At 36.6% G+C, this 72089-nt stretch overlaps 3 protein-coding genes and 1 non-coding gene across 5 annotated transcripts; 2 read left to right on the plus strand and 2 right to left on the minus strand.

The window, feature by feature from the left end:
* The first annotated feature begins 12211 nt into the window (after positions 1 to 12211).
* On the plus strand, positions 12212 to 29819 carry LOC141677621 (3-isopropylmalate dehydratase large subunit, chloroplastic). 2 transcript variants are annotated; one of them, XM_074483625.1, is made up of 15 exons: positions 12212 to 12403; positions 12519 to 12662; positions 12752 to 12922; positions 22632 to 22784; positions 22908 to 22976; positions 23087 to 23203; positions 23856 to 23930; positions 24104 to 24181; positions 24294 to 24389; positions 25015 to 25064; positions 26704 to 26758; positions 27059 to 27190; positions 27839 to 27886; positions 27977 to 28135; positions 29373 to 29819. In XM_074483625.1, the coding sequence occupies exons 1-15, from the start codon at positions 12353 to 12355 to the stop codon at positions 29511 to 29513; spliced, it is 1539 nt and encodes a 512-aa protein (XP_074339726.1). In that variant the 5' UTR covers positions 12212 to 12352; the 3' UTR covers positions 29514 to 29819. The 2 variants fall into 2 exon arrangements, with proteins under 2 accessions (XP_074339726.1, XP_074339727.1); XM_074483626.1 differs by having other exon boundaries at positions 12214 to 12403; positions 12522 to 12662.
* A 1452-nt stretch (positions 29820 to 31271) lies between these two features.
* Positions 31272 to 33692, minus strand: LOC141676482 (auxin-responsive protein IAA12). The gene is made up of 5 exons (XM_074482133.1): positions 33425 to 33692; positions 32304 to 32623; positions 32008 to 32131; positions 31786 to 31847; positions 31272 to 31686 (listed from the first exon to the last, which is right to left on the minus strand). The coding sequence occupies exons 1-5, from the start codon at positions 33601 to 33603 to the stop codon at positions 31622 to 31624; spliced, it is 750 nt and encodes a 249-aa protein (XP_074338234.1). The 5' UTR covers positions 33604 to 33692; the 3' UTR covers positions 31272 to 31621.
* A 9734-nt stretch (positions 33693 to 43426) lies between these two features.
* On the minus strand, positions 43427 to 43533 carry LOC141681162 (small nucleolar RNA R71). Its single transcript, XR_012558604.1, has one exon. It is a non-coding gene; the product is annotated as a small nucleolar RNA R71 (small nucleolar RNA).
* A 13511-nt stretch (positions 43534 to 57044) lies between these two features.
* LOC141680242 (uncharacterized) lies at positions 57045 to 57611 on the plus strand. Its single transcript, XM_074486523.1, has 2 exons — positions 57045 to 57174; positions 57277 to 57611. Exons 1-2 carry the CDS (start codon positions 57045 to 57047, stop codon positions 57609 to 57611), a joined length of 465 nt encoding a protein of 154 aa, XP_074342624.1.
* Positions 57612 to 72089: the final 14478 nt, after the last annotated feature.

A 72089-nucleotide genomic window follows, 5' to 3' on the forward strand; every position in this document is an offset into this window, starting at 1 on the left:
TGTATGCATAAAATTCTATTAGAGGAAGGTAGTAAGCCAACTGTGGAACAGCAGCGAAGACTGAACCCGATCATGAAGGAGGTGGTGAAGAAAGAAATTCTGAAATGGCTAGATGCAGGCATCATTTATCCTATTTCTGACAGCTCGTGGGTGAGCCCCGTGCAATGTGTACCTAAGAAAGGAGGTATCACTGTGGTCGCAAATGAAAAAAATGAGCTCATCCCTACTCGAACAGTTACAGGATGGAGAGTATGCATGGATTATAGAAAATTGAACAAAGCCACAAGGAAGGATCACTTCCCTCTCCCATTCATTGATCAAATGCTTGACAGATTGGCGGGACATGAGTATTTTTGTCTTCTGGATGGTTATTCCGGGTATAATCAGATTTGTATTGCACCAGAGGATCAGGAAAAGACTACCTTCACTTGTCCATTTGGCACATTTGCTTTTCATAGAGTTTCGTTTGGGTTATGTGGCGCCCCGGCCACCTTTCAGAGATGTATGATGGCTATATTCTCTGACATGATTGGAAATAACGTCGAAGTGTTCATGGATGACTTCTCCGTCTTTGGACACTCATATGATGAATGTTTGAATAATCTGCGCGCCGTACTCAAAAGATGCGTGGAAACTAATTTGGTGCTTAATTGGGAGAAATGTCATTTTATGGTGCGTGAAGGCATTATCCTTGGGCATAAGATCTCTAGCAAAGGTCTGGAGGTGGACAAGGCCAAGGTGGGAGTCATTGAAAATCTTCCCCCACCTAATTCGGTGAAAGGAATCCGTAGTTTTCTCGGTCATGCGGGTTTTTATCGGCGATTCATCAAGGACTTTTCAAAGATATCTAAGCCGTTGTGCAATTTACTTGAGAAAGATGTGCCTTTCAAATTTGATGATGAATGTTTGGCAGCATTCGAGACTCTCAAGGAGAGTTTGATCACGGCACCAGTTATTACAGCACCAGATTGAACAGAACCGTTTGAGATGATGTGTGATGCGAGTGACTATGCGGTAGGTGCAGTTCTGGGACAGCGCAAGAAAAATCTCTTTCATGTGGTCTACTATGCGAGTAAGACTTTAAATGGGGCCCAATTGAACTACACCACTACTGAGAAGGAGCTTTTGGCTATAGTCTTTGGCTTTGAGAAATTTCGATCTTATCTGCTTGGTACGAAAGTAACAGTATTCACTGATCATGCAGCTATTCGCTATCTGGTTTCTAAGAAGGATTCGAAGCCGAGACTCATTCGTTGGGTGCTTTTACTTCAGGAATTTGAGTTAGAGATCAAAGATAGAAAATGTACCGAGAATCAAGTAGCTGACCATCTCTCTAGGTTGGAGAATCCCGATTCTACTTCACAAGATAGGACGTTAATCAATGAATCTTTTCCGGATGAGCAGTTGTTTGCAATTCAGGAGGAAGAACCATGGTTTGCAGATATTGTAAACTATCTTGTCAGCAATATAATGCCGCTTAATTTGACATCCGCTCAAAAGAAGAAGTTTCTGCATGAGGTGAAGTGGTATATGTGGGATGAACCATATTTGTTTAGACAGGGAGCTGATCAGATCATCAGGAGATGTATCCCGTTCTGTGAGACGGAGGGGATATTACGAGACTGCCATTCCACGGTTTATGGTGGACACTATGGAGGTGAGAAGGCAGCTCGTATTCTGCAAGCAGGTTTTTTCTGGCCTACTTTGTTCAAGGATGCTCATCAGTTTGTTTTAAGGTGTGATCGTTGCCAAAGAGTGGGAAATTTGTCAAGGAAGGATGAGATGCCATTAAATGTGATGCTTGAAGTCGAGGTCTTTGATGTATGGGGAATCGATTTCATGGGGCCTTTTATCTCGTCTTACAATAATCAGTACATCTTGCTGGCAGTCGATTATGTCTCAAAATGGGTCGAAGTTAAAGCTTTACCGACAAATGATGCAAAGGCAGTGCTAAATTTTCTTCATAAGCAAATTTTCACAAGGTTTGGAACGCCTCGGGTAATCATAAGTGATGAAGGATCGCATTTTTGCAACCATAAGTTCACTTCTATGATGCAGCGTTATAATGTGAATCATCGAGTAGCTACTGCCTATCATCCGCAAACAAATGGTCAAGCGGAAGTGTCTAACAGAGAGATAAAGCGCATTCTAGAGAAGGTTGTTTGTCCGTCAAGGAAGGATTGGTCTTTAAAGCTCGATGAAGCTGTTTGGGCTTACAGAACAGCATACAAAACTCCACTTGGGATGTCACCGTTTCAGTTGGTGTACGGTAAGGGATGTCATCTACCGGCGGAGCTTGAGCATAAGGCCTACTGGGCATTGAAGAAATTGAACCTGGATTTAGATGCACTGGTAAGAAAAGAATGCTTCAGCTTAATGAACTTGATGAATTTCGACTTCAAGCGTACGAGAATAACAAAATGTATAAGGAAAAGGTGAAGAGGTGGCACTATAGGAAGCTACATCCTAAGTTATTTGTGCCAGGGCAACAAGTTCTGTTATTCAACTCTCGGCTCCGACTTTTTCCTGGGAAGTTGAAATCAAGGTGGTCTGGACTTTTTATTGTCAAAACTGTGTTTCCACATGGAGCGGTGGAAATTTTTGAGAATGATTCGGACCAAGCATTCAAGGTTAACGGTCAGCGGTTGAAGCACTACTATGGGGACATGGCAAACCGAGAGCTGGTTAGTGCCATTTTGTTGACTACTTGAGAAAGGTACGGAACGTCAAGCTAATGACGAAAAAGAAGCGCTGCGTGGGAGGCAACCCATGAATTGTTGTTACAGGAACCCTTAGAAGTTAATAACCTATCCAAAAATACAAAAAAATCAGAAAACAGGGGCTGAAAAAAAAAAATCCAGAAACCCTCTGCGCGCCCGCGCAGCTATGCTGAGCGGCCGCGCAGCTTGCTGCGCGCCCGCGCAGAAATGCTGAGCGGTCGCGCAGGGGTCGAGTTCCAGAAAATTTTTTGCAGTTCAGAAAAAAAAAAAACAAAAACACAAAAACCCATCACAGCCCATAAACCCACGAATTCTTTTCCCATTATCCCATGATTTTATCCCTCAACCCCACTCCTAATCTAATTTAACCTACTCCACACCCTATATATACATACACCTATCCTACATATCTCCCACAACCTTCCTACACTTAAACCCTCTCATAAACATCAAAAATCAGTTCTTACACACTTTTATTCACAAATCAATGGCACCCAAGAGAGCACGCACTATTGACAGCAGCAGCACAGTTCCTACTGCTGATTCATCAAGGGGTACTGTTGCAAGGCCTCGGTTAACTGACAGAGCTGCGGAGGAGGAGTACACTAGGCTGTTGGGGAAGCCGATTCTGAAGGAGAGGGGGTTTTTACCATCAGGGAGGGATGGTGAGTTGTTGCCCATGATTGCAGAGAAGGGGTGGATAGCTTTTTGTGAGTCACCCGAAACAGTACCGATGAGTGTTGTTCGCGAGTTCTACGCGAACGCGAAGGCTGAAAAGAATGGGTTTTCTGTAGTTCGTGGGCTGACGGTTGATTATCATCCTGCGGCGATTCACCGTGTGATTGGACAGCGAGAGAGGAAGCCCGAGGAGGAGAACTGGAATGAAAAGACTGCTGAGGTTTTTGACTTGGATTTGATTTGTGCGACTCTCTGTCGACCGGGCACAGTTTGGAACCGCAGTCCAGCCAATAATGAGTATCGTCACTTTCCGGAGATCGCCATGAACAGGTATGCCCGTGCATGGAATGCATTTATATGTGCTAATATTTTACCTTCTTCACATGCACACGAGGTCACAGTTGAGAGAGCACAGTTGTTGTGGGGAATTCTGAATGAGGAATACTATGTGGACCTTGGTGAGTTTATCTACCAAGGAATTCTGAAGTTTTTGAGGGGAGCAAAGCATATGAACATCCCTTATGCATCCACGGTTACGAAGCTATGCCGAGCAGTAGGAGTGAACTGGCCGGCTCATGAGCAGTTGCAGTTGCCAGCAGCTCCGATAGATTCTGGCACTCTGAATGGGATGCAGGAGTGGACCGGTGGTGAGCCTGAGGAGCATGGGCTGGGTTATCGTCTTCCAGGAGGACGTCCAGTACGAGGTGCTACTATGGCTAGGCCAGGGCGTGGTGAGGCTGGTTCTTCGAGAGCTCAGGAGGGTGCTGGGATGGGTGATGCCCAGTATAGGAGGCTTTCACGGCGGATGGATGCCATGTATGAGACGCAGAGCAGGTTTGCTCAGGAGCTCACCCTTGCGTTAGGGACTGCTTTTCGAGGCCTTGGAGCTGATATCCAGTGGCCAGTTTTTGGTGAGGACTCTGCATACCCGCCGCCTGATACTCCACCCACTGAGGGTGATGATGATGATGACTCCGAGTAGGTATACCCTGTGTTCCTTTCTACTACCTTCACTGGGGACAGTGAATATTTTAAGTTTGGGGGTGGTAGTTAAGGAATATTTTGTGTGTGATATATAGCTGCATATTCATGATAGTTAGTTCATATAGTTGCATAATTTTTGCCATATAGTTTTTTTTTATATAACTTTATTTATTTGTCATATCATATAGCTCATGCATATACCATGATCCCTTTTGCAATGATTTATCGACTGAATTGTGATATTGATGCGAGTGTAGTGATAGCATTAAAGTGTTATTAAGTTGTGTAGGTTGATATGCATGCTAGAAGCACTTGTATTTTCACTAAGTCTTAGAGAATGCTTAAGGGCTAGATTGTTGTTATGATCTGATTATTTTCGAGGATAATCTATTTATTATGCTTAGAATTTGATAATAGGTTCTTAGTGGTAAAGGCATGAAAAAGAAAAAAATGGAGTAAAAATGGAATTTGTTGCTAGTTGTGGCTAGGCGTCAAATGGCTAGTAGCCGGCTCGCATGTTATGCGAGTAGTCTAGGGTTGAGCAAGATGGAGCGAAACGCACTTGCTCAGAGAAAAAAAAAAATAATAAAAATAAAAATAAAATAAAATTTTTGCATAATTGATCAAGAGTGGGCTCTTTGGTATTCGAGTTATTAAGTTCTTAGGGGACTTTGTGCCTAGTGACCTAAGGCTTTTAGAGTCTGGGATCCGCTAACCTAACGCTCGTTACATGGATACCATTGTATAAGTCTTTTATGGACCTCACTCATTGCACGGTCAAATAAGCATTTGAGTTGTAAATAAAAAGCACGATTCCGTAGTAAGCTCCAGAGTTCTTGTAGTGTTGTATATCACTTTGTGCCTAGAATTTTTATTCTTTGTATAATCGTAGGATTGCCTTGAGGATAGTCTAGTCATAGTAATTGGTCTAGTTCCGAAGCATATCTGTTAAGCATTTGCACACACCACATTTCTGGCTGTATGTCCGTTTGCATGAGTTTATTGATCTTTAGTGTCTAACTGCATTCGTTGAGACGTGACAATTTGGTTGGTTAATTGTAGTAAGGGGGATCGTTGCATTTTCATATAGATTGCATTCATGCATATTTTTATTTGTTTTGAGTCTGTGACGCTTGAGGACAGGCATCGATTTAAGTTTGGGGGTGTGATAAGTGGCATTTTATACCACTTAGAACGTCTTAAAATGGCTTAAATTGGTGTCTTGAAATCAAGTATTTTGTGTATTTGATGCGTTTTTCTAGTGTTTATGCATTTCAGGGTATTAGTTGCATTTCGGAGGAGGAATCATCAAGAATAAGCCTTGGCATGTGTTCACCATTGAGAGAGGAAAAGAACGGGCAGATCACGGCGAAGAAACGGAGCAAACCTGGAATTTTTCCAGTAGGGTCCTGCGCGCCCGCGCAGCAATGCTGAGCGGCCGCGCAGCAGCCTTGCGCGCCCGCGCAGAAATGCTGAGCGGCCGCGCAGGGTCGGGGAAAAAGCTGAATTATTTTAGACTTCTACTTCTGTTTGGCTTCCAACTTCTATGTAATCTGAGTTTTATGGGACTATTATATAAGTAGATTTGAGACGTTTTCATAGAGAATAAGAAGGAGATTATGTTTTAGATTGTGTTTTGCGCAAGAAGCGAAGGAGATAAGGAAGAAGACCGATTTAGCACACTGCAGCGAAGAGGAAGCATATATTCTTGTGATTCTTGTTTCGTTGTAACGTTGGATGCTAGTTTTCTTGCTTTGACTTATTTACTCTTGTGACGTACTCTGTTTTAATATAATTAGTTTAGTTATTATTTTCTTGTGTTGTTTATCATGATTTCATATGAACCCATGATGGCGATAAGTTCTATTATGGGCTAATCGTGATCATGGGGTTGCAACGGATTTATTATGGAATTCTTTAGTTAATTGTTTAATACTTTAGTGTGTGATGATTGCATGATATCTAGTATTGGTTGTGCGTATTCGTCTTATGTGCGTCGCGAACATATAAGATAGGGTGTTAATCTCTTGTGAAGCGACGGTGGATCTTGAGATTTAGAACTTGCCATGCTAGCATAGGTTCATGTACGTTGTGCATGATTAGTGGGTAATTCTAACAGTTTTATTTGCCCTATGTAATCAAAAGGAATAACTTGTGCTTAAATCGTTGTGTTGTCAATTTCTGTAGACATATAGGAACTCAACATGATTGATGACTATTCAACTTCTATCTTAATTGTGGATGCTTGGTAGAATGGTATTAGTACAATGAAAGTTGGCTTTTATCAGTTTCGTGTTATTCGATTAATATCATCACTGTCACATGCTAAAGGTAATAACAATGGCTATAGAAGGAAGTAATAATGAAGTTGTGATCTCATGAGTGTTTTATTATTGATAAATTGAAGTGTTAGTTAAGTGGTTAATTAAGTAGTTAATTATAGTTAATATTTAATCAACAATTTTAAGTGTTATTATCTTAACATTGAGAAGTAATCATACATTGGTGAGTGAGTTAAATTAGACAATAAATTAGTCTGAGTCTCTGAGGGAACGAACTAGAAAGTATTCTATATTACTTGCGAACGCGTATACTTGCGTGAATATTGGTGCGTGTTTTCGCCCTAACAAATTCCAAAATGCTTCAAAAATCATGAAAATTTTATTTTAGTAAGTTTGAAATATTTCAAGAATTTTAAAATTTATTCAGAGATTTTTCGGCTTTTAATTACCCGTACGTGTATTCGTTAATGGTAAAATGCTGGTTGGTGCGCTTTCCAAAAATGATTTAGAAATTTCGGAAACCTTTATCTTATCGGTTTTAAATTATTTTGAGGATTTTGGGAAATTTATTTGGTAATTTTTCAAGGTATATTTACTTGTAAATTTACTCGTTAAATGATTAACTACGGGATAAAAATCAAGTTTTGGGCAGTGGCTAAAAAGATAGCAAATAAAAACCGGATAAATATAACCCGGTACCCCTGTTTGTTCACTTCTCACGCGCCCCTTTTTCCTCTTTCTCTCTCTACTGTTTTCTCTCTCTCACATAATTCGATCTCTTCTCTCCTCTCTCGATAATTCTCTTTCTCTCCCAATCTCTCCCGATTCTCCTTTCTTTTTCTTTTCCTTCACCCTCCCTTCGGTGGTTCTTTCCTGTCCACCGCCGTTGCGGTCTCGTTGCTGCGGTAAGGCCTGTTTTCCGGCCGTTTTTGCCGGATTCTTGCTTGGCTTCAATAATATTAATCTCTAATTACATATATATATACATATATGTGTGTGTACTGTGTGTGTGTGTGTTTGAGTGTGTGTTCGGTGTGTGTGAGTTAACCCGTGTGTGTGCGCGCGTTGTGGTGAGTGTATTTTGCGTGTATGTGCCCTGTGATTGTGTTGTGTCCGTTCATGTTGGTGGATGGCCGTTCAGCTACCTTTTGTCTTACGACCATGTTCTGTTTTTCCGATTAGGCGCGTGATGTGCGCGTGTACCTGTTTGGACTGAGTTTTGATTTTATTTTTATTCTCTGCAGGAAATTTACTTGAGTAATATTTATGAAAATTATATGTTTCGTGCGAGAAATGATTGAAATTAATCGGTGGAAATTATTTGGAAACCCGAATTTTATCGGGCACCAACAAATTTTGCCGTTGTTGACGATGACTTTTAACGAGTCAACAGTGGACCGTGATGAATTAATTCCGAGTCCTAAATTATAAATAAATAAAAATTAAAATTAGTTTGTGAAATAAATTTTGAAACGAAAAATGAATAATAATAAATAATTGTTAATAATTAAATTGTACTGGTGGTTGGGACTTGCGAATTTGGAATTGGATTGGTTGTTGTGTTGTGAATTTGACGTCGAATTGTTCGACGTGTAGGCCGATAAACAAAGGAGACGCTGCCCAATTTTCGGGAAATTAATTCCGAAAAATACGGGGACATACCCTATAATTATCAGAGACGTCGAATAACCATATATAGTTATATTATATGAATTTAAGTGCGATTGAGACAAAATGATTTACAAATAATCGATTGCCCTGTTTTTCAAAACGACGAATATATGTATTTTCCGAAAATAAATACCGAACCGAGTTTCGAAGATGTGAACCATAATCGCTATGTGTATTTCAATAATACATATAAATATGAGTTCGGTTATGAAATTGTATGGGTAGAATAAGATAGCGAGTTGATGTTAAGCTTAAGCGATTATCTGAATTAGGGTATTTCAACTCTGTAGGTCCTAGTCGGAAGACCCGAGACATGACGTTGGACTAGGAATGATCTAGTGATTAGTTATCAGATTTAACAAGATTCCAATCGAAGGACACGAATGATAGGGTTGTATCCAGAATAGGATAGTGGTTTGATAATAAAGCCAAACGTTCAAGGCAGTTCAAAAGTCAACCGATAATAGTGGTTAAAGCTTATTGAGGCAAGTATTCTTGATTTTTCTTTTAAATACTGCAAGTATTCCCGAATTTTCTTTTAAATACTGCAAGTATTCCTGACTTTCTTTTAAAATACTACAAATATTTCTTCGTTCCTATTCTAAGTTTATAATAGTTAAATGTTTTACATTTCGCTGTAATTACTCTGATTATGCATGTCCTTTCATTATTGTTCCTATAACTCGATTGCTCTCTTGAGCAAATACCCATTCTTTCGGGTTATTTGCGAACCCTAAATTGGGATATTTTGAATTCAAAATGATTTGACATCAAAATACTCCATGGGCTGGATAATGATGATGTTTTGGGGATTAAGTGTGTCTTAATCCCGAGGACCGGGATACGACTGGTGCCTCGAGATGGGCCGTAGAGCATGGGGACCCGACTGGATCTATATATGGAGATATAGATCTACACTGTATTCTGACTGATCAGCAGGATATAGATGCGAACTAGTGTCCAGTCTAATTTATTGTTGATCGCCATTACCGGCATTCTCTCTTAAAAGGTTTTATGATTCCAAAACCGGACAAAACCCTGATTCAGGAGATGAATCGGGGAATCGCTTGTCATTTTTGGATTTTAGTTAAAGGCTGGTGACAACCAACGTTTATTTGCTCAACTCACTCAAATAAATAGAATTGTTTAAAATTGTTTTAAAATTTTGTCCGAAAGTTTTTCCTTTAATATTAATGCCTAAAACTCAAATTATATACTTGCTGGGCATTTTTGGCTCACTCTTACTTTGTAAATTCTTATTTCTGCCAAAAACAAATAAGGATAAAAGTGAATAGCTTTGCTAGACAACAGAAGTTAGAGAAATTTCCGCTGCGAGAGGTTGAAGGTGTTAGAAGAATGTGACAAGAGCATTAGTTCAAAGGTATTTACACTTGTATTTTAGTTATTGTGAGTTGTAAAGGGTTAGATTCTTGTTTCATACCATAACCTGTAAACGATCCGGATTCAAGGGGTTAATTGAATATTCTTTTGTTTTATGTAAAGATTGTTTTCGTGACACCAAATCTTGACCCCGGATTTGGGCCGTTAATTATTCTAATTCTAATTATTGGGTCGATCAATTCTAATTCTAATTGATATTAAAGTCAACGTCCTCTATCGCTTTACCAATTTCAATTCTATTTTATATCGAACTCTATATCATTATAATTTATATTAAATTCAACTTCTTATATTAATTTATATTTTAATTCGTATCGAGTTCTATATTATTCTAATTTGTTATTTTGGGCTAAAATAAATTTAAGCAAGTTAAATATATTATTAATATTTAGTTGATATATCATGTGAATTGGGATAAGATAAAATAATAATACCATCCATCCTCCTAAAAAAATTATACTAATGAATTTGGATAAATAAAATAATATATTTTATTTATCCAGGATAAAAAAATACATTATATAATTGATTGAGACTAACACAAAACTAAAATAAAAATACAATTCGACCAACAAAAAAAATCATATATACTAATTATTCAGTCTAAAACAAAATTATCTTATTGATCCAGACTTTAAGAAAAATAAAATTAAATTAAAAATAATTAGTTTGATTTGGTCGGTGTATTGGACATCGAGATAAAATAAAATAATGTAAACCACTGATCCAAGATAAATCAAATTAATATTAGACTAACTATAATTCGTATCCTATTGATGCGAACTAAAAAATCAAATTTTAATTAAAACATAAATATATTTTTTAAAAAAATATATAAATTATCAATAAAATTATATCGTTTAATCAGTAATATTGTCTTTTTCAAATATCTTTTATAGAATTATAGTTAATCGATTAAGTAATCACCATGCTAAAATAATATTTTTTAAGGTTCGAACATAATGGAGACATTATATTTTTACCCTCAATAAAAAATAATTTCGTTATAATAACATTTCCCCCCTTACCAATGCTATCACTTTAAATAAGTTTAAATGTTTAAAAAGGTTATGGACATATACGTCTACTAATATAATTATTATGAAGTCATATAATTTAAAGTTTTAAATTAACAAAATTAAGAATTGAATTCAAATTTTTTTAAGAAAATTATATAATATTAAACAATATATGTACGATCCGTGCATCGCACGGGCTTTAAGCTAGTTATATTATTATAGACGAAACATTAAAAGTTTGGTAGTCGGTCGGTCGGTATTGCTAAAATTACTTAATTAACCTTAGTTACTTATTTTAATTCTAGTTAGTTAGTTGGTGGACCGGTCAATTTCAATTTTAATTGATATTACAGCCAACATCCCCTAACAATATAAATTCAATTTCATATCGAACTCTATATAATTATTAATTAGTATTAAAGTCAACTTTCTTTACAAGTTTTAAATTATAATTCATATTTAGTTCTATATTATTCTAAATAATATTTCTGAGAAAAATTAATTTAAGTAAACTAAATATAATTATGGGGTTAAGAAAAAGTAATAAATATTACTGATCCGGGAAGAAAACTATACAATAGAATTAGGATAAACAAAACAATATAAATTAGTCATATAAGATACAAAAAATTATATAATTGATCCAAAATAACACAAAATTAAAATCAAAATATAATTCGATCAACTAAAATAAAATCATATATCTAAAATAAAATTATGTTATTGATCCAGACATAAATAATTATAATTAAACTAAAAATAATTAGTCGGATTTGGTCGTAGTAATGTAAACTCTGATACGAGATAAATCAAATTAATATCAGATTAAGCATAATTCGTATTTTATTGATATGAACCAAAAATTAACTTTTAACTATACATAATAGTAATAATAATCATAATAATAATAATTATTATTAAAACATATATAAAATGATAAATAAAACTGTATCGTTCAATCTTTTTTAAATAGTTTTTATAGTTTATCGATTAAGTGATAACCTTTCGAAAATAATTTTTTTGTTAATGTTTCAACATAGTGGAGATATTGTATTTTTACTCACAAAAAACTATAAAATCGCTATAATAATATTATTTCCCCCCGGCATTAAGACTATTATATTAAATAGGTTTAACTATTCTAAAAAAACTATGAACATTACATGTATTAATATAATTATCATGAAATCATATCATTTAAAAAAATAAATATAAAAAAATTTAATGAACAATTTTAAGAATTCAATTCAAAATATTTTCATCCGTCCATCGTAGGGGTTTTAAGTTATTATATTAATAAATAGATAAATCATTATATATATATTTATATTTAGCATTGTTAATTTTAATGGCATAAATTTCTTGATTTAATTAAACGATGTAATTTTGTTTTTATGCTTAAATTAACAAGAGTAAACTCTTAATTTTCGCGTGCCAGCCACGTATCTTTTTTAGTTGTTGCAGTTGATAAGTGTATGTACAGTGCCACGAGGGTCAAGCCCAGCAGCCGCAATTTCTGTACACCATACATACATACATACAGCTCTTACTGAAGGATCCATTTTGCCTCTCTGATTCAACCCATCATTATTAATCAATGGCTTCTGCTGCTATTGCTTCTTCAAGTTCCTCATCTTTCATCATTCAGGTTAATTTATTCTTCATAAAAATTCAATCTTTATTCTATTGTTTAATAAAAATTCAATCTTTGTTATATTTCTTACTAAATCTTTGTATTTGCTAACAATTTCATGTTTTTTTAGCAGAGAAAAGATGTGGGTTTGTCTCCTTTTTCACCCAACACTTCATTTAACCTCTCAAATTCCAAGAAAAAGGTGTTTTCCAAGAACAAAATTGTCTCTGTTATGGCCCCACAGTCTCAAAGAACACCTTCCACCACTGGCTCAGTTGGGTATTTTCTTGTGTTTTTTAATGTTTGTGTGTGTGTTTTTGTGATACGGGTTGATTTAATAATAGGGTTTTGATGGGTTTTTAGGTTAAGACTGGTATGACTATGACAGAGAAGATACTAGCAAGGGCTTCTGAGAAACCCCAGTTGAGACCTGGGGAGAATGTTTGGGTTAATGTTGATATTTTGATGACCCATGATGTTTGTGGCCCGGGTTCTATTGGTATTTTTAAGAAAGAGTTTGGACAGGATGCTAAGGTAATGACACTATTTGAGATACTGTTGGAATCATTATAAAAATATATTTCGTGTTTGATTATGGCTATTTCCTGCTCGTGGTCTAATTGAAATTATGGATAAGAGATGATGAACCTAAAATGAAAGCAAACGATTACCTGTTAAATTGGGGAAACTGTAAAATAGTAATGGTGGGAGGATTTGGATTTGGATTTGGACGAGGTTTTATGTTTTTTGAAATGTAAAAAGGCTTATGTGCGGGCTCACTCAATATATTGCGCGGGGACCTTTGAAATTGAATAAAATTATTGTTTCTTGGCTTTTAGTTTAAGCTGTTTGAAATCAACATGACTGCATTTTGTAACTATCTTATTAATGGAACTTAATGCTGCACTAAGTGAAAGCTAGCTTTATTGACTACATATAAAAGTGGTGTTGGCTTACACTTTTTGATGAATATTTGTTCTTTTTTTTTTTTCTAATTTATAAACCTTTTTACATTTTCTGGAATACAATGACGAGGGTAGGCTGGATAACCCACAAACATGTGAAAATTGAGGACATGTCATGTTATTAAAGTAAAACTATTTGGGTGTGTTGAATAGTATAAGATCATGTTGAGGGGTGCCTCTAACACTAAGGTTTTAGACTATGGTACTTCGACTCGGGTACGGAGTGCCATACATGACACATTGACACATATCCGGGTGTCGGACTTAAAAAGTCCAAAACTGGGGACACTGTCCTGTTTAGGGGACACAACATTTTTTATTGAGAAACAAGTATGGTAAGTTAGACATCATAGAATAAAGTAACAATAGAACTTAGATTAAACTTGATTGTCTACAAAACTTTGCGAATAAGTTACCTTTCCTACTTTTATCTCATTAATAGACTGGTCGAAGTGTCAATATTTTAGTCAACACGAAATAAGTGATTCGTCCAAGTGTTAGATACGGGTACGGCCTAAACAGAGAGTTGGAGTAATATAATTTTAAGATGAGTTGGTTACTTACATGGTATCATATGTATTTGTTGGGAACCACGGATTTGGGGTGAACTACGTTTTACGATAAAGATTATGAAAAGAAAATCACCTTGTTAATGGTTGATTCCACGCTCTTCTATTGTATTCCCAAATTCTCTTGAGTAAAGTGTGGCCTCCGTCTTGTCAAGTTATCCTCTCTTCTTGCTCCTTGGTGGCTACAATATGTTTTCACACCCTCCCAAGCAAGAAGAGAATAAGAATATATATAGGCTACAATAGGGACCATGGATAATTAGGTTGGGCCTTCTAATTACATCTTGAGCCTAGCCCAATGTAATTAAATATTAATTCAATCCACTAAAGAATTAATATTTGCACTACCTTTCCTAATACCGCAATTTAATTAAATCGGTTCCAATATTATTTGCTTATTAAATTCCCCATGTTTAAAATATCACATGTCCATTAATTAAATAAATTACTGATAATTTATTTAATTAATATCTTTTATCCTTGATCATCCACTCAACCTTTATTTAATTATGCCAGAATAAATTTCACCTGCAGGGTTTCACATAATTAAATCTTTTTGAGCTTTCAAGGGGACATCATTAACCCGAATATTATCAGGACATGGATTCCTTCAATAAATAATATCCACCATGTATATAATTCCATCACCCAAAATATAATGATATAATTCAAAAGAATTACTTCATTTATAAATCAAAGCATGAAATAATATACACGTGTCAATTATTATTTCCGGATTAAGAACCTAAGCATTAATAATAACATAAAATCTTAGTTCTCCTTCTTAATCAGTATTAAGGAAACAATTCTAAATTTGATCCTGTTCAATATACACAAAGTATACTAATATTATTTATTAGTCAATATAAACTAATCTAAATAATACTACAACCATACCAGTGGATTGTCCAACACCACCTGTGCTGGGAACCTTATTATATTATATAACCGTATTTAACAATCTAATATTCTGTATCCCATTTGATACTAGATTGTTCACAATATATAATATTAGACAACATGTAAACATTCAAATGATTCTCAATTAAACTGGCCAGAAATAAATGTATATACTTCAAATAAATATTTTCAGTATACACTAACAATCTCCCACTTATACTCAAAATATTCTATGTGTACATCAGTGTTTATTTAATCCACTATTACATAAAAATCTATGTGTCCATCCATCTGACTCCTATCGCTTCCACATGCTTGTCAAAAATCTTGGCTGGCAAGCTCTTTGTGAAAGGATCTGCCCGGTTGTCTTCTGATGATATGTGAGCCACAACTATATCCCCTCGCTTTACGATTCCTCGTATGAGATGATACTTACGTTCAATATGTTTAGCTGCTTTGTGGTCTTGCGGTTCCTTTGAATTTGCCACAGCACCAGTGTTATCACAATACACTGTCAAGCTCCTAGGCAAATTAGGTACCACATCTAAGTCCAAAAGGAAGTTCCTGAACCATACAGCCTCCTTGGCAGCCTTAGAGGCCGCCACGTACTCGGCCTCCATGGTGGAGTCTGCAATGCATTTCTGCTTTACACTCCTCCATATAACGGCTCCACCTCCCGAAGTAAAAACATATCCCGAGGTTGATTTCCTCTTATCCCTATCTGATTGGAAATCTGAATCAGTATATCCCAAAGGAAATAGATCTGAGGCCTTGTAAATTAACATATACTCCTTAGTCCTTCTCAGGTACTTGAGTATAGTTTTTACTGCACTCCAATGTTCCTGACCTGGGTTCGACTGATATCTACTAACCTTGCCTACAGCAAAGCAGATGTCAGACCTCGTACATAACATAGCATACATTAAGCTTCCACATGCTGAAGCATAAGGAACTGCTTTCATGCTCTCTATATCCTTAGGTGTCGAAGGACACTGCTTCTTAGATAGAGCAACTCCATGCTTAAAAGGTAGAAAACCTTTCTTGGAGTTCTGCATGTTAAAACGAGCTAATACTTCATCAATGTAGGGCTCTTGAGATAAAGCCAACATCCTTTTCTTGCGATCCCTTATAACTTTGATCCCAAGGATGTATGCCGCTTCACCTAAGTCCTTCATGTCAAATTGTTTGAACAACCATGCCTTTACTGATGACAACATCTCAACATTGTTTCCAATGAGTAAAATGTCATCTACATATAGTACTAGAAAAACCACTGCATTACCTTCACTTCTCTTATACACGCACGATTCGCTTGGACTTTGATCAAATCCATATGACTGGACTGCCTGATCAAAACGAATATTCCAGTCTCTAGAAGTTTGTTTAAGTCCATAAATAGACCTCTTAAGCTTACATACCAGATGCTCTTGGCCTTCCTTAATGAATCCTTTTGGTTGCTGCATATAGATGGTTTCTTCAAGACTTCCATTAAGAAAAGCTGTCTTGACATCCATTTGCCAAATCTCATAATCGAGATGAGCTGCTATAGATAAAAGAATACGGATTGACTTAAGCATGACTACCAGTGAAAAGGTTTCCTCATAATCGATACCTTCTTTCTGAGTATACCCTTTCGCAACAAGTCTTGCTTTCCAGGTTTTCACCTTTTTATCTAATCCCCTCTTTTTCTTGTAGATCCACTTACATCCAATAGGTTTTATACCTTTGGGTGGTTCCACGAGCTCCCAGACCTGATTAGAATACATTGATTCTATCTCAGATTCCATCGCCTTTTGCCAAAGATCTGCATCTTTGTCTTGTACTGCCTCTTCGTATGTACGGGGATCATCATCATGTTCACCAGAGACCAAGTCTGAAGACTCTCCCAAAAACATGAATCTATCAGGCTGTTGAACAACCCTCCCACTACGACGAGGTACTGGTGCGGTATTAGTGACAGGTTGTACATTTTGTTGTGGTTGTTCTACTTGTACTACAGCTTCATGGGTATTATTTGTCCCTCCCACTAGTTCCTCTAAAACGATACTACTCATGGGTTTGTGATTCATTATATATTCCTCCTCTAAGAATCTTGCATTGGTGCTAATAATGACATCCCGATTCTTCGGACTATAAAATAAATATCCTTTCGTTCTCATGGGGTAGCCTACAAACAACTTTACTTCTGTACGAGATTCTAACTTAGTCGCGTTCTTGTTCAGCACATGTGCTGGACAACCCCATATTCGAATATGTCTTAGACTCGGTTTATCCCCGGTCCACAATTCTAAGGGGGTTTTAGGAACCGACTTAGAAGGTACTAAGTTCAGAAGATAAGCTGCTGTCTCTAAGGCATGTCCCCAAAACGACTTGGGTAAATCCGAATAATTCATCATCGATCTAACGCTCTCTTAAAGAGTCCGGTTCCTTCTCTCTGCTACACCGTTCTGCTGGGGTGTGCCTGGTACAGTTAACTGGGATTCTATCCCATTTTCTGATAAATATTCCCTAAATCCTCCAAGCAAGTATTCGCCACCACGATCTGATCGTAGTGACTTGATACTTTTATTAAGTCGCTTCTCCGTTTTAGCTTTGTACTCTTTGAACTTATCAAAACACTCAGACTTACGGCGCAACAAATAAACGTACCCATATCTAGAATAATCATCAATGAAAGTGACGAAATATTCATAACCACCTCTTGCTTGGATATTCATGGGTCCACATAAATCAGAGTGAACCAATTCTAACAGTTGTTTGGCTCTATTCCCCTTTGCCTTGAAAGGCCTATTAGTCATTTTACGTTCTAAGCAGGATTCACAAACTGGAAATGGCTCCACTGCCAATGAGCTTAAAGGCCTGTCTACTACCAGTCTTTGAATCCTCCTCAAGTTAATATGACCTAATCTCAAGTGCCAAAGATATGTTTGGTTCATACTAGAAGGTTCCTTTCTTTTATTAGAGTTAGTAGATGTGTTGTTCAATTCCCTAAATTGCAGTTGTAGTGCAGGTTGACTAGGATTAATTATATACAAATTTTCTTGCAATGTAAAGAACATATAATTCGTTTATTCATCATAATAGAAACATTACGATCCAAACAAACATTATAACCATCCAAAGCAAGTTTAGAAACCGAAATTAAATTCCTTCTAAAAGAAGGTACATAAAGACAATTGTTCAAAACCAAAATCCTATCAGAACCAAAAGATAAATGAATAACTCCTACTGCAACTACTGCTACTTTCGTAGCATCTCCCATGAACACGTATATCTCACCATCTCTAAGCATTCTGGATAGCTGGAACCCCTGCATAGAATTACAAACATGATCAGTGGCTCCTGTATCTACACACCAAGTGCTCGTAGATATAGCCGCTATAAATGTTTCTGTAACTAGAGAAAGAGACATACCAGTATTGTTTGTCTTCTTAGGAAGAGGACAATCCTGTTTCCAGTGACCTGACTGTTTGCATCTGAAGCACTTTCCCTTAGGTTTTTTCACACCACCCTGAACTCCCACTGCCTTCACAGCTTTCTGTGTCTGAGCCTTTTTCTTCTTCTTAATACCTTTCGGCTTCGAGGAAGAACCTTTCTTAGCCACATTCACTTGAACACTCTGCCGAAATAATCCTTCAGCTGCCTGAAGTTCTGTCAGCAGTTCCGCGAGACTATACTGCCTCTTGTTCATATTGTAATTCAAGCGGAACTGCTCAAAACTCTTGGACAAGCTCATAAGGATAATGTCAATCTGGGTTTCCCCGTCAAGTTCAGCACCAAGGATCTCTATCTCATTCAGATGAGACATCATCTTGAGAACATGATCCCTTACAGGTGTGCCTTCAGCCATCTGAGTGTTCATTAAAGCCTTCATGGCTACTTGCCTAGCAGCCCTATTCTGATCTCCAAAAAGTTCCTTGAGATTAAAGAGCATATCCGAAGCAGTGGCCATAGACTGATGCTGATGCTGCAAAACACCCGACATTGCTGCCAGAATGTAACATCGCGACATCTCATCAGCCTTAATCCACCGTTTATAATACTCTTTCTCATCTTCAGGAGCATCAGCAGCAGGCTGATCAGGCTTGGGTTCATAAGTGCAAAACTTGTACTACTCAGCAGTCAACACAATGTCCAAATTTCGTTTGCATTCAATATAGTTGGGTCCGGTAAGTTTGTTATCCTTAAGTATGGTGAATAGTGGATTAAAGCCCATTTTATCCTGAGAATCATGCATAAAAACATCACATAAGGGTGCATTAATTATTAAGAGTTATTGATTCCTCTAACAATTATTAAAATTAAATGCACTAACATCTAAACACCATAAGTTTCTGGTACGCCACGATGTGTGACATGTATACCACCTAATTTTGTTTAAATGTTACTTCGGTCCTATTACTAAACAATATGCCACGTTGGGGTGGACTATATTATTTTTCATAGCTAAGTGTATACCATCATCAAATCTTAAATTATTCGAAATCTATGGAACTTGGTACGCCACGATGGGCGGCGTGTATACCTTCCAATATTCGTAATTTTCCCTTGAATAGAATACTTCAATTCAATATTCATCAATGGTTTGATTTCCAGGTAGTGGAGGAGTCACATCGGTCTCGCTTAATACCCACAGCCTTACAAGTTCGATGAACCCGTTTTTGACAAAATCGCCCCATATCAGAAATAAAGAAAATTCGTATTTATTCCTTTTTAAAATTTATTAATTTAAGAAGTTTGTTCTAGTAATTTCTATAACATTCTAGACACCATAAATTACATGCCACGATGGGTGACGTATATATAATTTATATCCGTCTTTATGTTAAATTACATACAAACAATAATGGAGACCATGGGATTTAATTTCATATTAATTCCCTCTCCCACTTAGAATTTTTATTAAAATTGAGGAATTTTAAAATTAAATGGGGCCCTATGTCGTTACAATTATGTCTAACATGCATTCAAAATACACACATAATTTTAGCAACATATAACATTTAATTAAAGCAATAAATAAAATTTATGTCCATGTCGTCTTAATTATGTTAAACATGGAATTTTAAAGGAATTACACACATAATTAACGACACACATAATCAATAAATTTAAAGCAATAAATAAAAAATTAATGAAAAAAATTAAAATAAGTTTTCCACTATTATGGCCCTTTGAAAAAAAATCCAGCTCTCGAGAAAAAGATTTCTGCCGCCAGCACCTGTTGCGCATGCCAGACCTGCGTTACAGCCAATCTGGGAGTGTTGCGCAGGTACGGCCTGCGTTACAGCCAAAATAGGCATGTTGCGCAGGTTCGGCCTGCGTTACCGCCGTAACTTCACCTGTTGCGCAGGTCCGACTTGCGTTACCCCTGTTTCTCCAGATTTTGCACGCGCCAGCCGCCAGTTCCCTTTCTGTTGAGTTTTGTTTTGGTTTGTTCGATCCGAACACCCACAGCAGCCCCTTGTAATTGCACAGCGGAACAAAAAACCACCGGAATTGATTTCCGATCGCACATAATTATTACAAAATACCCGGAACAATTACAAAAAAATAGATCTAATACAAAACTAATTTTGTAAAATCTATTCTAACACGATCAACCCTCGTGTAAATTACAACCACGATTAAACCACGTGGAAACCAAAACAAAAAATTAACCACGATTAAACCACGTGGGATCCAAACACATAATTAAAATATACATGGCCATAATAGTGGATTAACAACCTGCATCAAAACCAATACAAGCAAAACACTATATACACGCATATATAATTACGACATGGACATTATATCATAAAACGTAGAACCCATTACCAGGCTCTTGATACCAATTGTTGGGAACCACGGACTTGGGGTGTTACTACGTTTTACGATAAAGATTACGAAAAGAAAATCACCTTTTAATGGTTGATTCCACGCTCTTCTATTGTATTCCCAAATTCCCTTGAGTGAAGTGTGGCCTCCGTCTTCTCAAGTTATCCTCTCTTCTTGCTCCTTGGTGGCTACAATATGTTTTCACACCCTCCCAAGCAAGAAGAGAATAAGAATATATATAGGCTACAATAGGGACCATGGATAATTAGGTTGGGCCTTCTAATTACATCTTGAGCCTAGCCCAATGTAATTAAATATTAATTCAATCCACTAAAGAATTAATATTTGCACTACCTTTCCTAATACCGCAATTTAATTAAATCGGTTCCAATATTATTTGCTTATTAAATTCCCCATGTTTAAAATATCACATGTCCATTAATTAAATAAATTACTGATAATTTATTTAATTAATATCTTTTATCCTTGATCATCCACTCAACCTTTATTTAATTATGCCAGAATAAATTCCACCTGCAGGGTTTCACATAATTAAATCTTTTTGAGCTTTTAAGGGGACATCATTAACCCGAATATTATCAGGACATGGATTCCTTCAATAAATAATATCCACCATGTATATAATTCCATCACCCAAAATATAATGATATAATTCAAAAGAATTACTTCATTTATAAATCAAAGCATGTAAATAATATACACGTGTCAATTATTATTTCCGGATTAAGAACCTAAGCATTAATAATAACATAAAATCTTAGTTCTCCTTCTTAATCAGTATTAAGGGAACAATTCTAAATTTGATCCTGTTCAATATACACAAAGTATACTACAAGTATACTAGTATTATTTATTAGTCAATATAAACTAATCTAAATAATACTACAGCCATACTAGTGGATTGTCCAACACCTGTGCTGTGAACCTTATTATATTACATAACCGTATTTAACAATCTAATATTCTGTATCCCATTTGATACTAGATTGTTCACAATATATAATATTAGATAACATGTAAACATTCAAATGATTGTCAATTAAACTGACCAGAAATAAATGTATATAATTCAAATAAATATTTTCAGTATACACTAACAGTATTAAAGCTCAATTCAGGGAGGGGTCTTGGGTTTGAGTACTCCCACCCCCATATGTATAATTTAATATGTTTGTTTGTATATTGGTATATGTCTAGTTATGTTTGTTCAATAGTACAATTTACCAGATAGATAATAAACATAACCAATATAACCAGACAGTTGAATTAAACAAATGGGATGGTAAATATAACTGGGTTAAACAACAAACATAACCAATATAACCAGACAGAAAAACAAATATTGAAATTAAACAGATCGGGGTGGTAAATATAATTGTTATGTTTGTCTGTTTGGTAAGATCCACATAACCAATATAACCACATGACAAAGAAAATTTTAAAATAAACAAATGGGGATGGTAAATATAGTTGGGTGACTTGGGTCAGACAACAAATGTAAATGGATTGAAAAACAAATATAAATTAAACGTATGTGGTTGTAAATATAATTGATATCTTTGCCTGTTTGTGTTTGGTAAGATCTTGTTGGCTCTGACACCTTAAGGTTTTAGATGAGCGGGTTACTTAACAGGTGAAATGTTTACGTTATCATGAAACTGTGATATGTTTAGCTATGTAGAAAATGTGTATAGCTCATCTGAACTGATAATTCTCTGTCAGAAAAGAATGTGACACATATTCTGCTTTTTATGTTGTTGAGAGATCTATAACATGTCATTTAAAATAATCACAGGATTTCAGCTCATTTGAAACAATTCAAGTGGTTATAATGAAGTCATGGACCTTTAGTTACTATACTATGATGCGAATTGCTAACGGTAGTGTTTGGTTATGTAAGACAAGTCTATATACTATTAATATTAACCCCATCTAACATGTGGCCGTCTCTGTCATTCAACACTGTAGGTATGGGACCGTGAGAAGCTCGTCATTATACCTGATCACTATATATTTACCAAAGATGAGCGAGCAAATCGAAATGTTGATATTTTGAGAGATTTTTGCAATGAGCAAAATATCAAGTATTTCTATGATATTAACGATCTTGGCAATTTCAAGGTAGGTCCTTTTTTCGTTTTATCATATGATTTTAACCCCTTATCTTGCTAAATCTTAACCCCAGCCATAGTAGCAAATGCTATTTAATCTGCTTTTAAATATTTTCACTTACGGGTGTCACAGGCCAATCCAGATTATAAGGGTGTATGCCATGTCGCTCTTGCTCAAGAAGGTCACTGCAGGCCTGGGGAGGTGTGCTGTGGATTGTTAATATTCTATTCTATATATAGATATTAGAAGAACTTATTGAATTCCTTTTGCATTTTAATGCGGAACAGTTGTTTTAATCTTTACGCATGCAGGTCCTGCTAGGAACAGATTCTCACACGTGTACAGCAGGTGCATTTGGTCAGTTTGCGACAGGTATAGGTAATACTGACGCTGGTTTCGTATTGGGAACAGGAAAGCTTTTGCTAAAGGTTGGCAAACCAAAACTTTTGCCAAATTTCATACCTCTTTACATTTTCTTTTGATGCACAACTATATTAAAATAAATAATTATACATTGGAGCCGACTGCCGATTGGTGTGCTTATATTGTCTTTCTATGAGTTTGCACCATCAATTTCTTGATGGTATTTTGTAATCTCTTTCTTTGCTTGCTTCATTATAATGAGTACAGGTAACCTTAGCAATTGGATTTAGGCTTCTAAAAGAGATAGTTCTAGTATCCAAAAGGGTCTAGGTCGTTGATGATTTCCACTGATCTTTGAGATTTTCTAAGATATGAAACTTTAGTAGATGCCATCATAAACAATAAATGAAATTGGTGTTAGGCGAAGTATTTGTGAAAGACTTTTCCCGTTAAACATCGTAACCTAATCATATCTCAAACAAGTGCATAAAAGGGAAACTTGTTTATTTTAAATTTACAAGGACTTGCATTCACAACTTATCTAAGGATTGACATCTAACTTATTGCGGATTAATTAAGTTCAGACTTCCAAGGAATATTTCCAGGACCGCTAAAATTTTATATATGAGACATTCTATTATCCTTTCAGAAATATATTGGCTGTAACATTACCACGTCGAAAACTTGCTTACTTTTACTTTTCTAAACCATTTACAGGTGCCTCCAACTTTGAGGTTTGTTATGGATGGTGAAATGCCGGACTACTTGCTTGCCAAGGATTTGATTTTACAAGTATGTGTATCTGAATGCTTGGCATATAGCTGCCTTGCAATGATTTCTCATTTGTAGATGATAGTTACAACTGGTTTATTCTATCTTTGATGCATTCTGAAGTCTTTGATTTGGTGTGGTTACTATCTTATGGAAAATTGGGATTACTAAATACTTAAAAATGGTTATTGTAGATTATTGGTGAAATTTCAGTCTCTGGTGCAACATACAAGTCGATGGAGTTTGTAGGGTCTACTGTAGAAAGCTTAAGTGTAAGTTTTAAATATTACCCTCTTATTGCAAGAATCTATGTTATAATGTTATATTTGAAGAAGTTTATTTGGATCTATACCGGGCTCTATATTCAACTTTGTATTTTATAAGATGGAGGAGAGGATGACTTTATGCAACATGGTTGTTGAAGCTGGTGGGAAAAATGGTGTTATTCCAGCTGATGCTACTACTTATAAGTACCTTGAGGTTTGTATGATAAGTGATCTTATCTGTTTGATTGGCCTCTCTTTCACATATACATTATAGTTATCCACTATTTGTGAAATTTGCTTCAGTATGGACGAGCAAACAGTCAGACAAAACAAAAAACCAAACCGTTTCGTTTTAGCATTTTAAACCGAACCGACCAAAATGAGCGAATCGAACCATTTTAGCATTGTAAACCAAACTGACCAAAAGATGTCCAGTTCAATTTACAATGAAGCCGAAATTTTCAGAATCATATACAACTCTTCGTCTCTTAAGGAAAGGGAAAGAATGTAAGAAGAAAAGAAAAGGAAGTCAACTCATGTATTTGTGCAGGTTTAAAAAATGAAAGGATTTAAGATATCTTCTATACATTGTATATATAATTTAGATCTTTTATTTATGATTTTGGTTAGTTTGGATAAACTGATTTTTTTTTAAAAGAACTGAACCGAGTTGAAAATATTTTGGTTTAATTTAAAATTAAAATTTAAGCCTAACCGTTTGAAGAAAAAACCGGCCTGAAGTGGACTGAATTAGACGGTTTTTCTGTTTTCCGGTTTTGTTCACCCTATTTGGTGCTATTCTGTTTGACTGTAGTTTTTTTTCTCTCTCTATTGGACAGGACAAAACATCTCTGCCCTATGAAGCACTTTACAGTGATGAGAAAGCAAGGTACCGGTCATGTCCTTTTAGATAGAGATTATTTTCTGTCTTATTTTGTTCATGCTTGTCATATGTATAATTGCTAGAATTAAAGTACCGTTGTTTATACACAAACCTCAATCAATTTTGCTAGAAATAAGTACCATTATTTATACACAAATCTCAATCAATATATCTCAGATGATCTATGCTATCATCTGGAATTCATATAATGTATAAAATTATTTAGAAATGGATGCTTACCGTAGTGTTAGGATATGCTATGATCTCGTGGCAATTCATGTCGTGCACCTTTGTGTTTCATGTACCTGAAACCCAAACACGACACGGAATGGATTTGTGTAAATGAAACGAAACATGATATGCCAAAGGCGTTGGCCCTTCATGGCACAATGTTAAGAAAATATGCCCTAAATAGTACAAATTGGAAATGCGCCCCTAAATGGCACAACAAAATGCAAGTTAAACATGTTTTTCGACAAGCGCAAAGGCGTTTTGACGTTGTTCATGTATATTAACATAAGTTAGCATTTTGAAAAAAAGGAACGTAGTTTAAAGTTACGTTATTCAGCAAATCTTAATATCTATTTACTCTTTTTGAATTTTGGATCACAACGTTTGACTTCTTTCAGTTTTTTCACTTTTCAAGTCATCTCAATTGACAATAATATAGCTAAACAATAATATAAAACAATTGACAACTAACTTAATTGTTTTATGCTCCGCATCATAAACACTGCCTGAAGTAGCCTTTTTATGTGCCATGAAGGGCCCTTTTTTTGGAATGTGCTCTTCTGGGCATTTTAATTTCAAAATGCGCCAAAAGGGGCCTTTTTACCTCATAATGAGAACTTAGATCTAATCCTAGCCTTAAATTTTAGTATTTTGTTTTAATCTCCACCATACATTTATTCATCTCCATCTTACCTGCCTTCTTCCTCACTGCCTCTCTTAGACATTTACACATTTCAACCGTATTTTTATTCTAGACACATCCATTTCTTTGCTAATTGTCTGATTTGACTCATAACCATACTTGTTCAACCTTCAACCCCTCCTATATACATATACATTTATGTATATATACATACCTGTATATCACGGTTTTCTCTTTCTAAGATTTGTTTAGCATCTACATCTTCTCTGGCGATTCTATTAGAATTGAAATTAACACTCAGTTGGCTTCTTCAACACCTAGTTCCGACTATAAGTTGATTGAGTTGAGATTTCGAACGGTCGATTGATCGATTAATTAACGACGATGATAATGATGATGGTGATAGTGGACATGACGGCATAGCGGAATACACAGTGGAATACATTCATGTAATTCTATAGTACTACGTTTAATGAATATATATAGTTTCGAACATAATCATTCTAGATTTCGATGTGTGAATAACTGATCATGTGTCTAATCTATTAGGACTGTAGTAAAAGAGTTCTATCAGATGTTTGTGACTCTACTTAGTTTGTATTAATGCCTTGAGAGGTATTTCTTTTAAACCTGTGATACACTATGTTCGTTGAAGCTCCCATTACTCATGCTCTTTATGCTTTTTGCACTATCATCTTCATTTGTTTTGAGTTTTATTCCTCCTGTTACTTTATAATGATACCTTTACTTATAAATTTCTCTATCTTCTAGATTTCTTTCTGAGTACAGATTTGATATCTCAAAGCTGGAGCCACTGGTAGCGAAGGTGAGTTTGATTGTTTTTAGATTTCAGTTTTTGGCTCTTGTGTAGATAATATAAGGAAATAAGAGAAATGCATACTATAAGGGCGAGCCTTTGAGAGAAGCAGTTCCCTGTGCCCACCTTCCCTCTTTCCCAACTTAGTTATTAAAAATGGAGAATAGCATTTTAATTGTTATTTGTGTTTGCACTGTAGTCTTGTGAGAATGATCTTCAGTTTTAGAAAAAAGATTGTTTACCTTTAAATATTTCATTTAGGTGTTAAATGTTTCAATGGCTAATTAATGTTGTTGATATGTTTTCCAGCCTCATTCGCCTGATAATCGTGCATTGGCAAGGGAATGCAAAGATGTCAAAATCGACAGAGTGTATATTGGATCTTGTACTGGTGGAAAAACTGAGGATTTTCTAGCTGCAGCCAAAGTTTTTCTAGCTTCAGTAAGACACTGTTTATCCTTACTATTAAGCTTATCTGATGTAAAATGTACTTGCTATTTTTGTGTTCCATTATAACTATGATACCACACTTTTTTGTGTCTGCTGTTTTGTTGGTGGGATTACATTTCTGAGGTCATTCCATGTTAACTGAGATAGTAACATCTTTCAGCAGATATGACCAGAATTCATGTTTTAGATATGCATACCAAGATAAACTTTATATGACTAGTTCTTCTCATATATATTCGATGTTTTTAATTTTCAAAATCCATTTGAAGATGTATCATGCATATCAAGTAATTCAAACTTTTGCCGTTTTTCCAATAGTATGAAAACTAAATACTTGTTCTTTTGAATAATACATTTTCTACAGTTCTGCTTCTTTCCATAAAATAGATTTTAGAACAAGCAATCCGTTGTTCTGTAATTATTAGTCTTAAATTTATTCGTATAGTCTATCTTGACTCCTGCTTAGATTTACTTTCTACAATATAACTTTTGTTATTTTTGTAATTATTCGATCATTATTGGCGTCTTCGTATGTATTTTTTTATGCACACAGCTTAGGATAAACATATTAGAGTAACATATATTATTATTTAGGCATGGATGTGATGTCTCAAATTTGGTAAACTTAATCTTGCGCAGGGTAAAAAAGTGAAAGTACCCACCTTCCTGGTCCCTGCAACCCAAAAGGTTTGTCGATATTTTTTGCAGTTTTATTTCCTGATATATCGTGCAATTTAAATATATTAGGATTAAATTTCTTATTCCAATTATATTCAGGTTTGGATGGATGTGTATAGCCTTCCAGTGCCAGGGTCTGGTGGGAAGACTTGTTCTCAGATATTTGAAGAAGCAGGCTGTGATACACCTGCAAGTCCTAGCTGTGGTGCTTGTTTAGGTGGTCCAAAGGACACTTATGCACGCATGAATGAAGCACAGGCAAGTGGCACCTTTTCTCAGCTTAGATATTGAATCCCAGCCTTATTACTAAACCTTGATATCTATCAAAAACTAAAACCCAGCTAGGACATTGCTATAGCCTATAGCCATTGCTATATTTTGGCACTACAAAGTAACATTTGGTGTTAAATAGAACTTGTGCTCCGGTGCTGATGCTAAAGTGACTATAACTATTGTTATATTCAAGCTAAAATTCATCTACCCAAATTATTTCCCTTCTTTTCTCCTATTAACGTGGCAAGGATGGAAATGGCCACATTTGGTTCTAAATATAGAACCAGAAACTCCATTTCCATTCAACTGTAGCTATGCATCGGAGTCGTGTTCTTGTAGACTTGGCCATGTATTTTAGTTTTAGAACCATACATATCTATGCTTCGGACTTTCTCTTAGATATCTCGTTCTTTGAACTCGTACAAGGGTCCTTACATTTCATGTTCATGCTAATGGAGTTTTTAAGCTTTTCTGCTCAAATCATAAGTTTAATATAAGTAACTGGAGTAAGCACATAGTTTCCAGTATTTAAAATTCAACTTACAACTTAATTTCAAGTTACTGTTTCATTTTACACAAACGAACCAATATTGTAAATTCTAAATATCTGTGAGAAACAAGCACTGCCTTTACAAGTTTTTATTTGAGTAGACAAAAACTGATATCAATTCTCACCCAGAGCAACTTCTAGTAATTTTTTAAAATTTCTTTTTATTTTTGTATAACTTATAAATTATGCGTTATAAATTAAACCATCCAAATAGATGATACCATAGTAAATATATAAATGTAGAAAAATTACTTGCAGTTGTCAGTTATTTACTTTGTTTTTTGAAGGTAAGCCAAATGGGTACAGGTTTTCATTTCCTTGCAAGCTAGTCATGATTATAAATAATCTATTTCATGAAATGTGATATGCATTTAACATGTCTATGTAGCATTGTTGCTTTAAATATTATAAATATTCTCATCCTAAGTTAAATAAACACACCTGCACTTTAGAACTACATATTGTGAATCTATAGTAAACGTTTCTATACCACAGTCAATCAACTAAAACTAGAAAATGCACATGGTTGTGTGATAAGGTTTCCATACAACCATCTGCAAAACTATAAAGTGTCTATTTGTCCATTTAAATATTGCTTGGCGTTTGCTAATTGTCCTCTGCCAATTTACAATTACGATAATGAATGATATAAGTACCTTTGTCTTGTTGCAGGTCTGTGTCTCCACAACCAATAGGAACTTCCCTGGTCGCATGGGTCACAAGGACGGCCAGATTTATCTTGCTTCTCCATATACTGCTGCAGCATCGGCTTTGACTGGCTATGTAACTGACCCAAGGGAGTTTTTGCAGTAGGTGACTGATTGTGTATTTGCAATGGTTACTTTGGTACTTGTGCTTAAACTAATTATGGGAGCTGGAATATCAGGTTCAGGATCTGACTCCATACCTTGTTTTTTTAAGAGTTCAGAGTATAGTAGATTACTGTTGTCATTTTTGTGCTATGAGTAATGTAGTACACAGGACATTGTAATGTTCAGCTAAATATTTTACCCAAAACATGGACATGAAAATGCATATACCCGCTATAAGCTTTTGTATTTGTGGTTCACCGAGAATAATTCTGTATAACTGTTTGATCAAATTTGCTGCTTCTCTTTACATCTGAGACTAAGAAAAGTTACTACTTGTTCATATGTTGACACCAGACAATGGAATAAATTTGATAGCGAACACCTTATTCAGTATTCATTTGGAAAAATCATGCAACTGTACGAATAAACTGGAGGAATATTTACGATGGACTCGATTTAGATTGAAAAATGGAAATTAAAATGGCCAATTATATATCTATCACCCGAACACTACGAGTCTCTGTGAAACTTTCTTTGTTAATTGACTCGATGTTTTCGTATATTTTTGATCGATGCGGACGACTTGTTACATCGGTCTGTTGTGACCTCAATCAAAAGCAAGAAAGAAACAGCTTTGAAGTTTTAGCAGAGGGTAGTTCTCTTTTTCTGTCCATGTTGCTACTAGCTTAACTGCACAAATAGCACAAAATTTGCACCTCCGAGCTTTTGGTGGAGTGGGGAGCATCCACTCAATAAAACCATATTCAGTGGCAGGGAAAGAAGTGAAATGTTGATTGCTGAAACATAATGATTCAAGATGTATTAATTACTAGCCAGGGAGTTCATTATTAAAGATAAGATAAGATGATAACTTTTACAGTGGAATTATGAAAGAGGTGGCATGTGAATTGTATTCCTAGCCTACTCATTTCTATTCTGTAGGATCCAGTGAAAACAATTATGGAATACAACAAATTTAATGTGCTCCTAGGGATTAAACATCCCTTGATAAAGTAAAGTGAATGCATCATACTAATTCAGGCGAAATTAGTTTTCAGAGCCCTAAACAATACACAACAAATATTTTATATTTATATAACGAAGGATTCAGATACTTTGACCGGGTCTTACTCAGCCGATAGCCAGAGGCATCCTGTATCGTGTCTATGACATTGGTAACCTAATGTCAAATCGTTACATCATAGTAACATAATCTTTCAGCTAGTAGTATTTGCTAGTATCACAATTCACAATTGCTATCTTGGAAAAAACTGACTTGCGTAGATTTTTCGACAACACCTTACTCAGAATAACTGAAATTAAATTTTTTTAACAAAAATAATCCTAAACTTCAACTTAATCTTAAACAAGACCTATTGCTTACATCTGTTTTATCTGCATCTTAAAACTTTTGTATGTTTTATCAGAAATTCTCAGCTTTACAACATTTTTCCTCCATAGTTGGGTTGGTTGACAACAATAGTGATCAACCAGCCATAAGAAAGACAATCTTCTGCAGCGGAGCTTGGATCAAAACAGTTGATTTACTGAAAATTGTCTGATCAAACCTCCCTAATTTATATCATACATGAAATGTATTCAGCTGCTTAACTTCTTCCAAATCAATGCCTGAAAGCTCACATGACAGCACTTATTTTATCAACTTTGCAAAGTAACAGTAAGTGAAGACAATACAAGTTTCCGAAATATGAAAAAATCAATCATTAAAAAACATACAAAAAAAAAAAACACTAACGGCTGGAAGATGATAAGCTTCGTTCCAACATTAAGTGTCAAAGAAACCAAAACTTGCACAAGGATGTTGAATACTGAAAGCATTCTTATATTTACATTGTAATCAACTGGTAAATTAGCAAACTACTCAGCTGTAATAAACCTGTGTAGGAGAGCTAAAGGTGTGGTATGTTGGCTAAGAAGAAACTATGATAAAAACGAAGGTAGGCCTAAGCAGCCAGGAAACTTGTGGTAAATAGGTAAATAGCAAAATGCAGGCACTTCAAATAAACTAAAAAAGAAAAAAAAAATCCAAACTTAATGAACTTTTGAAAACTATATTTTCCTGTGAGTTTTTCTTCAGCTTTGTTGGAGTCACTTGCAGTGATGCTGAGGCAGCTTAGTTTTTTGTCTGTCATGTCTTTCTTGGAGCCTTGGAGCTGCAATATAAGTTTCGATTAAGAAGAAAATCATGGAAATATATAAAACTGTTGCAATACAGGTGCTTTTAGAACTAATTTACACTTTACGGCACGTACCTAGTCCATTAGCTTCGGATGTTTTCATGATTCTAAGCCTTTTTGCAGTATTTAGGAACATCCTGGGAAAATTTTTAAAGAACAGGAAATCAGAGGCATTGAAACCTTTTCAAGTGCTTTCTCCAATACTTTGTCAGCTAACTACTTGTTTTTCAGATTGATCATTCGCGTGTGTGTGTGTGTGTGTGTTCGAGTGTGTAGTAATGAGTTATATATGTATACCCCCACGGGACATCTCCAACAAGCATCCAGTCTCCTTCCTTATCTTCATAAGTGAGCACAAACTCAGAGGATCCATCCAAAAGCTTTGATGGTTGCACAGTTTGTTTATTCATTCCAGCAAGACCTAATTACACAAGGCTCAAACTTTTTATAAACAGAAGATAAACAATTTAGAAACATAATCCAGAACAAAATATCTGGACGCCAATTCTCATGAAGCAAATGGGCCAATTCACGTGTTATTGGGCATATCTCAACCTCTAAAGCAAGCTAGGTTATAAGGTTAAAGGACTTACTGTTAGGATTCATGGTTGTGGAGGACTTAAAGAACATCTCCTCAATTGTTCGAGCTAAAGTTTCATAACAAGCATGAACACTCAAATCTACTTTCCGTCCTATTTGTAATCCGTCCATATTCACCTTCACAAACTTAACAAGTCCTCTTTCTTTAGTAGTATCATTGTCGTCTCTTCCATGGTTAAGTTTCTTTGAAGAAATTTTACTTGTATCATTCACATCCATTTCCTTTTCTTCTTGATCACCATTTGAGGACTTTGTTTGGTTAATTATGTTGTTCATCCTGTAAGTCCTTATAGGTGGCCATCCTACAACCTGACTGTGTTTGGAAAGCAAAAAGTACATGAAAAATTAAGTTAACTAATCAGGAAAGAGTTGTGAAAAGCATGTTGAGATCCACAGGCTGAGAGGCTCTTAAACGAACAGTGTAAATATTTAATCATCTATATCAATTGTAAAATGTCTCGTTGTTTTCCATCATAAAATTGCTATAGAAACGTAAATATGAAGAACACTACTTCCTCCGTCCCTATTTATATTTCCATTTTGTTTTTTTAGTAGTCAAATTGACCAATTTTTGACTTAATATTAAGCAAATTATTGATTTTTGTTTTAAAATAGACTAAATATACTTTCTAATTTCTAATGAGATGTATATATTTTTTTATTATATTTATTATATGGTAGGTGTAAATTTCAATCAAAAAATGTTCAAGTTGAAGGGTCAAAAGTTTGAACGGGACATGTATTTAGGGATGCAGGGTGTAAACTCGAAGTTCATCAAACAAGAGTAATCAATATATTGAATCATAACAACCACATATAGTAACATATATGTATGTCCTAGCTAATTACTAATATCATACAAATATGGCTAAAATTTTCAACCCTCTCATTCACAGAACACAAGTAGTTGTTGTGACAACAAATTCACATTTGCGAAAGAGTAACTGAAATTACATATCAAAAGCAACCACAAATTGTTTGTAATAACCAAAAGAAAATCGAACAACACTATCAAAATGTATGAATGACAGTAACCTTGACAAATCAGAAAAACACAACTTAAAAGAAACTAAAGAATAAGAATACAAGATGCATGCAAGATATACTACAATACCTGACAACAGGAGGGCAAGCAGAGAAGTGAGAATGAGGAAGTGATGTTTTGGTGGCAGAAGGGAAATCTTTAGCAGTCCTTATTTTCTTAACATGCTCAGCAGTAGTACAAGAAGAGCCAGTATGAAGAGTCAAGCCCAGTTCAAGTTCACCCTCCTCATTCTGGTATGAAGAAGCCATTTTTGTCTACTTTACACTACTAGTATATATTTGTTGACAGAGAATGAAGTATATAAATATGTGTTAAGTTGAACTATACGGTTTTTACTTTGGTCAAACTTAAAACAAGGTTATAAATTATGTATGGAAAATTATATGAGGGGTTTGGATACTGCAAAATGGGGGACAAAAGTAAAAGGTAGACAAAGTGGGATTAGAGGGGGATGGTGGAAGAAGAAAGAGAGTAGTGATGGGAAGTGGGACCCAATATGTCTTCTCTTTTAGTGCTCCAAACAAATTCATCTTTCTTTCCTCCAAGTTTCAACTTGCTGGTGCCGGTGCCGGTGATTACGGGTGTACACGCGTCGGGTTGAGCGGGTGGGGAGAATTTAGCAACCCAACCCAATTAATTCGGATTTTTTAAAATTTCAACCCAACCTAAATTGTTTAAATTTATAACCCAACCCAATTTGTATACTGGTTTGGATCGGTTTGGTTCAGTTTGATGGGTTTATTAAATATACAAAATTAATATAAAAAATTATAATAAAACATAAGGTCTCAACGTTTAAAACACTTTAAAAATAGTTCAAAACAATATTACAATCCTCCATATTGAATAGTTTTAAGCATCTAATTTTCGACATAAAAAATACTAATAATATTGTTTACGCTTTAAATATTGGAATGAATTATAAATGCAAAAAATATAATACTAATCAAACATCTATTGTTCTTACGAAATAAACTATGAACACGGAGGTTATAAGAGTTACATTTAAAGTTAGAAATATATGGATCTATGTAAATAGCCTAAATATAATTTTAGATTAACTTATTTGCATGTACATATATATTTTAGTCGGGTTGGGTTGGATTGGTTTAAAATTATCGAAAATCATATACAATCCAATTAAATCGGGTTGACATTTTTTCAACCCAACTATATATCGGGTTAAAAAAAATCGGTTTGGTTCGGCCAAAATAAGGTTGGTTCGGTTTGGATTGATTGTGTTGGTCAAACCGTGTACACCCTGCCGGTGATATACATAAAGGGTTTGTAGTGTCTCCTTGGCATGTTATGCATTAAAATTTATATGTTGAAGTTTTTTATTAATATAATTGTTGTTGATACTTGAATTCATTACGGCCAACTAAAATAAGTCAAGTTTGTGTGTGTACCCATTGCCCATACATAATTTATATACTTTCTCCATTTTCATAATTCAAATACTCCCAGGGTCGCTTTCAATTATTTATATTTTTGTAGAGAGTTTCCGACATGTATTTTAAGGTGCATATAAAGTATATTTCTATAATTTTTTTTTATAATTTTATTTTTCTGAATAAAAATTAAAACATTCAACTTTTATTCAGAAAAAGAAAATTATAAAAAAAAGTTACAGAATCATACTTTATTTGCACCTTATAATGCGTGTCAGACACTCTCTTAAAAATATAAATAATCGAAAGAGACGGAGGGAGTAACTATTAATTAACAGGGTTTTAAGTTGGACCCAACCGAATCAGATCCTTTATGAACAAGTTCCGGTTCGAATTCGATATTTATAAATTAATTTAGCTACTGATTTAATTTAAATATTTCAAAATTTAAATTGAATAACTTGTTTAATTAGTATCGAGCTAATTGAGCGGATTTTAATAAAGCTGCTTGTGAATTTATTTTTACTAGCCAACTCATTAGTTTAAATATTATTAAAATTTAAAATATATATATTTTTTTAATCTATAAACAATAAAATAAAAATAATAATAATTTTAAACTTAAATAGAAACATTTAATTTAAACTCGAATAAAGATAAATTTTCAAGTTTTAAATAGAGTTGGACATATTATCAATCATCTCGACTCAGTTAACAAAACAGTTTCAACCTTTGTTAAAACTCCGGACTAATTTACAAGTGCAAGTGCTTTATAAATAAGTTTGAAGGGTTGTCAAAAAACATTCTTGATAACATTTTAGAATGTTAATTTGTTGAGTTGTCATCATTGAATTATTTTCCTCAAGCTATTAAAAGAAACTAAAAATGTTGTAAACTTGAAAAATAATGTAACACTGTTTTGTATAAAGATCTTCTAAAGTGTTTTGTTATTAATAAAATTCAAATTTATTATTATAAAATTTAGACCATAAATATAAAAACCTAATGCAGCACAAAACACACTTATGATGGAAGTTTTACTTTTTGAAAGGATTAGGAAAATCAATTATATAATAATAAATAATTGTATATTGCCCAGAGCCAGTGAACAAAGGAACATCGGACAACAAAGTTGAAAGCTCAAGACAGACCAGCCAAAAACTGATACACTTTAGTACAATTTAGTAAGAGTTTTAGATATGCCAGATGTTTGGACTTTGGCCACCTGGGCGTATATGTTCATTTGCATCTTTAGTTCTTTACACATGTTTTATCGTTAAATATATATTTTGAAAATAAAAGTTAACGTGCTATCTTCAAAATCATATATTTTACTATTTTAAATTAATGAACAGTCTTGGCTACCTCTAATTTATAGGATTTCCATCTATTTATGAAAATAACACCAAAGCCAAAAAAAGTAAATGAAATAAAATGTTAATTATGTACTTACTTTTTATATCTTTACATCGTTTGTTGTAAATTGGTTGTTTTCCTTTCGAAATGCTAATTTTTAAATAAAAATCGTACACTTTTGTTTTATTATAATATTCGTAAGCAAAGAACTATAATTAGATGATAGATTAAAATGAACACAATAATCAGCTATAATAAAAATACTCTTGATATATGGGGAAGATGACAGGTATTTGTACTCATATATACTAGTATATAAAAATATGTATACATGTATTATGCACCTATTCTCCGACAATAGCCATGTGATTAATAAAAAGGTTAGGTTTAAAATTAGGATAAACCTTTATAGGCAGAATCAAATAATGACAAAAGATCTTCAATTGAGGGGTTACAAGAGCAAGAAATCACGCGTGCAATACTTTAACCAACACAAGACCAAATTATTTCCTTTTCAGATTAATTTAATGTTTTCTCGTCTTTCCTTTTGCTTTTCAGATTTATTAATAAATTGAACCAATTTAATTAATCCTGTTTTTAAAAAATTGAACTTGTTAATTAAAAAAATTATTTTCAACCCAATTTTATCTTTTATACGTTGGGTCGGGTTGGGTCAAGTTTGTTTGAGTTAAAACTTGAATAAAATTATTTAAATATTTTTTAGGTATCAAAATTTCAAATAAATTTAATCCAAATTTGATGTAAAGTAATAGTACAACATAATTTAATAGAAAATAAATATTATTGGATACTGTACGTATCGTGTATTCTTCAATTTAAAGTTAATAAGTTATAGTATATTATCTGTAAAATAATAATATTATTTCAAATATATTAATTAATACGTTACATAAAATTAAAATTTTAAATAATAATACTATAATTATAAAATCGGGTTGGGTTAGTATGGGTTAAATTTTTTTAAATCTTTACCCAACCCATTATATTCGGGTCGACAAAAAATTAAATCAATTATATTTCGAGTTTTGGATAATTTGATCCGTCACCCAAAATAAGGGACGGGTTAGTCGATTTTATGATTTGATCGTTTTTTATTCACTCCTATCAGGTATGATCACGATTTATACAGTAATTTGCTGTTTGGTAGTCCAAATTTACTTCCAATTTTAAAATGGTGGATTTGGTTAAAAATTTGTAAATTTGTGATTAAAGTGTTTATTTTGTTCTGAAAATATTTTGAAAAATATGATATTGTATAACAGATTTTTTTGACAAATATAATTTATAATCTTATAAAGGAATCTGTTATAAAAAATTACCGCGATACGAGGATCGAATTATATTTTCAGGATGAGCGATAATCGAACACAGTACCTGAGATGACAGAGTATAAACTCGTAAACACTTGAGTTATCCAAATGTGCTCTTGTATAATAGGTTATATTAGTGTGAATTGTGTAACTGTTTTAGTTTTTGTATTTTGGTTTACATTTGATATTACATTTTAGGTTGTTTATTATGTTACAAATATATGGTTATAATTTTACAGAATGTTATTGTAAATATTTTTTAAATTCAAGTTGCAAACATGGTTGTAAAATGTTTCCAAAATTGCAGAATATATTTTTGCTAATATTTTTAAAAAATAATATTTTTTACGAAAAATTATAAACCTTGAGTATTTATGAAAAAATTTCATAAAAAAATTATTGAAAAATCTTAGGGTGTCAGCATGACTGAGTTTTTCTCTATGTATAGTTCTTTTTTTTAAAGAGGAGGGTATATTATAATTTCGGTTTGTCTATGCCCATGAGTACATGCTAAGAAAATGTGATTGTTGAGTTATAAAAATTTTATTAGTGAAAATTTTTGTATATGTAGAATCACTATTAATGAGCTCCCCACAAATATTTTGTATATGTAGAATCACTATTAATGAGCTCCCCACAAATATTTTGTAAACACCACATCAAACATTAACTCTTAATATGTGTCACGATAAATATTAGAAAAATCCTTCAAATTTTAATTAAAATGTTTGGAAATATAAATATTGGTGGTGTCAACTATTAACGAGACACAGAGCACATAAACTTGCTTTGGAAAGTTAGTAGGGACCTAAACAGCTAGGCTAGCTGGCTTTGGTTTGTAGGCACATCAAAAACAACTTTTTGCACCAGTTTAGTGCCTTGCATTCTCAAGTAGATTGATTGTAAAGAGAGGAATCGCATATGATGATGTTTTAGATGTATGCTGTGCATACACTTCCTAAGCTTCATGGCACCTCAAAGGACTCCTCGGCTCATTCGTTAAATATCAGCAATATTTCGTCTCGTGGATGATTGAAATTCTGGACTAATACTAAATTTGAATACAAAAGGATTTATATCTGTTATGCTTTAAATTTGGTATAAGCCATAGTTTGAGTGTGAGTCTGAGTCAGATAATATGGTCAAAATTGAGATATGTGCGTCTAAGATTGAGAAATTAACAAAGCCGGTTTCCATAAATATTAAAGTCAGAAGGCGCACCCTCACTGAATCAGAGAAGGCGCGCCCTAGACCCATGAGATTGGTTCGTCAACTACTTGTTTGGAGGATTTGGTTGACCCCTTTTTGTCAGAAGAAAGCGCGCCCTCAAAAGAGTCTGTTTGGTCGTTTGAGGATTATAGGGCGCGCCCTAAAAAAAGAAGTAAATTAATAAAATATTGGCTCGACGGCTTGGACGGGTTTTCTGGAGGATGCACGGAAGATGGAGATGATTATTACTAGCATGTTTGTTGCGTGTACTCTATTGAAGAACTCCTTCCTGTAATGCAACCATAGGAAGACAGTGTTCGTGGTTAGAGACCTCCAGGGGTATGCCTGAACGGAAGACCTCCTCCTGTAGTCAATGAGTCAGTGGGGATGTGGGGTGAATTCTGATGTGTGCTTTGGAAACTCTGTCTCTGTAGTCAACGGGTGTCCTCGTTGGGAGACTTCGGAGTATCCTGCACTTTGCACCCAAAAGTTTGTGATCACTTGTCCTGTAATCTGGTAGGGGCTCCTTATCCGGGGGACAAGGATGCATCTAACATTTGGAGTGAACCACGGCTATACCTGCGTACATGGATTAGAGAAACAGCTGGTAGCGGAGGGTGATTCTTGGCCAGGGAGATGCCTTATCTGTGAAGTCTCGAAGCCATGGATGAGCCTTGGGCCTTAGTGGCTGGGCCTCATCGGCGGACATTCCTAAAGCTAGAAGAAGACGGTTTCCAGTAGGTTTCCTACTGGGCCTCGGGACAAGAGATCTAAGCCCGTTATGTTTCTTGTTCCCCTAGAAATAGGGATACGTAGGCAAATTGTAAGGGGTTATAAGCGAGAGCACAAATGAGCCACCACTTACCCTAAGTAATCTCAGCCACCAATAATCACCACCACCAAACACCGTTCATACTTCCCGACGAACACTGTTCATAAGATCTGATGATTACTGTTCATGTTTTACGACGAAGAACCACCGTCACAGATCTTGTTTTTGGCTACGAACCTCAAACTTTGTTGCTCCCAAATTCCTCCTTCAACAAATTGGCGCTAGAAGGAGGGGCTAATCAAGATCTGCATCTAGGAGGAAAGATGTCTCAATATCGTGATGAAAGTTCTTATGATAGAGAAAGCTCCAATGATGGATCTGACCAGGGATATGATGAACCTTATGTTCCTAATCCGGTGAATCGTCCAACCTCGAATGTTGGTGGCCATCCATCACTCTTGATCAGCAACGCAGATTTGTTGGAGCAGCTCTATCGCATGGATGATGTCTTAAACGACTTCGACTCGAGGTTGAGTACCGTGGAGCGACGTAAGACAAGAAGATGCCTTCGCCGTAACCGCCCTGCTCACGCACCTGAGAAAGCTCCCATGACTGATGCTCCGGTTGGCCGTGGCCAATCAGGAGGCGAACGTGTGGAAATAACGCCGCGACGCCTGGTTTACTTCAACGATACCACCCCGATCGTTGAACTTATTGATGAAGATACTAATGGATAAGAGGTGCCGCAGACTGATAACCGAGTAGTCACCCTCCCGCACCGACCCGGGCATACTCTTGATGAACGTCGGCAAACAGAGTCTATCCCAGTAAATGAACAACGAGGTTTCGCTGCTTTGAAGGATCGCTTGGGGATCCGCTTGGGAGATGATGATATGAGAATATTACTGTTAGAATGGCAGAGAGATTGGCAGAGAGATGCCGATCGCGGAGAAGTGATGCCCCGTGGTTCACCGTGTGTACCCCTGAATTCCCTTGAGAATCAGAAGCGGCACCGTGACCATGAGAGAGCTCCTCCCCGCGGATCGAGGGACCAGTATGGTTGAGGATACGGAAGTGACCGTTGGAGAAGATCCCAATGGAGGGGAAGAGGCGGAGGCCGAGCAGGTACTTGGACGGGTATCTCCGCGACAACTATCGTGGCTATAGGGATACTCGCACCTATGACCGTGTTGAAAGAGATAGCTATGCAAGGGATGATGGTCGTAGGGACATCCAGGACTATGATCGCGAGACTCCTCGAGGCCGTGACCGAAATCAAGGAGAAAATCCGGAAGGAGATCAAGGGCCAAACCAAGATGTCATAGTGATACCTGGGGGATGATAAGGGGATACCCAAAACGCTAATCAACAACAGGCTCCTCCAGGTGGAGATCGGGTAGTACTACCTTCGCCTCAGCCCCAGGGTCCACAACCTCACATGCAGACTATCCCGGGCGTAGGAACTTTTAATGTGGATGATCTGAAAAGGCTGCTCAATCACTTGAAAGGGAGAGTAACGACCACGGTCGAAATTCCTTCGCCATTCTCTGCGGCAGTAAGAGAGGCTCAGTTGCCGGCCGGATATCGTAACACGACTAGCGATCTCCGTTTCCATGGGAGTTAAGATCCTGTGGAATTCTTGGGTCGATTCAATATAGAGATGACGTGTATCAAGTTCCAGACTTGGCTTGATGCTGACTCTTGGCGGCAACTTTCGGGAAAAGCGCACAACAATGGTTTCAAAAGCTTGGACCGGGGGTAATCACTTCTTCGGACCAAATAAAAACCCTGTTCCTGACCAAGTTCCAAGCAGCTCTGAGATATGCTCCGTCTGTTACTACTCCGGCCAATTTCAAACAAAGGGAGAATGAAAGCTTGACATCCTACTTTAAAAGGTTCAACACTGAGTCCTGTTAAGTGGCGTTTATGACACTTATTTATGTTCTAATAAGTTTTGAGTTGGTGTATTTGTACTCGGGTTGTTTGTGTTTTAACGTGTTTTCAAGTATTTTTGCATTTCAGGCTTTACTTCATGAATTAGCATTGTTTTGATGCTAATATGGTGTTTAGGATGTGTTGAAATAAAAGCTTGAAAGATTGGCTCGAAGCTGCAAGGAATAAAGAAGAAGAAAAAAATCAAGTTTTGGCAGAAGGCAGGCGCGCCCGCGCTGGTGTTGTGTGCGGCCGCGCCGGGGGAACAGAAAGTCAGCGCGCCCGCGCTGGGTCGGGATAAACAAATCCTGATTCTTTTGCAATTAGAATTCTAGACTCCTGGGATGCATGGACTGCTATTAAACATAACTTAGGTCATTTTTCAATACATATATTCAGAGATTCTGAGTTTTCAAGACATCAAGGAAGGAGAAGACGGCAAGAGACCTTTTGGCACAATTCAACAATGGCGAAGACGAACTAGTTTATTCTTGTGAATCTTTATTTTGAGTTGTAATTTGGATGCTTGTTTCTTGTTTTGCTGAACCTATATTCTTGTATGTACTGGGTTTTATTTATTCGTATAAAGACTACGTTTGTTTATCAAGTTTTCATTGGAACCCACGTTGGCGATGAGTTCGATTATGGGCTAATCGTTATCGTGGGGTTCTAGCGGATTTATTTATGGATTTCTTTAGTTAAATTATTTGATGCCTTAGTATGCGGTGATTGTATGATATCCTAGTATTGGTTGTGATTATTCGTCTTGTGAGAGTCGCGAACTTATAAGATAGTGTGTTAATTCTTAATGAAGTGAAAGTGAATTTAAGGATTTAGAACTTGCCATGATAGCATAGGTTCATGTATTGTTATGCATGATTCGTAGGTAATTTTAACCATCTTACTTGCCCTATGTAATCAAGATAGATAACTTGTGCTTAAACCGTTATGTTGTCAAATTCTATAGACATATAGGGTCTCAATATAATTGGTACCTATTCAGCTTCTATCTCTTTTGTGGATGTCTGGTAGAATGGTACTCGTGCAACAAAAATTGGCGTTTATCAGTTTCGTGTTGTCTGATTAGTGTCATCACCATTGCATGCTAAGGTTGAGAATAATAAGGCTATTGAATGAAGTACTTAATGAAGTTAGAATCCCATGTCTGTCATATATATTAACTCAGTTTATCTTATTCTCGTAGTTATAATAGTAAGCGTAATTCTTAGTTATAAATATTCTCAATTTGTTATCGTCTTAGCATTGAATAATAAACATACATTGTTGCTTAGGTGCGTAATTTATATAGTTAACCAATACAGTCTCTGTGGGATCGATTCTGATTTATATCTTATACTACTTGCGAACTCGTATACTTGCATGTAATATTAGCGCGTATTTAGCGACTAACAAGTTTTTGGCACTGCTGCCGGGGACTGCAGTGTTAATTACTAGTTTATGTGCTTTCCATCAGTGGTCGTTAAAGTTCATTGACTCGGACATTGTTACTTATTTGTTTCCTTGTTTTATTTCAGGTGATCTAGTGAGGGTGTATGCATACGCGTTCGCGTACTCGTAAGAGAACATGGATAAAGCCGATGAAGAACTTGTGGTAGTTCATAGGGAAGTTTTTGAGGAAGAAAAGAAGGTAGAAGAAGAAGAGAAAGTTGAAGAGCCAATTGTAGTAGCTATGGGTGATCAACCAGAAAATCCGAAGGCTTTGCTGGACTATTCTAAGCCTAAGATTAATGACATTCAGTCTAACATCATTAGACCAGCCATAGCGGCTAAAACTTTTGAGATCAAGTCAAGCACGATCCAGATGATACATAACTCAGTTCAGTTTGGGGGTTCTCCTACCGAAGACCCCAACATGCACATCAGGGATTTCATTGAGATCTGCGACACTTTTAAGTTCAATGATGTGACTGAAGATGCTATCAAGCTGCGACTCTTCCCATTCTCTTTGAGGGACAAAGGTAAGTACTGGTTACACTCTCTACGGGAAGGGTCTATCATAACTTGGGAAGATCGTGCTCCAAAGTTTCTCACTAAATTTTTTCCCATGACGAAGACTGCAACAATCATGAATGCTCTTACCCAGTTTGCGTAACAAACTGGAGAATCTCTGTGTGAGGCTTGTGATCGATATAAGGAGATGCTAAGGAAGTGCCCACACCATGGCATGCCTGATTGGATGATTATCAACTGTTTCTATAATGGATTGGGTCCTACTTCTAGGCCCATGCTTGATGAAGCATCAGGAGGAGCCTTGTGGGCTAAGAGCTATGATGAAGCTTACGAACTTATTGAACTGATGGCTGCTAATGAGTACCAGAATCCTTCCTAGAGACTGACTCAGGGAAAAGTTGCAGGAATTCTGGAGTTGGATGCAGCAAATGCTATAACTGCCCAACTTAAGGCTTTGACAATGAAGGTGGACACTTTGAATTATTATAGAGTTAATCAAATCACTCGTATCTGTGAGCTTTGTGCTGGTGCCCATGAGACTGATCAATATGCAATTTCGAATGGAATTAGCTCAGTTCGTGAGCAACTTTCAGCGATCGCAACAACCTGTGCCAGCCACCTATCATCCAAACAACCGCAATCATCCTAATTTTAGTTGGAGCAATGCTCAAAATGCGGTTCAACAACCTTATCATCAGTATTCAGCTAAGCAGTACAACCTCCCTGGTTTTCAGCAACCGCAGTATGCACCAAAATAACAACTCCAGTTGCAACAAGCTAATAAAAAATCTGAATTAGAGGAGTTGAAGCTTATGTGCAAGAGCCAAGCCGTTTCTATCAAGACCTTAGAAAATCAAATTGGGCAAATTTCCAATGCCTTGCTAAATCGTCAGCCTGGTACACTACCTAGTGACACTGAAGTGCCAAGAAAGAAGGAAGCTAAAGAGCAGGTAAAGGCAATCACTTTGAGGTCTGGAAAGGTTGCTAATCCCGAACAAACTCAAGAGTTGACTGAAAAAGCTGGAGCTGAGAAAGAAGTAGAGCAGCAGGATGAAGAAGTAGAACCAAGGAAGACTACTGTTGAGCACACTCCTCCTGAGGGTAATACAGGGGAGAAATATATCTATCCTCCATCGCCTTTTCCTAAGAGGCTGTAGAATAAAAAGCTGGACAAGCAATTCGAGAAGTTTCTGGAGGTGTTCAAGAAACTTCATATCAACATACCTTTCACTAAGGCTCTCGAGCAGATGCCTAGTTATGCAAAGTTTATGAAAGGTATCCTCTCTCGGAAGGTGAAACTAGACGATTTAGAGACTGTCGCTCTTACGGAGGAATGCAGTGCTGTGCTGCAGCAGAAGTTGCCTCCGAAGCTTAAAGATCCAGGAAGCTTCACTATTCCATGTACTATTGGAAAAGTATATTTCGACAGATGCTTGTGTGACTTGGGAGCTAGCATCAATCTGATGCCTTTGTCAATTTTCAAGCAATTGGGCTTACCTGATCCCGAACCAACTTACATGACCTTACAATTGGTCGACCGTTCTATTACATATCCGAGAGGTATTGTGGAGGATGTCTTGGTCAAGGTGGATAAACTCATCTTCCCCGCTGATTTTGTCATTCTTGATTTTGAGGAGGACAAGAAGATTCCCATAATCTTGGGAAGGCCTTTCTTGGAAACTAGCAGAACCTTGATTGATGTACAGAAGGGTGAGCTTACAATGTAAGTGTTGGATCAGGATGTGACTTTCAATGTGTTCAATGCTATAAAATTTCCTACTGATAATGAGGAGTGCCTAAAAGTCGAGTTGGTCGATTCGGTGGTCACATCGGAACTTGATCAAATGCTAAGATCTGATGTCTTAGAAAAAACCTTGTTGGGAAATTCAGACAGTGAAGATGATGAAGGTGATGAGCAACTGTAGTATTTGAATGCTTCTCCCTGGAAAAGGAAGATCAATATGCCTTTTAAATCTCTTGGAATGGAAGAATTGAGCAAGTCTCCTAAACGCCTCAAGCCTCCTATTGAGGAAGCTCCCACTCTTGAGCTTAAGCCTTTACCTGAATATTTGAGGTATGCTTTTTTAGGTGATGCATCTACTCTTCCTGTTATTATTGCATCTGACCTTTCAGGTAGCGATGGGGAAAAACTTTTGAGAATTCTGATAGATTTCAAATCGACAATTGGATGCACTATAGCAGATATCAAGGGAATCAACCCTTCTTACTGCATGCATAAAATTCTGCTAGAAGAAGGTAGCAAACCTACAGTCGAGCAGCAAAGAAGACTTAATCCAATCATGAAGTAAGTAGTAAAGAAGGAAATTCTGAAGTGGCTAGATGCATGGATCATTTATCCTATCTCTGACATTTTATGGGTAAGCCCGGTTCAATGTGTACCAAAGAAAGGTGGTCTCACTGTGGTAGCAAATGAGAAGAATGAGCTTATTCCTACACGGACAGTCACGGGGTGGAAATCTTTATGGACTACAGGAAGTTAAACAAGGCCACTAGGAAGGATCACTTCCCCTTACCCTTCAATGATCAGATGCTTGACAGGTTGGCTGGTCATGAGTACTATTGTCTTCTGGATGGTTATTCAGGTTATAATAAGATTTATATCGCTCCAGAAGATCAGGAGAAAACTGCCTTTACTTTTCCATCGGTACATTCGCCTTTAGATGATTTTCTTTCGGTCTGTGTGGTGCACCAGCCACATTTCAGCGATGTATGATGGCCATCTTTTCTGACATGATTGGCCAGAATGTGGAAGTGTTCTTGGATGGCTTCTCAGTCTTTGGCGATTCTTTTGATGAATGCTTACAAAATCTTGGACACGTCCTCAAGAGGTACGTTGAGACCAATCTAGTTCTCAATTGGGAGAAATGTCACTTCATGGTGCATCAAGGCATAATTATCGGGCACAAGGTTTCTAGTAAGGGTCTTGAGGTGGATAAGACCAAGGTAGGGGTCATTGAGAATCTCCCCCCACCTATTTCTGTCAAGGGAATTCGCAATTTTCTTGGTCACACAGGTTTCTACAGGCGTTTCATCAAGGATTTCTCGAAAATTTCAAAGCCATTGTGTAGTTTACTAGAGAAAGATGTTCCTTTTAAATTTGATGACGAGTGCCTTGCAGCGTTTGAGACATTGAAGAAGAGTCTAATCATGATACCTGTCATAACATCACCTAATTGGAATGAACCTTTTTGAGATGATGTGCGATGCAAGTGATTATGCAGTTAGAGCAGTTCTTGGGCAGAGGAAGAACAACATATTTCATGTGGTCTACTATGATAGTAAGACCCTCAACGGTGCTCAACTGAATTATACTACTACATAGAAAGAAATTTTGGCTATTGTCTACGGTTTTGAGAAATTTTGATCTTATCTACTTGGGACTAAGGTGACAGTGTTCACTGATCACGCTGCAATTCGATATCTCGTCTCGAAGAAGGACTCGAAGCCTAGATTGATTCGATTGGTTCTTTTACTCTAAGAATTTGAACTAGAGATCAAGGACAGAAAAGGAACTGAAAATCAAGTTGCTGATCATCTCTCGCGTTTAGAGAATCCTAATGCTACTTCATTGGATACAACATTGATAAATGAGTGTTTTCCCGACGAGCAACTGTTTGGAGTGTAAGAAGAAGAGCCATGGTTTGCAGACATTGTGAACTACCTTGTGAGTAACATCATGCCTCTCGACTTATCTTATGCTCAAAGGAAGAAGTTTCTGCATGAAGTGAAGTGGTATATGTGGGATGAGCCGTTTCTTTTTCGCCAGGGAGCTGACCAAATCATCAGGAGATGTATTCCTTACAGCGAAATGGTGGGGGGGGGATCTTGCTAGATTTCCACTCAAAGGCTTATGGAGGACATTATGATGGAGAAAAGACATCAGCTCGTGTTCTTCAAGCAGGTTTCTTTTGGCCGACATTGTTTAAAGATGCTCATCAATTCATTTTGAAATGTGATCGGTGTCAACATGTGGGTAATATGTCCAAGAGGGATGAGATGCCTCTTAATGTGCTTCTCAAGGTTGAGGTCTTCGATGTTTGGGGAATTGACTTCATGGGGCCATTTGTCTCATCTTACAACAATCAGTATATCCTGTTGGCGGTTGATTATGTGTCAAAATGGGTTGAAGTTAAGGCGTTGCCAACGAACGATGCGAAAGTGGTGCTTAATTTTCTTCACAAGCAGATATTCACAAGGTTTGGAACTCCAAGAGTCATAATCAGTGATGAGGGGTCGCATTTTTACAATCGCAAGTTTACTGCTATGATGAAAAGGTATAATGTGAATCATCGCATTACTACGGCTTATCATCCTCAGACAAATGGTCAAGCTGAGGTATCTAACAAAGAGATCAAGCACATTTTAGAGAAAGTATTGTGTCCATCAAGGAAGGATTGGTCTTTGAAGCTTGATGAAGCTGTTTGGACGTATAGAACAACATAAAAGACTCCATTGGGAATGTCGCCGTTTCAATTGGTCTATGGCAAGGGGTGTCATTTGCCCTTGGAGCTCGAGCATAAAGCATACTGGGCTTTAAAGAAATTGAATCTGGACTTGGATGCAGCTAGAAAGAAAATGATGCTTCAATTGAACGAACTTGACGAATTTTGACTTCAAGCTTATGAGAACAACAAAATGTACAAGGAGAAAGTCAAGAGGTGGCACGATCGGGGTCTAGTGCTCAAGAAATTTGTGTCGGGGCAACAAGTGCTTTTATTTAACTCTCGTCTCCGTCTTTTTCCTGAAAAGTTGAAGTCAAGATGGTCAGGTCCTTTTATTGTCAAAACTGTGTTTCCATATGAAGCGGTGGAAATTTTTGAGAATGATCCGGGCCAAGCGTTTAAGGTAAATAGTCAACGGTTGAAGCATTATTATGGTGATACGACAAACCGCGAGGTGGTTAGTGTCGCTTTATTGTCCACTTGATCTCGAGATTCTACATCGAGCTAACGACGTAAAAGAAGCACTTCTTGGGAGGCAACCCAAGTTTGTTGTACGATAGTAGGTAGAGGAAGCAAGAAGAAAGGAACAAATCACAAAAAATCAGAAAAAGAAAAAAATTCAGGGCCAAGTATAGAAGCTGGGCGCGCCCGCGCTGATCTAACGCGCGGCCGCGCTGTTTTTCCAGTAGCTGAGCATGCCTGCGCTGTCATAGCGCGCGGCCGCGCTGGTTTTCCAGAAGTAGAGCGCGCCCGCGCTGTATTAGCGCGTGGCCGCGCCGAGTCTCTGTTCAGAAAAAAATAAAAACAGCAGTTTATTAGAGAAAATCTCAATTTTAATTCCAAAATCAACTCTAACCTGATTTTTATCCTCCACACCCCATAATTCCCTCTCCTAATCAATTCCATTATTCCCACGATTCCCATAATCAATCCCACTTCTATTCCTTATCAAATTCACACCCCTCCACCTATAAGTACATACACTTGCATACATCTTCTCCACCAATTCACAAACTCTCAACACATATTCTCTCTAAACACTTAAGTTGTTAGTCTATCTTATTCAATCTCGATGGCACCCAAAAGGCAGAGAACTCAAGTTAGAAGCAACACCACCAATTCAACATCTGCTGGTGGTGTGAGGCCTAGGTTTTCTACTCCTGAGGCTGAGGAGGAGTATACGAGACTTCTCTCGAAGCCTATTTCTAAGGAGAGAGGATCTCTGCCATCCGGGAGGGATGGTAAGTTATTGGAGATGATTTTGGAGATGGGCTGGGTTCCTTTTTGTGAGGCTCCCGCTGCTGTGCCCATGAGTGTTGTACGGGAGTTTTATGCCAATGCCAAGGCGAAGAAGAATGGCTTTACGGTGGTGAGGGGGATGACTGTCGAGTAAAGTGCTGATGCTATAAGGAGGGTGATTGAGCAGCCCACGAGGAAGCCCGAACATGACACTTGGAACGATAAGACTCCGGAGGACTTTAACTTGGATCTGATCACTGCTACTCTATGTGTGCCTGAGACTCATTGAAAGTCCAAGATGGGCACTATTGATTACTCCACGTTCCCTGCTTCATGCATGAACAGGTTTGCACGAGCTTGTAACTCATTTATTTGTGCTAACATCATGCCATCTTCGCATGTGCATGAGATTACTGTGGAGCATGCTCGTCTGCTATGGGGTATTCTTCAGGGTGATTACATTGATTTGGGGATGGTGATCTATCAAGGGATCTTGAGATTTTTGAGGGGAGGTACTACAGGTGCTATTCCTTATGCGTTCATTGTGACGAAGTTGTGCGTGGCGGTTGGTGTTCATTGGCCCGCACATGAGCAGCTGCAACTTCCTAGTGCTCCTATCGACAGTTCTACGCTGCACAACATGGTTTAGTGGTATGGCGGCAAGCCCGATCCTAAGGGGCTTGGTTATTCTTATGATCATCTACCAGGAGGACGTCCATCCACTCAGTCATATGCTGGTGGTACACAGCTGGCTAGCAAGGTGGCTTGGAGAGCCGAGCTGGGCGAGGAGGCCGGTCCACTACAGCAGCAACAACAGTAGGAGGAGGCAGCAGGAGCAGATATGGGAGCTGGTTTGAGTTCGGCGCAGTATAGGCATCTTGCGAGGATGATGGATACGATACACGACATCCACAATCGGTTTGCACGTGATCTCACCCAGGCACTTGGGACTGCATTTAGAGCCACCAGAGTTGACATTCATTGGCCATTTTTTGGTGAGGATTCCATGTATCCACCTCCGGACATACCGGACACTCCACCCGTTGAGGGTGATGATTTTGATTCTGAGTAGGTATGCCTGATTCCTTACTATTACCTTCACTGAGGACAGTGAATATTTTAAGTTTGAGGGTAGTAGTTTAAGGAATATGTTTGTGTGAGTCACATATAGTTTGCATGTTCATGTTAGTTTTATTTCATATAGTTGCATATATTTTGTCATGTAGTTTTTTTTATATTTTCTTTTTGGTAGTTTTTATGATAGTTTGTTCATGTAGTTTCATGCATTTGCATTATATCATGATTCTCTTAGATAATTTTTCCGATTAATTGGTGATATTGATGCAAGTAGTGATGTCGAATTTAGTAATGTTGAGTCTTATTGGATTGATTTGCATGCTAAAGACATTTATATTTCACTAAGTCATATAGGTTGCTACAATGGTAGATCATAGTCAAGATTTGTTGGTTTGTCGAGGTTTAATCGCTTGTTTATATTTAGAATTTAGGGTATTCTATTAATAATAAAAGACATGGATATTTAGAAATCGGAGAATTGGATTTCATTGCTAGTTGTGTGGCTAAGTTTCGAATGGCTAGTAGCCGGCTCATATTTTTATGAGTAGTTTAGGGTTGAATGAGATGGAGCGAAACACACTCATTTAGAAATTGAAAAAAAGAAAAAAAAGAGAAAAAAAGAAAAAAAAGAACAAGTGTTATGTATAACTGATCACGAGTGGGCTCCTTAGTACTCGAGTTATTAAGTTCTTAGGGGACTTTGTGCCTAGTGACCTAAGGCTTCTATAGTTTGGGATCCGCTAACCTAACGCTCGCTACATGAGTACTATTGTATAAGTCTTTTATGGACCTCACTCATTGCACGATCAAATAAGCATATGTGTTTTGTTTTATATGAATAAAAGCATGAATCCATGATTAACTCCGATAAAAAAATTGAAGTGTTATAAGTTATTTTGAGTCTAGCTTTTATTCTGTTTATAAACTTGCAATTGTTTTGATAAGTAGTGAGTTATGATTGTCGATCTAGTTGCTATAGTATATCTGTAAGCATTTGCACACACGAACTCTGGTGTGTAGATTGATTTGTGAGATTTGACAGATCTTTATGCGAATAATTGCATTTGCTGAGGTGTTGATGGTTTATTGGTTTAGTTATTCTTTGGGGATCTTTGCATTCATATTAGTTGCATTCATGCATTTTATTTCTTGTTCTTTGAGTCTGTTTATGCTTGAGGACAAGCATCAATTCAAGTTTGGGGGTGTGTTAAGTGGCATTTATGTCACTTATTATGCTCTAATAAGCTTTGGGTTGGTGTATTTGTACCCAGGTTGTTTGTGTTTTAACGTGTTTTCAAGTGTTTTTGCATTTTAAGCTTTACTTCGTGAATCAGGTGAATTAGCATTGTTTTGATGCTAATATGGTGTTTAGGATGTGTTGAAATAAAAGTTTGAAAGATTGGCTCGAAGCTGCAAGGAATAAAGAAGAAGAAAAAATCAAGTTTTGGCAGAAGGCAGGCGCGCTCACGCTAATGTTGCGCGCGGCCGCGCCGGGGGAATAGAAAGTCAGCGCGCCCGCGCTGGTGAAGCGCGCGGCTGCGCTGGGTCGAGATAAACAAATCCTGATTCTTTTGCAATTAGAATTCTGGACTCCTGGGATGCATGGACTGCTATATAAACATAACTTAGGTCATTTTTCAATACATATATTAAGAGATTCAGAGTTTTCAAGACATCAAGGAACGAGAAGACGGTAAGAGACCTTTTGGCACAATTCAATAATGGCGAAGATGAACTAGTTTATTCTTGTGAATCTTTATTTTGAGTTGTAATTTGGATGCTTGTTTCTTGTTTTTCTGAACCTATATTCTTGTGTGTACTTGGTTTTATTTATTCGTATAAAGACTACATTTGTTTATCATGTTTTCATTGGAACCCACGTTGGCGATGAGTTCGATTATGGGCTAATCATTATCGTGGGGTTCAAGCGGATTTATTTATGGAATTCTTTAGTTAAATTGTTTGATGCCTTAGTATGTGGTGATTGTATGATATCCTAGTATTGGTTGTACTTATTCGTCTTGTGAGCGTCGCGAACTTATAAGATAGTGTGTTAATTCTTAATGAAGCGAAAATGAATTTAAGGATTTAGAACTTGCCATGCTAGCATAGGTTCATGTATTGTTATGCATGATTCGTAGGTAATTTTATCCATCTTACTTGCCCTATGTAATCAAGATAGATAACTTGTGCTTAAACCGTTATATTGTCAAATTCTATAGACATATAGGGTCTCAATAGAATTGGTGCCTATTCTGCTTCTATCTCTTTTGTGGATGTCTGGTGGAATGGTACTTGTGCAACGAAAGTTGGAGTTTATCAGTTTCGTGTTGTCTGATTAGTGTCATCACCATTGCATGCTAAGGTTGAGAATAATAAGGCTATTGAATGAAGTACTTAATGAAGTTAGAATCCCATGTCTGCATATGTATTAACTCAGTCTATCTTATTCTCGTAGTTATAATAGTTAGCGTAATTCTTAGTTATAAAAATTCTCAATTTGTTATCGTCTTAGCATTGAATAATAACCATACATTGTTGCTTAGGTGCGTAATTTAGATAGTTAACCAATACAGTCTCCGTGGGATCGAATATGATTTATATCTTATACTACTTGTGAACTCGTATACTTGCGTGTAATATTAGCGCATGTTTAACGACTAAGAAGTCCACTAACGTAAGAGGTGCTTCAGACGAGGCTTTGAAAGTTTTTTGATAGCAGGGCTAAGGGTTGGCTCGGATTTCTGGAAATATTTAAAGGGCAAAGACCTGGCTACTCTGGAAGATGTCTTTGCTTCGGAAGAATCGTTCAAGGCCATAGAACAATCTTTGGCAAAGGTGCAACCAACTTCGTAAACAAGCCAAAGAGGCAGATCAAGGAAGAGGTATAGGTCCTCGAGTCCGAGATATCGAAGAAGTAGTCAAAACCCAAATCGGGTAAATGCTACGACGGTAAGGAGGGAGTGGAGCCCTCCCTCGAGCTATGACAGCAGAACGAGCGGATACACCCCTTTGGCCGCATCAATTGAGCACATTTTTGAGGTGAACAAGGACATATGACTTTTTAGAAAACTCGAGACTCTGTCGTCTTGGCATAGCAAAGATAAGAAGAAATATTGTGAATACCAGGAGTCATCCAGATATAACACACATGAGTGTCGGCAGCTAAAGGATGAAATCGAGACTCTAATCAAGGAAGAATATCTTGGTGAATGGGTAGTGAAGGAAGTAAGGAGGCATAAAAGTAGTGCCGATAAAGAAAAGGAGGAAGGAGGTCGTACCCCTCGGGGGTCTAACAACGAAACTCTGGAAAAAAATAAGTTTGTCAGGGATGGCAGCATCCAAACAATATACAGATGAGATCTTGGGATGGAGTGCAGTAACAGATCTTTGACAAGGTATGCAAGGGAGGCCTGGTTCAGACCATTAACCAGTCATTCACAGGGTGGAGACTCGGCCACCCAAAGTATTTAAGGGTGAATCCATGAACATCACCTTCAGGGAAGCAGATGCCCGGTGGGTGCACCACCCCCACAATGATATCTCAGTTATTTCTCTCCAAATCGGAACTAAGAACGTCTCTAGAGCCTTCATAGACAATGGAAGCTCATCAAACATCCTCCACTATAACACCTTTAAGAAGATGGAATTACCTGATTGGGATATGTCAGGAGAGGATTCTTGGGTCTATGGTTTCTCCGGTGAAGGAGTTAGAGTCATGGGATCAATCTGATTTCCACGTACCCTGGGAAAAAGTCTGTTAGCCGTAACAAAGATGCTCGAGTTCAAGTTCCTATATCAGGAGTCATCCCATAATGTGCTGCTGGGATGACCTTTTCTTAGGGAAATGAGGGTAATCACTTTGATCCACCATCTTACCATCAAATTTTTAACCCCGAATGGAGTTTGCAGTATAAAAGGCTCTCAATATGATTCTCAGGAATGTTACAGGCAGGCTATGAGGGGTATTAGGATAAAGGATGTCCAAGTCAGAGATGCATCAGATGATGAACAAGAGAGAAGTATCGAACAACCAATCGAGGAAATTCGGGTCCATTACTATGTTGAACAAGAAAATGAATACTCCTCTAAATTGCCTCCGACAACGCTGTTCTTAGAAGACGTTATCAAGATTGAAATGTTGGAAGAAGAAGAGCCCCCAAATGACATAATACAAGCAAATTTCAACGGGGAGCAGCTCGAAGGGAGATTTGATATTTTACAGGTCTTGGACAAGATGTATATAAGGTAGATGCCCTTATATCTTAGGGCGCACCCTTCAGGAATCCCGAAAGAAGTAGATTCCCCTGTATGTCAGGGCGCGCCTTCTGTCATCCCAAATTTGAAAGAAGTTGATGCCTCTGTTATACAGGGCGCACCTTCAATGAGAAAAGAAGTTGATGCTCCTCTCCAAGAGGATGCACCTTCTCAGCAAAGTGATGAGGATCATAATCAGCTCGACTTAGACCCACAGATACATATGCCAACAGAGAAAATGGGGCCAGTGGAAGACACAATTAAAATCCCGGGGATCCAAGCAAAGTTCTAAAAATTGGATCTCATTTGGCTCCAAGATTGAAAGAGGGGCTTTCCATATTCCTCTTGGAAAATCTTGATGTATTTGCGTGGAGTCATTTTTATATGGTGGAATCGATCCAAAAGTCATGTGCCATCGATTGAATATCGATCCCAAGCATAAAGGGATTCGGCAAAAGCGCAGCGCTGTAAATGGAGAACGTGCTATAGCCTTGGCAGAGGAAGTAGATGGAGTCTTGGATGTCGGGCTAATCGGAAAATATTTTTACCCAGAATGGTTGGCAAATCTGGTGTTAATGAAAAAGCCTAATGGCAAGTGGTGAACATGCATGGATTTTACCGATCTGAACAAGGCTTGTCCAGAGGATAACTTCCCTTTGCCAAGAATTGACCAGTTGGTCGATGCTAGGATAGGACATGCTCTGCTGAGTTTTATGGACGCATACTCTGGCTATAACCAAATTCCCATGTATGAACCTGACCAAGAGCATACTTCTTTCATCACTGATAGGGGTCTCTATTGCTACATCGAGATGCTATTTGGTTTAATCAATGCTGGGGCGACTTATCAAAGGCTGGTAAAAAAATGTTTAAGAGAAAAATAGGGAAGACAATGGAGGTGTACGTGGATGATATGCTTGTGAAATCTAAAAAAGTGGAGGATCATATAGCAGACTTGGCTGAAATGTTCCATATTTTGAGAAGATACGGGATGAAGCTGACTCCTCAGAAATGCGTGTTTGGTGTGGAGTCAGGGAAATTCCTAGGGTTCATGGTGAACCACCGAGGAATTGATGCACCCCCCGCAAAAATCAAAGCTCTGTTGGACATCTAATCTCCCACCAGCGTTAAGCAAGTACAAAGTCTATCGGGAAGGATTGCAGCTTTGAATCGGTTTGTATCAAAATCCTCAGATGGATGAAAGGAATTCTTTAAAGCAATTAAAGGCATGGGAAAGGACTTCGTGTGGACCCCGAACTGTGAGGAAGCTTTTCAAAATATTAAAAAATAGTTGGGAAATCATCCTATATTGGCCAAGCCAGAGGATGTGGAGACATTGATTCTTTACTTGGCAGTCTCAGAATATTCCATCAGCGCGACATTAGTAAAAGAGGAAGAAGGTCGACAGTCTCCGGTATATAATGCAAGCAAAAGGTTGTGGGATATAGAAACCAGATACACCAACATGGAGAAATTAGTATACTCCCTTCTCCTTGCGGTATGAAAGCTAAGGCCATACTTCCAAGCTCATCGGATAGAGGTCTGCACCGTTTATCCTCTCAGGAATATTCTACATAAGCTAGAGTCATCGGGGAGAATGCTAAAATGGGAAATAGAGTTGGGATAATTTGATCTGGAATATTGCCCACACATGACAATCAAGGGACACGCGTTGACTGATTTCATACTTGAGTTTAATTTTGAAGTAGATGATAAGGCTATAGTATTGGCAGAACCTTCCTCACAGGGAAATTCCCCTGTCAAAATGAGAGAAGAGTTCCCACATCCCTGGTGGTTCTTACTTGTTGACGGGGCTGTAAATAACAGCGAAGCGGGAGCCGAGATTATTTTGGTTACCCCGGAAGGACATCATATGATTAGCGTCATTTACTTCAAATTTTATGTCACCAACAATGATGCCGAGTATGAAGCACTAATCAATGACTTGAAGATATCTTTGGAAGTAGGGGTTATGAATTTGATCACTCGGAGCGACTCAGAGTTAGTAGTAAACCAAGTCAATGGAGGTTTTCATGCCCGAGGACCCCAGACAGAGTTATATATGAGATATGTGTAACGTTTGCTTAGAAAGTTTAGAAGTGCCAAGTTGGAAGGTGTACCAAGAGAAGAAAATAGCAATGCAGTAGCCTTGGCAAAGATGGGTTCACAGATGGACAACGTTCTGCTAGGGTAAATTCCTTTAGGAATCAAGAAATTCAAAGTATTCAAGAAGTAAGTGTGTTTGAGATGCAAGAAATCCCGTAAAAAACTTGGATGACACCTATTCATAACTATATCCGGGAAGGGACTTTGCCAGAGGATAAACTACAGGCTCGACGCCTTCATTATTAGGATGTAAAGTATGTTGAGTACGATGCGGTGCTATATAAGAGAGGTTTTAATCAACCGCTGTGCGTTGTGTAGATCTGGAGGAAGGGAATTATATTCTTTGAGAAGTACATAAAGGTATTTGTGGCAATCACTCGGGGGGTGGCTCATTGGAATTGAAAGTCCTTAGACAAGGATATTATTGGACAACCATAAAAGAAGATGCCTTCAAGTCTGTTAGGGCATATGATCATTGTCAGCGATTTTCTAACTATTCAAACGCCCCAGCAAAGTTCATAAATTCGTTGGAAAGTCCATGGCCTTTTGCTATGTGGGGAATTGATCTCATTGGAGAACTTCCCAATGCCAGGGGTTGTGAAATATGTCGTCGTAGCTGTTGATTACTTTATGAAGTGGGCAAAAGCTATATTGGCCACAATCACAGCTAGGAAGATCAAGGATTTTGTCTTCAATTCTATAGTTTGCAGATTTGGTATTCCATACAAACTCATATATGACAACGGGAAGTAATTTGACAACAAAAAGCTGAGGAAGCTTTGCGAAGACTTGAATATCAAGAAAGATTTCGCCACAGTCTATCATCCGCAAAGTAATGGCCAGAAAGAGGCCATCAACAAGATCATTAAACATACTCTGAAGGCCAAGCTGGAGGAAAAGAAAGGAGATTGGCCAGAGCAAATGCCAATGGTCCTTTGGTCTTATAACACAACTCCAAGGTCTACTACGAGCGAATCCCCTTTTATGCTAACATACATGTATGAGTCTATGATTCCCGTGGAAGTAGGAGCTGGCTCGCTGCGAAGGGATTTGTTCATGGAGGAAGATGGAGAAGTCAATCAAAGGCTCCACTTGGATTTGCTGGACGAAGCTAGAATGAATTCTCAGTTGAAACTTGCTGCATATCAGTAGAGAATTGCAAGGTATTTCAATAAAAGGGTGAAGTCTATGCCTTATAAGGTGGGAGATCTTGTGTTGTGAAAAGTCATGCCAAATACTAAAATAGCTCAGCATGGGGTGCTTGGAGCTAATTGGGAAGGACCATGTTATTCCCAAACAATCTAAACAAGAATTGCAGAAGGGGGGTTGAATGTAATTTTGACTTCTTTTTAATTTTAAAGACAGTTCTACTATATATATATATATAACCGTATTTTATTTAGCAATGGTGCAGAATGAAAGTAGTAAAGAAATCAAATTACAAAGTAATCAAATACAAGTATTTAAAAACTTTGTGGTGGATTGAACTTTTCCACCAGAGATATTTATTAAGTTGAGAACTCTGTGTAACAAAGTTGTTCACAGCTGCTTACAAGTTGAAATACAAGAACCGAGAAATTCTTTACATATTTTGCCTTATCTATTTCTCAGGTAATTGCTTACTTTCGTGGATACTATTCAACTTGCTACCCTTGGTTTATATATCACCAAGTTATATGATAAAAAGACAAGATAATAAGACAAACTGTATCTAGTCTAACTTCATGCTGCTACACTTCTCTTTCCAGCATCTTTTAATATCGTATGTTTAGCATGAAAATGGAAATGCTTCTTTGTTCTCAAAATCCTTCGAACAGGCTGCCACATTCCATTTACATACAACCAACGCATGTGACTGTCAAGTCACTATCAACTGCTCTTTTGAATTTTAACATCCGTTGGAACTTAAATTGATCATCCGTTGGAAATCTGTTTGATCATCCGTCGAAACTATGGTTGATCATCCGTCGAGACTTATGTTGATCATCCGTTGAAGCTTTGTGAATCATTCATTGAGACTGTCTTTTTGGCAGTTAACTCTATTTCATTTATACAAGATTACAAGGCATCTAATATTTACAATTCACCATCCTATCTTGCATATCAATCAAGTAGTCAACATGACTTAAACATTCTACAACACCTAGTTCACTAAGCCATTTAAGTATGCAGAAATGTGCTACTAATCTTATTGTACATAAGCTACTCTTTCAACGGATGTTGAAATGATCATCCGTTGAAAGCTACAAAATCACTTAATTAAAATATACTTAGTGTTTTGTTTGAGTTAACATCAAGTACACAACATATTCCTAACAATCTCCTCCAATTTATGTCTACTGGAATTGTAGCCATAAATTAAGATAAACTTGATGATAACAAAACACTCTATGAATACCGAATGAAATAAAGTAGATAAAAATTTATAAGTGCTGCAATTTATTGAAAATTCTCATAAAGAGAAATTTGTAGAGAGTCTTACGGATCATTTTCAAGGTGCTCCTCTAGAATGAGAAAATTAAGATTATTTCCTTGATTGCCTTGACTTCTTTCCCAGCTTCATATCATTCTCTTCAACCAGGTATTGAAGTTGTCTGAAAAATTTCGATTCTTCATTATTTGTTAGATCCAGCTTTTCTTGCATTTCTTTTAGAGTTTCATTGCTTGCAATCTTTAGCTGATCTTCCAGTCTGAAAATTTTCTAATGCTCTTTTCATCCTTGAACTCTATAATCCAGTATGGCCTCAAATGCACCCTATCTCCAGTGAAGGGAATAGTCAATACTCTTGGGAGTGCATTTGGCCCTCTTCAGCTATTTTTTATTTCCTCAATCTTGTTTAGTACCATTTTATTGGTAACTATGTTGAATCCAAAGTTTTTCTTGATTGAGGAGAAGACAGTCACTAAAGTTGAATAACCTTCATTGAGAATTCTGTGAAGTGGCCATGTAATCTCTTTACCACCCTTATACCTGAATAATAGTCTCTCTGGAAGGTGCTTGTAGGCATCAATATATCTGACTTCTTCAAGCTCATCCAAATAGAGATTTATGTCTAAAAATTCTTTGATGTCACATATGAAGAGTTGATCTCCTTTGTTGACAGTAGGTTTGGGTTTGGCCACTTGCTTGGATTTAAGCTTGACAGGATTGACTGTTTCGACTACTCTTTCCATTGTTTTCCTCTGTTTGGAAAAGATGGGAAGGTTTAGATCAGGAAGAGGCAAGCTGTCCCAATCTATAGGCTCATTCTTTGGAAAAACAAGATCACCATGAAAGGTGATATTAGGATCAACCTTGAACTCAGCCTCCTTCACAGTAGGTATGACTAATTGGCTTGTGGTTGTAGATTGGGATGACATGCAATCTTCCTTATCTTCATTAAAATCTATCTTCCTCTTTGCATGGATCTTGTATCTAAACTTTCTCTTTATCTGCTTTGGTTCTTCTTTCTTTCTTTCATCCAAATTTCCAGTTGTCACAGCAGGCAATGTAACTTCTATGGTTGCAGGCTTTTTGGATAATTTCTTGGCATCTAAAGCAGCTTGCTTTTGTTGTTGTTTAAGCTTCACCTTTTCTTTTTTCTTAGCTTCTGCAAACTGTGGATGTCCAGCCACCACACAGATTAGTTTACCATTCTTGTAGATCTTAGCAATTCTGTTCTTTGAAACTATATCTCTGGGATCTTTGGATAAGGCAATGGACCTTGCAAGTAGCTTCATTTCATCTGGCCTAGGAGTTTCATAAGATAGGTCCAATGGATTTTTGTCTGAATTCTTTGGATAATTCCTTTTTGGTTGAAAAATCACACTGGCCTTTGGAGACTTGATTGATGAGGGTAGACCCCTTTCCATGTTCCCTAAGCTCATTTCATTAGCTGAAATTTGTCTCAATTTGCAAAAGTGAGAAAAGACCTTGTCTTCCTTCTTAATTTGACCAAATTTCTTCTTGATATTTTCATCAAGCTTCCTCTATTTTGCATCTAGCTCTTGCTCAACTGCTGCAACATCAAGCTTTTTAGATTTCTCATTTGATTCCAACTTAGCAGCTGCTATCTTAATTAGATCAATGTTGTCCAAGACTGTTGGCTTAGGGAAAGCAATTGCTGACATAATTACTTTATTGACTTGAATGTTTAGCACTTTCTCCCTCTCACTTGTTGACTCCCCTTGGCTAACTGGAATAATTGAGTCTTTCTCCCCCTTTTTGTTAGCATCAAGTTGAGTAGAGGAAGAAGTCTGTGCAACCACCAGCTTCTGAAGTAGCTGAGTTTGTTAGGATTGATGTAGATGGATTTGAGTAATTGAGGTTTCCAGAGTTTTGAGTCTTTTCTCCAAGGAGTCCACCTTGCTTGCTAGATCATAATTTTTTATTAATTGTCTGTTGATGTCTAGCATGGTGGTGTTGGGAAAATTAGCATCCAACCTCTCAGTGACATCTTTCTTGACTTGATCAATTTCAGTCTTCAGTTCAGTGACATCCTGATTTTGTTTGAGAGATTGAATTTGATGGAGTTGAAGAGAGTGCAAATGTGCTTGTAGAAGGCTCTTGGTGTTGGAATTTGTAGTAGTTTGAAGTGCTTTCTGAGTTTGCTGAATGATTTGAGAAAGAGTGGGTTTAAAATGGTGCTCATCACATGCTTTGGAAAACACCTAAGATGACATGCTTGATCTTGAGCTAGGGCATGCTTCTCCCCTATGTACATGAACTCTCCATCATCATCATCTTCATCCCTAAATAGATCCTCAAAACCACTAGTTTGATAATCAACATCATCACCAGCTGTGAGTGGCATGGCTGTGATGGCATCTTTGGCCCTTTGCATAGAAGCAGTAGTGTGCACCAAATTAAGCATTCTTTCAGCAGCCACATTGTCCTGTTCAGCTAAAACTTGATAAGCATAAAGAGGGTGAGTAAATACCTCAGCTTCATAAGAAACATAATCTAAGACAGCTTGATATTCTTGCTGAAATAACTGTTTCTTTTCAACCTCATTGACATCCATTAACTCATTTACAATGGGCTCTTCCCATTCTTCTGTACCTACTTTTCTCTCATGATCTCTCTGTTCTTACATCAAGGGCTTCCCTTGGCTTCCCACCCTCACCTTCACCTACTAAGGTCGGACTCCACTCACTCCCTTTTGCTAAGCTTGAAGAAATAGCTTGTAGTTTTCACTCTTTTCCTCTCCATTTGCCTGAGAGCAACTCAGCCTCTCACTCAATTCACTCCCTTCCCTCAGTCCTAAGAGTGATTGTACAACTACTATATCATATGCACTTGTAACAATTGTTGAAGTTTGAAGTGGTGTAGTGATGTTCAACGGATAAGGAACATCCGTCGAAATAGTAGTTGAGAGTTTCAACGGATGACTGCTGTTAAGCACATCCGTTGAGATACAATCACTTGTCAACGGATGAACAATATCCGTTGAAATAGTGGAAATGAAAGAGTTTGGAGTAGAGACTACTGTAGAATCTGTGGTAATTGATTTGAGATTTTGCACAGATATTTCAGTAGACTCAGAAAGAAATGGCTAGTGAGCCAACAAATCATCTAAAAGATGATGCTCACTTGCTTGGATTTTTGGCTCCTCCGTGAGAGTCAGAGATGGAGAATCAGGAATTGATGTATGAATCATATCAACATCCAGAGAATATGTGGGTGAGTTTAGTGTGTTAGGTGCTTCTACAGTTAAAGATTTTGGTTATGACTCCACATTTATTGGAGCCACATGAACCTGACTTTGAGAAGGTGCATGTACTGAGTCTTTGACTGCAGTAGGCACATTGTGTGCACCCTGTATATCCCCAATGGTTTTGGATTTCTTCTTTCTAGCATAAGTTTGGGGTGAGCATGTGTCCCTTACCCTTTTGGCCTGTGCTCTTGGTTGAGAGCTTTGTTCAATAGTTACATCCTTTTTGGAGAATGCAACTAGCAATGAGCTAATTTCCTTATTTAGCACTGCTGTTTGTCGGGAAACTGCAGTGTGGCTAGGCTGGGATTCACTCACCTCTCCAACCTTATTCTTAGGGCTTCTTTGATGTTCACGCTGTCCCTCACCAACCTTACTTCCCTTCACACTTCCCTCTTGGCATTGTGTGGATTTTACAACTAGCTTCTGTTGAGAGAAACTAGAGGGGGCTTTCTTTGATTTGGGTTTGGAAACCTTTGGTTTTGTGGCTTGAGTAGGCATCTGTTTGGTCACATTCACAGAGACCATTGCCCCAGTTGATGGCAAAGAAGCAGGTAGTTGAGAAGTAGTAGTAGAGACATAGACATTTACCTCACTTACCTGAGGCAATTCCATGATTGACATATAAAACAGGGGAACCTCACTGTGATGGTTTGCCCTGTTCAAATCAGCAATAACCCTTCTTTCTTGAACCCAACAATCAAGCTTGTTGGTTGGGTTCTCAATAATGAGATCTTCAGAAACAAAGTTAGCCAGTAACATAAAGAATCTAGCATAATATATATTTTTAGATCTTTTCTTAATGTCTAATAGCTTAAAACCTAATTCAAACAGAACATACTCACTAAAGTTATGATACTTATCACTAAGCAGCATATATAACATGTTTACAAGTAAATAAGTTACTGCATCAAAATTACTAATTTTCCCAGAAAATACTTTAATAAAAGAATCACAGAGAAAGCTCCACTCCTTTCCGAGGCCTTTTCTCCTGACATCACCTAGCTTGGTGGGGTCAATAACATAGCCCATAGAACTAAGCATGGAACTCACATATGTGTGGGCTTAGTGTATTGTTCTCAGGCAATTGAAAACATGCACGAATTATATCACTGTTTATGCAGTAGTTTGTACCTTTGAGAGAAAAGGTAATTGTTTTGTCACTTGAGTTGTAAATAGCAGTGGTCCATATGTCTTCAACCACTTCACAGTAGATAGCAGGAGACTCTAGCATAGCATAATTCAGTTTGCAACTTCGAATGAAATTCATCACTTTGTGGTAATCATCAGAAGCAACAATCTTCTTGTTTACTAATGCAACGAAGTTGTTCTTTTCATACACAAACCCAGATTGGGACATGATCTTGACTACTGGTGCCATTGCTGAGAATGAGAATAGTTTGCAGAGAGAAAAATATTTTGCTTTGGAGAAGAAATAGTTAGGGAAATTGCTTGAGAAAGATAAAAGTAAAGAATAAAAAAGAACTTAGCTTATATACTTTCTCAGAAATAAACTGTCAAAAATTAAAAAGTAAAATAAAGTAACCAATCAAATTAGCCCAAAATAGCCGTTTAAAAAATAAAGAAAACTGTCAAAATTCTAAGATTATCCGTTGAAATATACATACAGGCTATAAGTAAATTCGACGGATAATGCTCAAAATCAACAGCTAAGATTGCGTGCAATTTGACGGATATTGGTAAAATTACCCAGAGTAAGAGTTGTCACTTCGACGGATGTTATAATCCAACGAATATTTATTTTCAACAGATAATGAACATCCGTCGAGATACAAATTCTGACTTAGTCAAAATTTTATCTTAGAAAGGAAATATCAACTTTTACTCTGGCTGCATTACAAATTGTTTAGACATCTAAATAGATTTAGAGTAATTAAGCATACCTAACTCACTTACCTACCTAGTGAAGGTGGATTCATCAAGTGACTTGGTAAAGATGTCCGCAATTTTTTTTCACTTGGAACAAAATGAAGTTCCACAGTACCATTCATAACATGCTCTCTAAAGAAGTGGTACTTGATGTCAATGTGCTTGGTCCTTGAATGTTGTACTAGATTCTCAGTGATGGCAATAGCACTTGTGTTATCACAGAAAATAGTAATCTTATTCACCTGAAGACCATATTCTAACAGTTGATTTTTCATCCATAAAATCTGTGCACAGCAACTACCGACAACAATATATTCAGCTTCAGCTGTAGAAGTAGAAACTAAATTTTGCTTTTTACTGAACCAGGATACTAGCTACATTACTCTATCCAACATCTTTGAATATCTTCATAATTGCATGGAAATGGTAATGCTTCTTTGTTCTCTAAGTCCTGCAATTAGGATGCCATATTCCATTTACAAACACCCGACGTATATGACTGTGTTGTCACTGTCAACTTCTATTTTTAATATGATCATCCATCGGGAGTCTTGTTGATTATTTGTCGGGAGCCTTTATAGATCATCCGTCGGGAGTCTTTCTGTCACTTGACTCTATTTCACTTATGCAGAATTACAAGACATCTTATATTTATAATTAGCCAACCTATTCTGCATATCAATCTAGTAGTCAAGATAACTCATAAAATCCTACAACATCTACTTAACTAAAACATTGTTATTTGCAGAAATGGGCTACAATACTTATTGTTACATAAGCTACACTCTCGATGGATGTTCAGAGGTCATCCGTCAGGACTATAAAGATCATCCATCAGGACTATTGTAGAACATCCGTCGAGAGCTACAAAAACACTAAGTTAAATCTATTAAGATGTTTTGTTCAACTTATCATCAAGTTCACAACATATTCCTAACAATCTTCCCCAATTTATGTCTATTGGAATTGTAGCCAGAAATTAAGAGAAACTTGATGATAACAAAACACCCTAAATGTACAAATTGAATTATGGTAGATAAAACTAGTAAGTGCTGCAGTTTATTTGAAAATTGAACAAAGTAAAGTGAACAAAGAGTTCTCACAATCATTATCAAGGTGCTCCTCTAGTCTGGACATATGTTTTCTATTTTCTTGATTGTCTTGATTTCTTCCCAAGCTTCCAGTTGTTTTCTTCTATTTAATTTTGGAGTTGTCTGTGAAATTCAAATTCTTCAGCATTTGATAGATCCAGCTTTCCTTGCATTTCCAATAGAGTCTCATTGCTTGAGATGCTCAATTGGTCATCCATTCTAAAAAATCTCCTAACACCTTTATCATCCATGAATTTCATCAGCCAATAAGGCCTCAAGTGCACTGTATTTCCTGTGAAGGGAATTGATAGAGTCTTTGGGAGTGCATTTGAGACTTTTCTGCTCCTTAGTTCTTCTATCTTCTTTAGAACCAATTTCTTGGCACTCACATTGAAACCAAATTTTTTCTTGAAAGATGAGAAGATCTTTATCAAAACAGTACAACTTTCTTGAAGAATCCTGTGAAGGGGCCATATGATCTCTTTCCCATCCTTGTATTTGAACATCAGTCTTTCAGGGAGATTTCTGTGAGCATCAATTCCCCTCACTTCTTCTAACTAGGGATTTTTGCCCGCGTTACGCACGCTCCCAATTTTTTAATTTTTGAAAAATAAATTCAAAATAGATTTTAACATAATAATATTATAATTTATTTATATATAAATGTCGGTTAATGTATTTTGTTTTTAATAAAAGCAGCCCGCGTTTCACGCTTTTTCATACGCCAACTATTTCTTTGCAAATGTCCAAGCTTTTAAGAAGGAAATAAAAATTTCAATAACCGGAAATTTTAAATAATCTCCCTATATGTAACTTGTTCGGTAATATATCTTTATAATTTATTATATAACCCGAAAAACCATTAAGAGTAAGGAATATTTTTTCATTTTAAATTTGATAATTAAAAAACAGGGGATAGGAATAGAAGAAGATCATTGTATAAAATTCTTTCTGAGGGCCTTTTAAAGCATGGAAATGTTGTGCATAAATTATTATTTTTTATAACAGACAATCCCGAGGTTTATAGGCCAGAAGACTGAAAAGCAGCTCCTTGGTGTTGAACATATTATAGTCGACGGGATTCAGTGGCAAGTGAGATACCATGCTAAATTAATAATAATTTATCGGTTAAAAAAATTGATTTAGTTTTTTGGTCTTGGGGAAAATGATATGATCTGATATTTTTTAGTTTTGATGTGAATGGTTACTTGTGTAGAAGGATTGTTATGTGTGAAGGAACGAAAATAACACGTTCTATAGTAGAATGTAGCAGGAGGAGTCTGCTGAGTGGCAATTATTTCCTTTTTGAGGATACAGGTCCAGTTCCAGTTGTTGAGATGGGTACGAAATTTGTTATATTTCCTTTATTAGTTTGCAGTCTTCTTTTAGATATGCATGACTCATATTTTTAACATTGCCTTATATTTATAATACTTAGAATAAAAGATGGAAATTATGGATGTGGTAAGTATTATAGAGGTCGAAGGAAATAATAATACTGCAGAAGCCAATGTTGGAATACCAAATGTGGGGATGATTGGAAACCACAATCTAGATGATGCACAAGATGAAATGATTCTCCAGTTTTCTGAAAGATTTGCTGGAAGCCTCTTGAACTCTAGATGTCATGAAAATTACAAACTGACTCCAAATAACTAATGGCACGATTGAAAGCATATGTGTATTCTGCATTTTTTTAAAAAGTTAACAAAAAACATAGATATAAAATAATTTAGTATGCGTATTCACATCCTGATTCTAATCCTAATGCTGACAAACCCTTATTCATATCCTGATCCCGATTCATACCCTGATGAAGGAGAATTTCGGGAACATATCATGATCCTGATTCATATCCTGTTGCAGGAGAAATCAGGATTTCTCTGTATCATGATTAAAATCAGGATGTTAATATGCAAAATATGCTCCAATAGATGTGAGCAATGGTTCGAATGCAACTGATACAATGAAAACACACCTCACAGTCCAACAAAATAAGATTGTGCCTAACTGCCTCCCAATGGTCATTCTTTGATATCCACATTCTTGTCGCTTGAACCTTCAATGTCCAAGCTACTTGAGTAGCATCCAGAGCGGATAAATGTTGATGGTCGTCTATATCTGAATGCATGAAGAGGAGAAACTTAATAAATTAATATTGAACTTCAATGTAATTTTAAGGAAATCAAGAATGTGTACCTCTATTACCTTCTTCTGATGTTTGAGTATAGGTTGGGAGCCCAGGCATGTGAATATATAGTACATTTAAACGAAATTGATTACGGTAAAGTTGCATAATCTTTTTAACTTTTAAACATATATGTACTATTTTCATTGATTAATTGACTGAGAGTTTGTGTAGCCACAATATTCTCCGTGAAAACCACGGAGAATATAATTGAGAGTTAAGATTGTAATCACATCCTGATTCTAATCCTGATACTGGAAAACCCTGATTCATATCCCGATGAAGGAGGAATCCAGGAACATATCCTGATCTTGATTCATATCCTGTTGCAGAAGAAATTATGATTTCTCAGCATTAGGATTAGAATCAAGATGTTAATATGCATAGTATGCTCCAATAGATGTGAACAATGGTTCATATGCAACTGATATAATTAAATCACACCTCACAGTCCAACAGAATATGATTGTTCCTGACTGTCTCCCCACGGCCATTCCTTGATATCCACATTCTTCTCGCTCGAACCTTCAATGTCCAAGCTACTTGAGTAGCATCCAAAGTGGACAAATGCTGATAGTCATTCATATATGAATGCAAGAAGAGGAGAAACCTAATAAACTAATATGGAATTTCAATGTATATTTGAGAAAATCAAGAATGTGTACCTCCATTATCTTTTTCTCATATTTAAGTATAGGTTGGGAGCCTGGGCATGTGAATATATAGTACAGTTAAACAAAGTTGATTATGGTAGAGTTGCATAATCTTTTCAATTTTTAAACAAATATGCACTATTTTCATTGATTAATTGACTGAGAGTTTGTGTATCCATAATATTCTCTGGGAATTATAATCACAGAGAATATAATTGAGAGTTTATAAAACTTGCTTGATGAATAATGTGTTCAACACATTAAGAAATGGAACAATATAACTAGTCACACGTAACTTGCATTTGAGGATGATAAAAGTGATATAGTTATAAAAATGCACACATCGATAGCATAATCACCCGGATAGAAAGCTTATACATTAGTTCACTTAAAAAATTTAAATGCTGAAATATTTATAAGATATGTTGTATTTTAACTTGCCATTAATAATATCAAAATAAAAAAAAGGAGAATAAGTAATAAAAGAAAATAATGTAGGATGTGTATCAGTGATAACATATTTTTTTACTCCCCTATGTTTGAGCAGCGTGTTATGATTATCGAGTTGTTTTGATAACCATTTTCTTGTAGGTGAGTCAAAATCCCCTTCAACATACTTAAAATCGATATCATGTTTGAGCTTTTCACATGAATCTAAGATTACCCGTGTATGAAACATCATACACAAAATAATATTGACGAAATTGCAACAATAATCAAATATCTACGTAAAACAGATGTAGTATATGCACTTGCTTAAAATATTAACCTTATAACCTACTTTAGTTAGATTAGAAAGGGAGATGAGGGCCCGAAAAAAAATATGATGTTATCAAATGCTAATCAGGATTGAAGACGACACAGGTTTTGTTAGGTCACACACACTGTAGAAGGGGGGTTGAATACAGTGTATAGCACAATCAAATCGAATTCAAAGAACACAAGTAACAGAAAACAAACTTTATTAAACTATGTTACAATATGGAACTGTCCTCTCTCAGTGATGAACAAAATATTACGAGAGCTGCTCGATAAGATAACACTTATAGTGTAAACCCTATGTCTGTGTTTATATACTACACAGTTACAAGATAATCGCTAATTGATATGGAATATAATTCTGCTTCCTAAAATATATCAATCAGATATCTTTTCTTCCAAGTATTCTATTCTTCATAGAATTCCTTCTTCATGCATATCTCTTCTTGCGTTTATCTTGATCTTCTTTCCTTTCAATCACCCGCCTTCCTTATCTGAAAGTCTCCTTAAGTCCTGATATTATCTCCTGATAAATATCTCCTGAACCTTAAGTTCTGATAACTTAAGTTTTGACTTCAGAATAAGTGCTGATATCTAGTTAAGTACTGATTTGTCTAGTTTAAATAAGATCTGAAAACTAAACATAAATCATATTAGACATGACATTATCAAATATATCTAACAATCTCCCCAAACTTGTAAATTAGCATAATATACAAGTTTAACAGATATTTGATGATGTCAAAAACATTAAGTACAAATGCATGAGAATTTGACTAGATAACTACAACTTACAGTCCTTAAAGCTTTACCAACTTTAACTTCTGATAACAACTTTAGTCTGTACACACATCAGAATTTGAGTAGTTGTAGATCTTGACTTGGCTTCAATTTTTGATCTCTTTGATGTCAAGAGTTGTTCTGAGATAGTTCTTTAACAAACATCTCTCAACATATCTGAGTTCATCAATCATCCTCCTTTTAGCATCTTTAAGCTCTGCAGTATCTTCACCAGTTTGGAAGATAGCATATCTGAGATCATTAATTTTTGCTTTTCTCAACTCCTGATCTAGTCTGATGACATAGGCTTTGTCAGACTCTAGATTGAATTCAAGTCCTTTAATACCAAGATATGTTCTGATCTTTGCAGTATTAGGCTTCATATCAACAATATCACCCTTGTGATCTCTGTACTTAGGACAGTATATGCTGTCAGACTTCACATAATAAAGCTTCTTCTGTCTCTGAATTTGAGTCTTCAAATAATTTACAGTACTTTCTAGTTAATCTGTCCTTCACTTGAAGTAGGAATAAAACATGTTCTAGTTCCTCAAAATACTTCAGTGGTATAACATTTTCCCTTATGTGGTAAACCCTTCCATCTGTCATGAAATATAACAAGATGTGTTCTTTCAAGAAGGTATGGTAAACCATCTGTACATATTCAAGTTGATTCAATCTTTCAGGAGTTGCTCCAACACTTGGTTCACTTAAGGAAGTTGGATCATTGGTTGTGTTTTGCACTCTTCTTTCATCAGCACTACCCAATCCAGATTTATCTCTTGCTTCCGTTCCAGTAACAACTCTTGCTTCAAAACCAATTGATGCAGTCTTCAAAGGTTGAGTCTGTTTAACTTTAGTGAATCCTGGTAGAGTAACTTTGAGGATTTAACATGAGCAATGTCAGAGGTTTACTTTGACTTATCTTCTGATATCAAGCCAACTTGAGCTATGTCAGAGGTTGCTTGCTTCAGTGTCATATCAGAACTTACTATATCTTGACTCTGAACAACTTGAGCCATGTCAGAGGTTGTTTGAGAAATCTTCCTTGAAGTCAGAGTAAGATTATCATCTTCATCAGAAATTTCTTCATCCATAGGAGGCACATAAACCTTTACAGGTTCACCAACTTTTTCTTTGCCCTTGGACCTTGGATCTATCTGCAATTGTGATTTAGCCTTGGTTGCCACAGGATTTGTCCTTTCTTTTATCACAATGCCTTTAGCCGTAGGAAGTTTCTTTTCAACAACAGAAGCTTCAGATTTAGAGATGACTTTTTCTAACTTAAGTCTAGCTTCTTCTTCCTTTAGACTCTCAAAGTCCATTCCTGGATTTTCTTTCAGAAATAATTGTCTTGAAATTTCTTTATCAAGTTCCAAAAGTTCATCAGAACTTATACTTTTACCAGTATCAGAAGTTATTCTTCTCCCAGTATCAGAACTTGTTCTTTGACTTGTAGTTCCAGTTCTACTTGATGAAAGACCTCCACCTTGACCATGACCTCCACCCATTCCAGAGTTTCCCGGGTCATTACCATCATCCTTCCCCTTCAGTGTCTTAACAGTTTTGCATTTAGACTTAATTACCTTCTCCCCCTTTTTGGCATCAGCAGGTAAAAGAAGAGAGACAAGCAATTCCACTGAGGATTGGATCTCATTGAGTTGAGATTGCCGAGAAGCTTGATTTTTCAAAATTTCATCAATCTGAGACTGTTGCTTCTCTTGGGTTTTCTCAATGTAGGCAATTTTGTCAAAGGTAGGTTTGAAAAACATCTTCTTGTCCATCTTGACAACTGTATCTTGATGATTCAAGGATTCTTGAATCTTGTCCACCTTGGCCTGAGTTACAGATTATTGACCTTGAAGGTGCCTTGTACTAAGTGCAGTAACTTTTAGCTGTGTCTTGAAATCATCATTGACTAGCATCTCATCAGCTTTTGCCAAATGCTGAGCAAGAATCTTTTCAGAAGGAACAAAACTGACTGAATTCCATTCTTTAGTCCACTCTGTTAGATATATTTGATAATGTCATGGTTAATATGATTTATGTTTAGTTTTCAGATCTTACTTAAACAGGATAAATCAGTACTTACTGGAAGTCAGGACTTAAGGATATCGGTACTTATATTATCAGGAGATAATCATCAGAAGATGGATATCAGAACTTAAGTGCTGAAGGATGTTCAGATAAGGACAATAGCTGATTAAAGGAAAGAAGATCGAGATAAACATAAGAAGAGATATGCATGAAGAAGGAATTCTATAAAGAATAGAATACTTGGAAGAAAAGATATCTGATTGATATATTTTAGGAAGCAGAATTATATTCCATATCAATTAGTGATTATCTTGTGACTGTGTAGTATATAAACATAGACATAGGGTTTACACTATAAGTATTATTATAGTTGAGAAGATTATTCGTTGTAACCCTAGCAGCTCTCGTGATATTTGTTCATCACTGAGAGGTAACAGTTCCATACTGTAACAGAGTTTATTGTTTCAATAAAGTTTGTTTTCTGTTACTTGAGATATTAAAGTTCGATTTGATTGTACTTTACACTGTATTCACCCCCT

This window comes from Apium graveolens, chromosome 8 (genome assembly GCF_009905375.1).
Source record: "Apium graveolens cultivar Ventura chromosome 8, ASM990537v1, whole genome shotgun sequence".
Lineage (NCBI taxonomy): Eukaryota > Viridiplantae > Streptophyta > Magnoliopsida > Apiales > Apiaceae > Apium > Apium graveolens.

Excerpts from the sequence above, each read along its gene's own strand:
- LOC141676482 (XM_074482133.1), bottom strand. The coding sequence starts at position 33,603 with ATGGCTTCTTCATACCAGAATGAGGAGGGTGAACTTGAACTGGGCTTG. Across the intron at positions 31,848-32,007 it reads GTTGGAGATGTCCCGTGGGG|GATGTTCCTAAATACTGCAA; the intron begins GTATACATATAT and ends AAATTTTCCCAG. Across the intron at positions 31,687-31,785 it reads ATCCGAAGCTAATGGACTAG|CTCCAAGGCTCCAAGAAAGA; the intron begins GTACGTGCCGTA and ends CTTATATTGCAG.
- LOC141680242 (XM_074486523.1), top strand. The coding sequence starts at position 57,045 with ATGCCAGGGGTTGTGAAATATGTCGTCGTAGCTGTTGATTACTTTATG. Across the intron at positions 57,175-57,276 it reads TTCTATAGTTTGCAGATTTG|TCTATCATCCGCAAAGTAAT; the intron begins GTATTCCATACA and ends ATTTCGCCACAG.
- LOC141677621 (XM_074483625.1), top strand. The coding sequence starts at position 12,353 with ATGGCTTCTGCTGCTATTGCTTCTTCAAGTTCCTCATCTTTCATCATT. Across the intron at positions 22,785-22,907 it reads ACGATCTTGGCAATTTCAAG|GCCAATCCAGATTATAAGGG; the intron begins GTAGGTCCTTTT and ends CGGGTGTCACAG. Across the intron at positions 22,977-23,086 it reads GTCACTGCAGGCCTGGGGAG|GTCCTGCTAGGAACAGATTC; the intron begins GTGTGCTGTGGA and ends TTACGCATGCAG.